This window comes from Musca vetustissima, unplaced genomic scaffold (assembly GCF_032173495.1).
Source record: "Musca vetustissima isolate MV318-11 ecotype Yass unplaced genomic scaffold, APGP_CSIRO_Mvet_v1 utg2142, whole genome shotgun sequence".
Classification (NCBI taxonomy): domain Eukaryota; kingdom Metazoa; phylum Arthropoda; class Insecta; order Diptera; family Muscidae; genus Musca; species Musca vetustissima.
Window position 1 is genome coordinate 1 of NW_026883898.1, and position 54,366 is coordinate 54,366.

At 31.7% G+C, this 54,366-nt stretch overlaps 2 protein-coding genes across 2 annotated transcripts; both read left to right on the forward strand.

Moving 5' to 3' along the window:
- The first annotated feature begins 2,731 nt into the window (after positions 1-2,731).
- LOC133330891 (tyrosine-protein kinase Btk) lies at positions 2,732-26,640 on the forward strand. Its single transcript, XM_061539293.1, has 11 exons — positions 2,732-2,795; positions 18,876-19,012; positions 19,095-19,211; positions 21,311-21,391; positions 21,460-21,590; positions 21,662-21,790; positions 22,798-22,991; positions 23,061-23,401; positions 24,371-24,608; positions 24,671-24,804; positions 26,502-26,640. Exons 1-11 carry the CDS (start codon positions 2,768-2,770, stop codon positions 26,598-26,600), a joined length of 1,629 nt encoding a protein of 542 aa, XP_061395277.1. The 5' UTR covers positions 2,732-2,767; the 3' UTR covers positions 26,601-26,640.
- Positions 26,641-42,295: 15,655 nt separating this feature from the next.
- On the forward strand, positions 42,296-43,161 carry LOC133330890 (trypsin-1-like). The gene is made up of 2 exons (XM_061539292.1): positions 42,296-42,528; positions 42,602-43,161. Exons 1-2 carry the CDS (start codon positions 42,296-42,298, stop codon positions 43,155-43,157), a joined length of 789 nt encoding a protein of 262 aa, XP_061395276.1. The 3' UTR covers positions 43,158-43,161.
- Positions 43,162-54,366: the final 11,205 nt, after the last annotated feature.

Here is a 54,366-nt window from a genome sequence, read left to right on the forward strand (position 1 = left end):
GAAACCGACCTCTAGTGTGATAATAGGTTAATAAATAACCAGCTATAAATATTTAAGTGTATATATATTTAAGTGTATCTCCCACATCCGATTACATACGACAGTATAATTGGTATCAATTTAATGGTCAACAACACCTCTTGGATGTACTATCAACTTCACGGGCCTATGTCCTTCAAGAGTAAATATATATGCTATAGAATACAAATTTTGTCATTTTTCACACGATCTTTGTCAAAACAGGCATGCTTCTTCTTTGATCCGATCTCCTTCCCCCATGTAAAATTTCTGTGGCCTGTGTCGTGTTCACAAATTTGAATGGACATACGGACGGACACACATGTCTAGATCGACTCAGCTGGCCGAGATATGACGATCGGTATATTTAAAGGTAGGACCAATTTTTGCGGCGTTACAAACTCTTGTGGCTGCACAAAGCTATAATACCCAAATAACATAGTTGTGTAGGATATAAAAATAAATGACTGTCTGAAGAACTTAATTTTTTTAAATCCACGCCTTTGTGGAGAACTCAAAAAATATTTATTTTTAAAAATACCCTCTAATCGGAGAATTTCATTATATTAAAAAACACCAAGCCCCTTTTGGGGACTTTAAAAATATTATTAAAAAAATAACATATTTATTAAAAAAGCCTTTATAATAAATATCTTAAAAATCCACGTATTCCAAATAATATTTATATAGACCTCAAAAAATATTTGTAAGTAATTATCGCATATCTGTAGGTTTCCAAAAAATATTAAAAATTCTGCTATCTGCAGGATTAAAATCCGACCATGAATTTTAATTTCTATGCCAATGTTATTTTCAGCAATTTTGTTCTCACTGCTTTCGTTTCCTTTCTTCGTGAAATATTAGATATATTTATTTCAACACAAAACACAAACCCATAAAAACGAAAATATATAAGGCAGTCAATTTAAGATAATTACTCTCAACGTAGTTTATTTGGCAGTTGTTTGGCGTTTTCAACAAAAAAAGTGCAACTAAAAAAATATAAATGCTTGTTCTAGGTAAAGAAACTCACACACACTCTCAAGAAAATTAATAAATAAAAAACAACAACAATAATTAAAACATGGTTTTAAATTTATAAAAAAAGAAACAATAATAATAAAAATGTTAATTCAATTTCTAAACAGGTTGCAGTAAAAAACAACAACACCCAGACTTAGCTTAACTTTCTGTTAATCGCAAGAGGGGCCCAACGCTGTCGATTTTGCGATTGGTTTCATTTTTATTGTCTCTGCAGGCCAAACAAGTCAAGTATCTTGGCTGGTTGTGAGCCAAGTTAGTGAAACAAAAACGCATTCGAACAGAGACAGATAGACCAAATCCCCAATTAATTTGTGTTTGAATTACAATTTCTATACTTGTGTTATTTAACTGTATTTTCGTTTGCAAAAAATCTAAACTTGATTTACAAAAATAACAAAAAAATAAATTAAAATAAAATTGAAATAGAAATCTAATCACGGTATTATTTTTGAGAATTATATTTGTGTGTGTCTCTGTGTGAAGAGAGAACTTTTGAGAATCGTTAAAATCACCAGCAAATGATAAAGGTCAAATAACGTTTTTTTTTCATTCGAATTAATGAATTTCGTTTCTGGTTCGTTGGTGGCGCTGGATTAATCATCGCAACACCAACAAAAACATTATCATCGTCATCATTCTGATGGAGAAACTTAACTGAAAATTTTTTTATATTGAAAGTGAACTAAATTGTTAAGAAATCTAAAAACTACGCAAAAAAAATATTCAACAGCCGTCGATACGCATTTGATATACTTGGCAACAAAATCGGAACAAAACAACGTTTTGTTTTCTATATCTCAAAACAACAACAATAACAAAAAATTAAATGACTACAAAAATGTAATAATAAAATGCAACAAAATACAAGGAAGCTGTAAATCTGTTTTCGAAACACAAAACTTGTCAAATAAATAAATGGCAAAAAAAATACTACAAAAAATCAATAATAAAAAAACTTAACAAACAAAACACTAATGGAAAAAACCATAAACATGTCAACAAATTAATTAATGAAACACGAGTTAAACATTAAAATTGCATTTTTATATATCTACATATTAACTTTTGTAATAATAAAGAAATATTAAATAAAGAATTGAAAAATAATCACGCCTCCAATGACGTTATGGCAATTTATCATTTGAATATAAATAAAAAATGAATTTTTAATATATTAAAAATAAATTAAAAAATAATAATAAAAATAATAAAAAATAATAATAATAAATCTACTCCTCTAATACAATTTCCTGACAACAAAATTGAATAAAAAAATCGAAAGAAAATCGTCTAAAAAATTACAATTTTTTAACAAAAGACAAATTTTTCAAATAAAAAATAATCCACTGCAAATTACAAATTGTTAACAAAAGGAAGAAAAAACAATTTCAATTAAAAAACATTTTTTTTTGCTCCTTGAAAAATCAAGTGAAAGTTAATTGATTCCAAGACAATATACAATCGATAACTACATCATCCCTCCCCTTAAACTTTGAGCAGAAAAAAATTATCAATCCTCCTCGAAAACTAGAGGTGCAACAAGTTTTTCTTTTGCTTTGCTTTACTGAAAATAAGAAAAAAACTGAACAACAAAAGAAGTCTCATTGCCAACGTGTTGCAGTTCATCACTTGATTTTCCTCTGTCCAGCTCACTTTGGTGACATTTTATTATTTTTTTTCGACGTCAATAACCACAACTGGAAATATGATGCTATTATCGGCTTTGAAATTGGGTAGGTTGCTTGCTATTAAACAGAAAATAAAAACAAAATTGAAAAAAAAATCATAGATAAAAATAACCATAAAACCAGTATTGTGAACGTCAAACTATTTTGACTTGCAATATAAAAATCTCTAACTAACTCAAATATTAATCGTTATTGATGACAGACTATTAATTAAAATGGTGAATAAGGTGATGGTATATGGGAGGACTACTTGGTCTTTGATATTCAAAAAGACCGACTTGGTACTTCATATTATTTAAAGACTAAATTTTAACCAATTTCTCAGCGATAGGGCTCTCGACTGGAGTACACCAAGTGATTTTTTATGAGCAGCTCAATATCTGTTTTATAGAAAAGCTATTGGTCCATCTTGGAAATAATAAATTGATTTCTATGATTTTCTATGAAAAATGTCATTTGTTTTTCTATTGAGAATATCATTTGATTTTCTATGAGAAGAATTTTAACTATTGTATAAACCCCAATTGCTTTTCCATGAAGAAGAACAGTTGTTTTTCATGGAGAAGGTCAATTGCTATTCCATGGAAATAGCCAATTAATTTTCTATGGAAAAGATTGTGAGAAAACGAATCGCTCTTTTATGGAGATGGGAAAAAGTCAATTGTTCCTTATTGGAGAAGATTCGTTGCTTTCCTCTTCAAAAAAAAAACATTTGCACTTCTATAGAGAAGGTATATTGCTTTGCTATGGAGACGACCAATTGTTCTTCTATGGAGAATACCTTCTGCTATTCTGTGAGAAGACATCTATTGCTATGAAAAAACATCTATTGGCTCTCCTATGGATAAGGACAACTGCTCTTCTATAAAAAATACCATAGATTCTTCAATGAAGACGAATTGCTTTTCTATGGGGAGGAACATTTTTCTTTTATGAAGAAGACCAATTTAACTTCTATACAGAATACTAAGAGTTTTTCTAACAGAAAACGAAAACGCTCTTTTATGGAGAAGAAAAAATACTCTTTTATGAAAAATAACAAATTGCTAGTTTATATGAATACCCTTGTATTTCTATACGAAGTTCTTCTATGCTTCTATATATCCAGAAGAAGTATCACATATTATGTTTACTAATATAGGAAGAACTTTAAATATTCGATAATATTCGATGTCTTGATATTCTAAGGTATAAGAAGGCCTATATGTCTTCTATAAAAATACTTCAAGAATTCTACAGTTTAAAACCGGGGGGCCGACCATATGATACCATACACAACTACAACTGAACGCTCAGTTTCTGTGCATCTATATTTCGAGCTTGAGTAATATTTCGCGATATTTGCACCCTCTTGACCGATTATATGTCAACAGTTCCTCTGCGGCATCATTTGGCCCGCTAAATATTGATCTTTCTTATCGTGACCGCCATTCGACTTAGTTTATCTGATCGCCTTTCCCATGGAAATTTATGTGTGGCGGCTAGAGCGACTAGAAAATAGAAAAAAAATTAATGTTTTCGGTCTATTTCATCCCTGAAATATCACCTGATCATCATCGAAAATTATAGGTGTCGTCCTTGAACATAATCGGAACCTCATGCTAAATTTTCTAGCCAACAGCGCTACATTTCCGACCTCTAAATAATAACATACATAATGGTAATTGTCCTCTCTGGCCAGAACGGATCATACAGCGGGAGTGACACACATGTATAAATCGACTCAGGTAGTCGACATATGACGATCGGTATACTAAGAGGTGGGTCTAGGACCAATATTTTACTGCATTACGTACTATATTTTTATATAAAAAACCTCTCCAGTATATAGGAAGACCTCTAGGGCTTATATATTTCAAAAACTCAGTTCTTTGTCGTTTTTTATATAAGAGAAAGCAATTAGGGTCTATTCGATATACGGTAACTCTATGTGTTCTTATAAAGGATTTTAATCTGTCAGTTTTTTTTTATTGTCTGGCCAAACCTAAAGGTCTATACATTTTGGTACAATCAAAATTCCAAGTGTCTTTGGATGAAATACGTTTCAATCCACTCCTTCTGATACTTTCCTCCCTAATAGTAAAATTTTGTTTGAAAAAATTATGCTGCAAACGAAGAATTCCATATTGTGGTGAAAGATGTATTATATAGGTCCAATCGCATTGGTACTTCCCTTCCAGTGGATCAACATTTTCAACTATGTAAATTTGTTATGAAGTTAAAAACTGAATTTATCGAAAACTTTGGAATTCCATTTTATATCAAAAATTTCCAATAAAATTTTACCAAACTTAAATAAAGTCCCATGTCGAGATCTATCGGTCTTCACCTGCTAGAACTACATCCAAAGGTTGAAATAATTAAAAAATTTACATTTTTGCACAAAGTAATATTTTTTTAACTTTGATTATGTCTGAAACTGCTCCAACGGTCCAACACTTCTGGTACCACCCTAACAAAGTACTAAAATGAAGCGAATAGAGTAACTAATTGGATCTAAACTTTGCAAATAGTAATTAAAAAATCCCATACGTTAAATTCTGTTTATCGGCCAATACTGGTACTTCCCCCATACAGATGGAAAATATCGACTGTGTAGGTCCATCGCCTCTGGTAACTCAACCACAAATTGTCACAATTTTGAAAAATGTGAAATGAGTCCCCTTTAATGATGAATCATTTGCTGTGAATATTTCCATCAAACTTAAATGAAATACACATATGGACTGCAACATTGATCTATCCTAACAAAGGGGCCCTTACCCGCAACCTTAAAAAAAAACTGTTCAAAATAGCTTACAAATGTCAGGTTACTTTCTAACCAGTTATATTCTGAGAAAAACAAAATTCCAAATTACAGACATTCAAGTTGAATAATTCGGTTAAGACCTTCAATATACCAAAATGCACGCTTTGGCAAAATATTGATCAATTTTTACCAAGACGTCTTTTTATCTTCCGAAAACCCAAAATGACTACCAATAGCCATATCTAATGGAAGCTGAGCCTAAATCCATCATAATGACACCCGATGATCATTTTAAAAATTGTTTGCCATTCATGAATCCCTAGTTACAAATTATGGTTTCATTGGCTGTAAAATGCTACTCAGATCTTTATATAGGCCTATGGCAAAACATGGAAATTTAAAAACTCGACATTTAATACTGATATAATTTTGAAATTTCTGTGTAAAAATGGATTGATCAAGAAAATAAATACTTTTGGGGGTCTCTAACGAATATTTCGAAGTATTGCTGAAAAATGCAACAACAATATCCTATAAAAACTTGTCTTGATGTGCCACTAAACAAAATACATTTTTTCTTTATGGGAAAACTTTTATTTTTCATTGAAGCTATAACATGCAATTAAAAAACGTGATCAATTTTCAGCATACAATCTGCAGCAAAAAATAATAAAAAAAAAACATAAGAAATGTGAGATTAAGAAAACGGTGGCAGAATGGCCAAAGGCATGATTTTAATAAACCATATATTTATTAAAACACCATTTGCATTTAATTTATTGTATGGAAAATTATAGAAATTTTAAACTGTTCAAAATAAATGATATGCAATAAGGACAGACTTATTTGTTAAATAATAAAAAAAAATTACAAATTTAAATTGTAGAGACCTATTTTAAATGAATACAATTCCTTTAGTTCTCATACTCGGTCACTTTTTTGTCAACCAGTTGAGAACAGAAATATCGTTATTTCTTTTTAAAAATAAATGTTGTGTATCAAAGAAATTAATATTTTCTAGAAAATATTCAAAATTCATTTAAAACATAAATTGATGCAATGTTGATTTTTTCCAGATCCATCTTAACCTACCTCCTTATAAAATTGTATTTTATTTGTAGTTTTATTTTTTCTTTCAATTTTTCTTTCCATCACCCAGTCTCAATTCCCATATATATATCGTATACAACTTGTGCTATGCATTTGTTGCACACGTTTTGCAGTAAAATGTTACTTTCTAAAAACAACTCTCTTTTTCATTTCTACCATTTATGGTGCAAGGCATGTGGTGGCATGTTTAGCTGTCTATCTATCTATCCTATTGGTCGCCACTCGCCACATGATTGCTGAAATATTTTATTGGAGTAGTTGTTGGTTTTTTTATGGATACAATAAGTGGCAACAATAATTCATGTTAGTAAAGGTGATCAAAAAGTGGATAAAATTGCCACAGCAAATTGTTGCACAAAATTAGTTTTTTGCTTTAATCTATTTGAGGAATTTTCGAAGCCTTAGAGATTGCTAAACGAACTGGATATAGGAGACAATAACTTCCTTTTTTGGTCAATATAATTACATGGATTGTTTTTAGCGGCTATATAATGCCGATTCAATTCAATAACTTCATTATTAGATAAATGATAAATTAAATAATTTAATATTTATTTATTAAATTGATAAATACAAAAATAAATTAAATTGAAAAACACAAAAAATTAATTTAATTGAATTAAATTATTATTAATTTATTAAAATATATACATTTATATATTTTAATTAATATGTTTCTTAGTAGGATCGTTCTGCAGAGGACCTACTAAAGATTTCCTATACAAAAAATATATATATATATATATTTCTAAAAGTCATACAAAACAACTTCTATCCTCCAATAAAAGGTCTTCTTTCTACAGATAAGATTTTGATTTCTACCTCTGTCAAACATTTAGACAACGTAAAAGTTTCGGAATAAAAACACAGACCTACATAAAAGTTAGCAAACCTATTGAGAAAAAAATGTTTGCCAATATATTTCAGTTGAAGTGTGCTTATGCCTACATTTATTTCTCATTGGATTATTTTTAATATTTTTATATAAACATTTATTATAAGAGGGCTACTATATATATTTCTGGCCTCAAAATGAAAATACGAATATTTATCAACAAAAATTTTGTTTTATTTTCAAAGTATTCTCCAGCTTATTTTATAGAATTTGTCGAAGCATTCATGCCTATCCGATATAGGCACCTTCTTAATATAAACTATATTTTAAAGGTGTCCCAACTGATCGATTGGGTCCTCTCTCAATCCTCATATCTTACAGTTTGCTACTATATGTCACTATTTGTCTTTTTTTTCTTAATGTTAATATTTTTTACAATGTGCTAAATATTTATGTGCCATTAAAAATGTGTATGTATATGTTTGCTTGTATGTTATTAAAAATAATTATTAACCAACTTGAAGAAGTCAAGGTTGCAGTAAATAAAAAAAAAACACACGAGACCAGTAACACAGTAATTACATGCATACTACTTATATATTCAAATTTATATTTGTATGATAATGTTTGGGTGGTGTTTTGTTTGTAGTGTATGTACATATGGTGTTGTTTGATATGAAGATTTTTTTTTTTTTTTGCAAATGTATAGTACGAATAGTACTACTACCATATGTACACATTTGTTATAAGGCCAAAAGACACATGTGGGTAGAATATAATATTTTTTATTTGAAATTAATTGCATATAAAATTTTTTTGATATGCAATAATTCCCAATTATTTTTCGAAGTCTTATTATTTTACTCAGTACAATTATATTTTTTAATTTATGAAATTATATGTATATAAAACATTAAATAAATAAGACTTCCTTATCAGGAAGTTAATGATGGCAACTACAAAAAAAAAAAAAACAGTAAGGAAAGTAGTAAAGTCGGACGGTGTCGACTATATGATACCCTTCACTATGGGTATATTAAACAGGACTATTAACATAAAATTGGATGAAATAAAATATGTGATATTTATCTAAATGTGAATCTACCTAGATCTATCCATAAACATGTCATTCGTTTGTTACAATGGGACAAAAGTATGTAAATCGACTTCAAACAAATATAAATAGGTCATCCGTTGGGCTATATCTGTACTTCTAGAAAACGCAACTACGTAATTCTATGCTCAATTTTGTAAGTTGTGTAAAATTTGATGTCAATCTGACTAACATGAGCAGTTTTATGCCCAATTTACTTGAAATCGGGCGAAAATATATATGGAAGCTTTATCCAAATATTAAGCGATTTCAAACAAACTTGTCACAGGTTAGGTTAATTTCTAATATCTAATTTCAGAACGTTTTGTTCCTATTGGTTCCTTGGTGCGTCAATTACTTAAAATCAATATATAATAAAAGGGAGCTATATCTAAATCTAGGCCGATTTTCACGAAACAAGGCAGACATCATTCTAGGCTCAATTCAGTACGTTGTGCCAAATTTAGTGCAAATCGGAGGATATATAGGGACTTTGGTGCACCATTTACATAAAATCGTACGAAACTATATATGGGAGCTATATCTAAATCTGGACTGATTTTCTCGAAACTTGGCAGACATCACTCTAGGCTCAATTCAGTACGTTATGCCAAATTTCGTTCAAATCGAAGGATATATAGGGACTTTGGTGCACCATTTACATGAAATCGGGCGAAACTATATATGGGAGCTATATCTAAATATGGACCGATATTCTCGAAACTTGGCAGACATCACTCTAGGCTCATTTCAGTACGTTATGCCAAATTTCGTGCAAATCAAAAGATATATAGGGACTTTGGGGCACCATTTACATGAAATCGGACGAAACTATATATGGGAGCTATATCTAAATCTTGACCGATTTTCACGAAAATTTGCAGACATCATTCTAGACCTAAATGATTAGGCTGTACCAAATTTCGTGCAAATCGAAAGATATATAGAGACCGTTTACATTAAATCGGTTAAATATATATATGGGAGCTATATCTAAATCTGAACCGATTTTTCCCAATTTCAATAGGGTTCGTCCTTGGGCCAAACAAATGAGCTGTGCCAAATTTCATCCAATTCGGATCATAAATGCGACCTGTACTTTGCTCACAAAAATACATGGACAGACAGACAGACAGACGGACGGACGGACATGCATAAACCGACTTAGAAAGTGATTCTATGCATATTCTCAAAAGGAACCATGTGTCTATCTCGTTTCCTTTTGCCTGTTACAAACATATGCACAAAGACATAATACCCTGTACCACAGTGTGGTTAAGGGTATAAACATAACTATGGTTGTTACATTATGTGTTTTTGTTGTTGCTATCATTGCGTTCTGCTTAAATGCTGTACAGTCAAAAATTTTTTATAGAGACTGTAAAGTTTGTGTCTTAAGTCTTTTGTTTCATATATTATTGCATTTTACATTCAGTTGTGTCAATGATCTTTTTTAGCACTTGAAACATGTACAATAGTTTTTACAAAATCATTTCATTTTATATTAAATTCAATATTTAAAAAATATATAATTCTTCCACTGACAGAAAAGCGAACCCGGTCAATTGATTTTTTATTCATCGCGATTGCCTTTAAGACATATTATAACGGCTCATCTACTTTTCCATTCGATTTCGAATTATTTCAAATTCTTTTCGATTAATTCAAATTCTGTTCAGCGAACATTCTTCTGAGATCAGGGAATATGAGCGATATGAAGCTAAATTCTTGTGGTTTTATCATCCTTGCACTGATTTGTCTCAGAAGGATAGGAATATGTCTGATAAGACTTGGAGGTAAAACGATTCCATGAATCATACAATATTTTACACCCCCATCCTCAAGACTATGCACTGTAATCGATTTCTTTGAACCGAATCTGTTTCAAATTTTTGGTATTTCGTGTTTTCAAAAAAAAAATTAATATATACGATATATTTTTTATTTATTTGTTTTTGATTTGAAACGTAACGGAATGCGTTTGACGCATAAAAATACTTAGTACGGTTTAACACATGGTAGAAGTGTTGTGTTGTTAAAAGTGACTTGAAAAATCAACATGCAAAAAAAAAAAAATGGAATCACCTCGAATATTTTCGCTGGATCATTTTTCACAGCTCCCGACGTGTATTATCATAAAATAGTCAGTCGATAAACTTACATCTATGAATGACGATCAAGAGCCACCCACCCTGGCACTGTGAAAATTTAGTTTGATGAATTTAATCCTGGCGGACGTCCTAAAAACGGTTGTTGTTCCAGCGAACATTGATACCGTACGTGAACTGATAATGCGATATAGCCATGCACTATACCGCAGTATAATTTGCATCTTTGGACATTTATTCCTCCACCATGCCTTCGATATTGCATGGATATCTGATCTTTAAAGAAGATTGTTCTTCTTGGACAATTGCAGTTTTATGAAAAGAGGTTCATATGGTTGTCATAGGCAAAATTCAACGTACATTGAATGAAGTACTTCGAACCAAATGGCGTCCAACGTGGGGTCCGAACATTTTTTTTTATTAATTCCATCTAAGATATCGTCGAACCTGTACCATACCTAACATATTAGTTATTTCATATCTATGTCGGGTTTTTTTCTAAGGTATTGCAAATGCATTCATGTTTCTGCTATCCTAAAATTGCCTCTAACTTTAAATTTCCCTTTCTTACTTGTGTTTGCCTTTTACCTTCATTTTTTGTAGGAATTTTGCTTCTGGTTTCTACACCTCTCGCAGTATGGATCAAAATAATTATAAATCCTATAATACTTCTGGGTGGGTGGGAAATATTTTTACACCAAATGATGAACTCCTTTCCTAATTATTTCAAATATTTTTCATTTTAATTTCAATAAAATGTTGTTGCCTATTTTTTTTATTATATACGAATTTGGTACTTCGATTTCAAGACGCATTAAACCAAACAAAAAAAAATATCAGCAACATATTTTAAGGATATATGACTGCATCTTCGGCAAGTATCGGCTTTAGTGCGGTCATTGGTCAGTTTTGAGTGATACACCACAAGTTGTTTCACATTAAACAAATCTGCGCGTTTTTGAACGACGAATTCGTTGAATTGATCCGATTTGCTCCCTCGTTGCGGAAAATTTTAAGTTGAATTAAACAAATTATTGTCAATAATACATACAATTCTAAGTTGACTTCTTAATTAACATATACTGCACCTTTTTCTCAAATATTAAAATTAACTACTCCATAAAATAATATTTTTTTCAACTTGAAACAAATTTGACTACAATATCCATATAAATTCATAGAAAGATAGGAGGTGTCTCCCCAATATACCTTGTGCGTCTCTGCCCATATTATTTATGGTTTATTATGACTGGGAAGGTTAATATACAATGACTTTTTCAGGCTTCCGTCTAAGGCTCCAAAAAAAAAAAAAAAACTACTAAATGTCTGCAATTTACTTATATTCATATTTTTGGGGGAGGTTCATAAATGTCATCTTGATAGTGTCACTTATACACCTAAGGCGAGTAATATTACCATTTTTTTTTTTTGACAAAATATATAAACAAAATCCGAGATTTAATGTAAAATAACAACAAAACCAAAACAATACTCAGGTGTTTATTTAACATGTTGTCGAACATGCATATATAGTCATGCCAAGAGAAGTAATAAATGTTGTATTGTATTATTGGTCTATACTGTTGTATTGTGATGTATATTTTAGTGTTGCTTTGTATCATCAAGTGTTTGGCTGCGGGTTATATGAGTTTTTATGTCTGTCTTCTGTTAAAATGCCGACAACATGCGATGAACTTTAAGTTGATGGTAGTTATCCAACAAGTCAACTACGAGAATATGTTAATGTAAAAAAAAACACACACACACACAAATTAAACAATGGCTGTTAAAATGGCACAGAAATAAAAATGAGGAGACGACGTATACAAAACAGATGGTAGAGTGGTAGGTGGCCAATGTTAAATATCAAAATCCAAACATTTGCTTTGAAATATTGTTTCAATTTATATTTATTTTATTGAAGGCATGATCCATGTCTTTGTTATTTATTTATTTGCAAATGCCCTTCTGTCAATCAATATGCTCATTCATCAGCCATATCCGCCAATTAACATTGGCACAAAGTGTTTCATGTATTTATTTTATGTAAAAATGCGCTATACAAATTTGCAAAACAAATTAATACAAGAAAAAAATAAAACACGACCACTTTATTAGATTTAATTAATTGTAGAAGTGGGAAAAAACTATATTTCAAATAAATGATTTTTTTCAATTAATTAAATAAATTTAAATTTCTTAAATAATGGATAATCTTTAAAAAAAACCCAGTGAGCGGAGCAGTATAGTCGGACGGGGCCGACCATACGATACCCTACACAACTACCACGAACTCTAACTTTCTGAGGATTTTTATTCCGAGTCTGAGTAATATTTCGTGATATTTGCCCCCTCTTGTCCGATTAGAGGTCAACAACACCTCTTCCTTACTTTTTTCGAATATTCAGTACAGTCCTTCTAATTACTTGTCCAGATTACCTTCACGGTGGATTGTGTTGTGATTTTCGGATTATACTCGACTCGAAAACACACAAAAAATTAGTTTTTGGTCCATTTCATCCCAAAATTTTAATCTGATCATCACGGAAAATTGTAGGCGTTTTTCTTGACCATAACTGGAACTTCATGAAAAATTTCAAAGCCATCAGCGCGATATTTCCTCCTCTAATGTGGTAATGGGTTACTAAATAATATCTGAATACGTAAGCACCTGTAAATATTTGACTGTAACTTCCACATCTGAGTAGATACATCACTATATTTGGTATCAATTTAAAGGCCAACCACTCCTCTTGGATATGCTATCAACTCCTCGGGTCTACATCTTCCATGAGTAAATATATATGCCATAGAATACAAATTTTGTCATTTTTCACACAAAAGTCAGGGTCCATTTGACCCGCTAAATATTGACCGATCTTTATCAAAACATGCATGCTTATTCTCTGGCCCGATCCCCTTCTCCATGCAAAAATTCGCGGTGTTTGGGCCATAATTGCGGCCTCTGGAGCGATCAGAAAAACCGACAAAAATAATGTTTTTGGTCCATTTCATCCCCTAAATATTAACCGATCTTTTCCAAAAACAATAGGGGCCTTCATTGGCCAGAACCCATCCTACATGCAAAATTTCGTGAAGATTGGTCCATAACTGTGGCCTGTATCGTGTTTACAAATTATAATGGACAGACGGACGGACGGACGGACGGACACACATGTCTAGATCGACTCAGCTAGTCGAGATATGACGATCGGTATACTTGAAGGTGGGTCTAGGACCAATATTTCGCGGCGTTACAAACATTTGGGGCTGCACAAAGCTATAATACCCTGACAACATAGTTGTGTAGGGTATAAAAACAGAAATACCCTTCATTTTTGACAAAAGACTTAAGGCACAAACTTTAGCATTTAAGGTATGTGTCTTAAGTCTTGAATTACAAAACTTTTTTGATTTACAAAAACTACAAAATTGTTCTATTTTTGAGTGGCTGAGAAAATTAGTTTTCTTTTAAATACCAATATTTTCACATTTTTGACAAAAGACTTAAGACACAAACTCTAGAATTTATTGTATGTGTCTTAAGTCTTTATACCCTTCACCACACTGTGGTACAGGGTATTATGTCTTTGTGCATATGTTTGTAACAGGCAAAAATAATCGAGATAGACCCATGGTTCCTTTTGAGAATATGCATAGAATCACTTTCTAAATCGATTTATGCATGTCCGTCCGTCCGTCCGTCTGTCCGTCTGTAGATGTAAAATTGTAAACAAAGTACAGGTCGCATTTATGATCCGAATTGGATGAATTTTGGCACAGCTCATTTGTTTGGCCCAAGGACGAACCCTATTGAAATTGGGAAAAATCGGTTCAGATTTAGATATAGCTCCCATATATATTTTCGTCCGATTTAATGTAAACGGTCCCTATATATCTTTCGATTTGCACGAAAATTGGCACAGCGTAATGAATTAGGTCTAGAATGATGTATGCCAAGTTTCGTGAAAATCGGTTCAGATTTAGATATAGCTCCCATATATATCTTCGTCCGATTTAAGGTAAATTGTGTACAAAAGTCCCTATATATCTTTCGATTTGCACGAAAATTGGCACAGCGTAATGAATGAGGTCTAGAATGATGTATGCTAAGTTTCGTGAAAATCGGTTCAGATTCAGATATAGCTTCCATATATAAAATATATAAATTGTGTACAAAAGTCCCTATATATCTTTCGATATGCACAAAATTTGGCATATCGTACTAAATTAAGTTTAGAATGATGTGTGCAAAGTTTCGTGGCAATCAGTACAAATCTAGATTTAGCTCCCATATATAGCTTCGCCCGATTTTAGGTAAATAGTCCACTAAAGTCCCTGGAAATCTTTTGGTATAAAGAATGATGTGTGCAAAGTTTCGTGACAATCGGTCCAGATTTAGATATAGCTGCCATATATATTTTCATCCGATTTAAGGTAATTGGTGTACCAAAGACCCTATATATCTTTCGATTTGCACGAATTTTGGTATAGGGTACGTTGGTCAGCTAAGTACTTCGCGTTGTTACAAGAGACATTTGGGTTTGAAAGGTTTTTTGTATAGAAGCAATAGCTTCTGGGGAGAATATCCCAACAAAAAACTAAGGGAACTGATGAGGATCAGTGGCGTGATCCGAAACTATAGTCTTCCCTGCCTTACCCTCGGCAATCAATGCCATACATTCCTCACTAATAAATAGTTATTTTTTATAAAAACAAAATACACATGGTATCCCAAATAAACCGCCAACACTACTGAAGTACTGAATTAAGTCTAAAATGATGTTGCTAAACTGGATACATATGTAGAATATACCCAAAGTGGTGAAGGGTATCATATAGTCGGCCCAGCCCGACTTTACTACTTTCCTTCCTGGTTTTAATTTAAAAATTATTATTTTTAATTGTTTAGTATGGAGAAAAAATTCATTAAAAATTGCAAGCAATTCGATATTGTTGTCAAAAGATTTAAGCACAAACAGGAGCATTTCATGTATGCGCCTTAAGTCTTTTGTTTAAAACAGTAAATATTCATTATCCAGTATTGAAAATGAAAAAAAAATATGTATTAAACTAGTTTTAAACAAACACATACTTAATTTAAAAGTCTCTAAATAAAATAGGCAATAGCTCGGCCGGGCATTTTATTAAAACCCATTAAAAAGTTTATTTCACATCTGATTTATTTATTTAGGTAATACCGAATTCGAATATTGTAACATATGTATATTTGTTAAATTGATAAAGTTTGGCTTATGTCTTAAGTCATTTTTGTATAACAAAAGAATAATTCATTATCACTTTATTTGTGGGCCAAGGAAAGAGATTTTGAAACAAAGGGGATCAGATAATTGAAATTACCTGTTATACAAAAAGATAAAAAAATGCAAATTATTTAATTTTGGACATTTTAGTAACACGTGCGAGAAAAAAATCACTGTAGCTTAAAAAAAGTTTTTTAGAAGAAAATTTTGAATGAATTTTATAAAAAATCCTTCCAGTGGGAAAAATCCTCCTATTTATCCTCATCATCATCTCCATAAAAGGAAATCCAAATATCAGTCATCGAAAGAAACACCTCTCATGTGAATGAACTCCGCGTCTCGAAGCGGATGCGCTATTGAACAATAATACACCTTAGCCATCAATCAATAATGAAGAAGAATTTCCTACAATTGTACATACACATAAATGGATGTGTAAATATGTGTCATATCTAACAAACAACAATAAAAATTGAAATTACAATGGCAACGAAACACATCAAAACAAATCAATTTTTTTTTCAAAAAACCATAACCCAAAGCCAACTGAAAAAATCCAAGGCGTGAAGAAAAAACGCCCCTTAAAAAATAAAATCACATAAAAAGACGGCCGAGGTTAAATGGAAACTTTGTTTGATGTTGCTTTACAGTTTTTATTTAGTTATACGATGAGCAGATACCAGAAAAGTCTACCACAATAAAGTAAACCAATGAAACCAAATGAAAAAAGAAACAAGACTGAAAAACGAAGACGAAAAATCTGTTCAAACTTTACAGAAACAACAACAGAAAACATGTAGGCTATGTCGTAATTTACGCATTCTGCATATTAATTCCAAAGTGCATTCAACTTTTTTTGGCGATGTATGTATGTGCATACACATGGATACATATAACCATGGTTACCTCAAAAATATTGTAAACTATTTGGGGTTTGGATTTTTTTCCTACTTGGCTTGGAAAAAATGTAGGAATATTTTTTACCATAAAAAATCTTGTTTAGTATGGAAAATAATTAAAAAATACTGATTTAGAAATACCCGTACCTAAAATAATTTAAGGTAATTTTTTCCCATAAAAATATTTCAAATCCACGCCTCATTTGGGCCTTGAAAAATATTCTTTAATAAATCCACGCCTCATTTGGGCCTTGAAAAATATTGTTTTAAAAATCCACGCCTCATTTGGCCCTTGAAAAATATTGTTTTAAAAATCCACGCCTCATTTGGCCCTTGGAAAATATTCTTTTAAAAATCCACGCCTCATTTGGCCCTTGGAAAATATTCTTTTAAAAATCCACGCCTCATTTGGGTCTTGAAAAATATTTATTTAAAAATCCACGTCTGGAGATCATTTGGGCCTTGAAAAATAGTTATTTAAAAAATCCACGCCTCATTTGGGCCTTGAAAAATATTATTTAATAAGTCCACTCCTTGCTTTGGGCCTTGAAAAATATTCTTTAAAAATCCACGCCTCATTTGGGCCTTAGAAAAATATTCCTTTAAAAATCCACGCCTCATTTGGGCCTTAGAAAAATATTCCTTTAAAAATCCACGCCTCATTTGGGCCTTAGAAAAATATTCCTTTAAAAATCCACGCCTCATTGGGCCTTAGAAAAATATTCCTTTAAAAATCCACGCCTCATTTGGGCCTTGAAAAATATTATTTAATAAATCCACGCCTCAGTTGGGCCTTGAAAAATATTCTTTAATAAATCCACGCCTCATTTGGGCCTTGAAAAATATTCTTTAATAAATCCACGCCTCAGTTGGGCCTTGAAAAATATTCCTTTAAAAATCCACGCCTCATTTGGGCCTTAGAAAAATATTCATTTAAAAATCCACGCCTCATTTGGCGTGTCTCGTTTAAATCTTTTGTTTGCTTGTCATCTATAATTTACACAAAACAACAAAAATAGCAACAACAACAAATATACAAATAATAGGGATTTATGTAATATTTCATTGTAAACTATTTCTCACTCACTTACCTCTTGAATATTTTGCCTTCCCTTTCCTCCTGGCAAAAAATTTACATTAGGTAAAATTTTTGGCGGCATTATTTGTTGTCTTTTCTCCAAAGAGATAATAAATCTGTGGTGAGTGACATTTTTGTCACGATTTCATGTAAAAAGTTTTCAAATTGAAAATACAAAAAAAAACCATAGATACATAAATAGACAATTAAATAATTTGCAAAATCACAACACATAGGAAATGTTTTTCGAAAAACAACTCCAAATCAATTATGACATGACTAAAAAGATTTCATTGAAATGAAATTATACATTATTTAATTTAAAAAAATATTCTCATCATATCAATAACCAATCATTAGAGTTTTTTCTTCTTCTTCGGAAATTAGACAAAAAACAAATCGGAACTATGAAGAGAAAAAAATTGGCATGCATGGTGTGATAATTATAAGTCATTATAAATCATCTTTCTTGTTTCTTTTTTTAATTTTGCTCAACCTTGAAATTATGGCTAAGAAGAAACACATGTTGTTTCGATCTGCTTATCTATGATTCATTGCAAACATTTTGAACTTTTTTGATTTATTATTGATTTTAATAAATCATTACCATATAATTATTCATGTTTTATAAAAATAAACATATTCTTTTAAATATGTACACCTTTTTAAGATCATAGAAAATATATAATTTTAAAAAAGTACACCTTATTAGGATCCTAAAAAAATTTTCTTTTAAAAAAATTTTAAAACATTTTAAGATAAGAAATATTTTCAAAATGTACACCATCTTTCTAAATTCCTTCGAAAAAATATTCTTTAAAAATCATCTATTCTTTAAAAAAGCCTTCAATTTTTTAATTTTTTTTTTTTTTTTTATTAAAAAAAATAATTTTTTCTAACAAATTAAACTTTACAAATATTCAATATTTCTATAACAAAACACATTTTAAATTCCTTTTTATTAATTTTTATTTCTTACTCTCTTTCAGGTACTGGTAGCTCACCAGCCCAAATATCACAGCGCAGCATTAGTCCAAATAATTCAACGTCAACGAGTCAATTTAGCTTGCATCACAATAGTTCTGGCAGTATAGGTAGTTCAACGCCCACATCGCTGCATCCACAGGTAAGGAGGTTCACCTGTTAAAAAATAAGATAAATTAATTATAAAAACCACAAAAACTAATTGCTATTTTTTTAATTTTTAGTCATCGGTATCCACATTTAAACAGTCACCAAATTTATTAAACGGTAACGGTTCTCTATTGGATAACACAATGCCAGGTGGTATACCAACTCCAGGAACACCAAACTCTAAAGCTAAGGTAAGTATATTTTCAAAAAATATTTAAAAAAAAATCATAGCTCTACAAACCCCTCCAAAAACATTCTTTCAAAATATAAACGCCTGTTTAAGTCCGCAAACAAATTATATTCGACAATCCTAAAATTTTGTTAACTCCAGAATTTACAAAGAAATATTCTTTTTAAATACCAATGCACTCAAAAATATTTTTCTAGACTTTCAAAAATTATTTTTTGTTAAATCTTCGCCTTTTTAAGATCCTCAAAAACATTTTTTTAAATATTCGCCTTTTTAAGATCAGTAGTGTTAGAGGATTATTTGAGATACAATTTGTATTTTGTTTTGGCAAAATAGTCAGGTTGAATCCCAGTTTGTTGTTTTTGTAAAAAACAAATGTTTATTAGTGGGAAATGTATGGCATTGTCCACCGAGGGGTAAGGCAGGGAAGACTATAGTTTCGGATCTCGCCACTGATCTTCATAAGTTCCCTTAGTTTTCTGTTGGGATATTCTCCCCAGAAGCTATTTATTGCTTCTTTACAAAAACCTCTCATACAAAGCAAAGTTCTTACGTTACAAGCGAAGTTGTTTACGTTACCAGCGATACGAACTCAATGAAAAGTACGTTGGTCAGAAGTCAGGACTTCTATTCTATACCCAAAAATATTTTTCAATATTCACCTTTTCAAAACCCTCTAAAAATATATTTTAAATCACATTTTTGGCAAGACCATCAAAAATAAAGATTCTCCAAAATTAATTTTTTTTAAACTCCACCTTTTGAAGAACCCCAAACATATTTTTCTAATCCTGACCTACCTCCTATATAAGGCCTTCAAACCTCATGTATTATACCTTCAAAAGATATATTTTTATTTCCTTATATTTGCAAGACCCTTCAAATATTTTTTTTTTTTTTTAATTTGTAAGACCTTCAAATATTTAGTACCCACAAATTGCAAACCCTTAAGTCATTTTTTAAATCTCCACCTTTTCAATACTCTTTAAAAGTATATTTTTTAATACCCACTGGTTCAAAACAATCTAAAAATACATTTTTCAGAACCATCAACTATCCACCTTTTCAAGACCATCTAAAATATTTTATTTATATCCCCAATTTTGCAAGATGTTCTATGAATATATTTTTTTTTAAATCCCCACCAAGATCCTCAAAACTATTTGTTTTTAATACGCATCGCTTCAATACCCTCCCAATTTTTTTTTAACCTCCACATTTGGAAGACACTCAAAAATATTTTTTTCCACACCTCATGTATCAGGCCTTCAAAAAATCCTACATATTGGCAAGACCCTAAAATATGTTTCGTGTTAAATCCGCAAATTTTTAAACCCCCCAAAAATATATTTTTTTAAATACTAAACATTTGCAAGACCTTAAATTATATTTCGTTTTAAATCCAGAGCCTTTCGAGACCGCCAAAAATATTTCGTTTTAAATGCGCAGCTTTTCGACACCTTCAAAAAATCTTTTAAATCCCCACCTTTCTTTTCAAAGTCCACGTCCTTATTAGTCTCAAAAAATAAATAGGGCTCTCCAATCCACTTATATATATTATTTTAAAAAGCACGCCAGAATATATATTTTTTAATCCACGCCTTGTTTAGGACCTTCAAAACTATTCTTTTAGAAATCCACGCCTTGTTAAAGACTTCCAAAATAATATTCTTTTAGAAATCCACGCCCCTTATAGGTTTCTAAAAATAGACCCCTAAAAATATTCTCTTTAAAACCTAGTTTCTTTATAGGCCCCTAAAATATTCTCTCAAAAACCTACTACCCTTATAGGCCCCAAGTATTCTTTTAAAAATCCACGACTCTATTAGACCCTCAAAAATATTCTTTTAAAAATCCACGACTTTATTAGGCCCCCAAAAATATTCTTTTAAAAATCCACGCCCCCAAAAATATTATTTCTAAAATCCACGCCTCTATTAGGCCCCCAAAAATATTCTTTTAATAATTTAAGCCTCCATTTTTAAATATCCATGCCTCCATATGCCCTTAGAAAAGTATTCTTTAAATTATTTTTATGAATAGTTTTTCTTAAATTTCATTTAACTAATATTTTGTTTCTTTTTCTTCTATTCCCCGCAGGACAATTCACATTTTGTTAAAATTGTCGTAGCTTTATATCCCTTCAAGGCCATCGAGGGTGGTGATCTTTCATTGGAAAAGGTAAGTACCTCGATTATTATTTTCTTGTGAAATCTAAAAATCTAATAAAAATTCTCCTTTCCCTTTAGAATGCCGAATATGAAGTTATCGATGATTCGCAAGAACATTGGTGGAAAGTCAAAGATGCCATGGGCAATGTCGGCTATATACCCAGCAATTATGTCAAACCAAAGGCATTGTTGGGTTTGGAACGTTATGAGTAAGTAGCTGTTGAAGTTCATAAAGTGACCACTTTTTATATAACACATGTTTTTTTTTTTAATTTTCTAGATGGTACGTGGGTGATATGTCACGTCAGCGTGCCGAATCCCTATTGAAACAAGGCGACAAAGAAGGCTGTTTTGTGGTGCGTAAATCATCGACAAAAGGTTTATATACACTATCGCTGCATACCAAAGTGTAAGTATTTCGAGAACTTTTTTATTTATTTTTTTTTTTTATTTTCTGTGAGAGACCACATGATCTTCTGTTGAATGTAGGAGATCAAATGGTCTTCTTTTGGATATATAAGTTCGCATGGTGCTATATACAATATAGGAGACTGTAAGACTGTAGGATATAAAAGGCCACTGCGTCGTCTATAGAAAATAGGAGGTCAAAAGGTATTTTATAGAATGTATGAGGCCACATGGTCTTCTATAGAATATAGGAGACCACATATATTTCTATAGAATATAGGAGGCGACTGCCCCTTCTATGGAATAGGTGGGGTCAGGGCAGTAAATAGAATATTGTATATAACTTGTAATGAATATGGGTTACCACAGGGTATTCTATAGAATATATCGACGCCTCCGAACCATAGTATGCGAAGTCGACTTAGCATGTTTTAAAGTTCTTTACGTTTTTAGATACTACGGTCCTTAATTTAAATTCACTGAAATTTCGGTAATCATCGGACAATCCAAACCAAAGTTATAAGCAAAAATTTACTTAGCATGACACGTACGAACTAAGAAACTTCCATACTTTGAAAGCTTCTACTGAAAAACTCACTTTTCAGACTTAGCATACTATGGTTCGGAGGCGTCGATATGAGATCACAGTGTCTTCTATTCAATGTAGGATACCAAAATGTGTTCTAAAGAATATAGGAGATAGCAGGGTCTTCTGTAGAATATAGTAAACTACAGAGGCCTCTACGTAATATAGGAGAGCACATGGTCATCTATAGAATACTGTAGACCACATCACATAGTCATTATATAGGAAAAGTCAGGGTCTTTGCATGAAAAGTCTCTATTAGGCCTCCAAAAATATTCTTTTAGAAATCCACGTCTCTATTATGCCTCCAAAAATATTCTTTTTGAAATACACACCTCTATATATAGATGACCTTGTTGTCTCCAAGATTTTTTTTTAAATTCATTATTTTTTCAAAAAAACCCCGTTTTTTCTCTTTGCAGTCCCCAATCACATGTTAAACACTATCACATCAAACAAAATGCTCGCGGAGAATACTATTTAAGTGAAAAACATTGCTGCGAAACTATACCAGATCTAATCAATTATCATCGGCATAATTCCGGTGGTTTGGCATGCCGTTTAAAATCATCGCCATGTGATCGTCCAGTACCGCCAACGGCAGGTTTATCACATGGTAAGTACAACTCTCCCACTCTCTTTAAAAATTAGAAAATATTTTATAAAAATATCTCTATTTTTACAGATAAATGGGAAATCCATCCCATGGAATTAATGCTAATGGAAGAACTCGGTTCGGGCCAGTTTGGTGTTGTACGTCGCGGCAAATGGCGTGGTTCCATTGATACTGCTGTGAAAATGATGAAAGAAGGCACCATGTCCGAGGATGATTTCATTGAGGAGGCCAAAGTTATGACCAAATTACAACATCCAAATTTGGTACAGCTATATGGTGTCTGCTCGAAACATCGTCCAATTTATATAGTCACGGAATATATGAAACATGGTTCATTGTTGAACTATTTGCGGCGTCATGAGACAACATTGATTGGTAATATGGGTCTGCTGTTGGATATGTGTATACAGGTGAGTTAATAAAAATTTAAATGTTTTAAAAAATATTCAATTAAAAATTTACGTCCCTATTATAAATTCAAATATATGTTTTTAAAACTCCAAAATATTCCTTAAACAATCCGCGTCTTTATAAGGCCTTCAAGAAATATTCTTTTAAAACGGAGTCTGTATAAGGCATTCCAAAAATATGTCTTTGAAAAATCCGCGCATTCCAAAAATATTTCTTTGAAAAATCCGTGCATTCCAAAAATATTTCTTAGAAAAATCCGTGCATTGCAAAAATATTCTTTTAAGATTCCAAAATTCTTATAGATATTCAAAAATCTTCTTTTTTTTTAAATCCACTCCTCTATAGGGGTATCAGCAAATATATTGTTTTAAATCCACGCCTCTATACAGTTATCAAAAAATATTCGTTTAAAAATCCACGCCTCTATAGGGGTATCAAAAAATATTCTTTTAAAAATTTCAAGCTTCTAAAGGCCTTCAAAAATATTCATTTCTTAAATTCACGCCTCTATTAGACGTCCAAAAATATTCTTTTAAAATTTTTAAGCTTCTAAAGGCCTTCAAAAATATACTTTTTTATATCCACGCATCCATTAGGCCTTCAAATATATTAATTTTTTTAAATCCACGCCTCTATTAGACCTCAAAAAATATTCTTTTATAAATTTCAAGTTTCTAAAGTCCTTCAGAAATGTTCTTTTTTAAATCCACGCCTCTATTAGAACTCCAAAAACATTCTTTTAAAATTCCACGTCTCTATTAGGCCTTCAAAATTATTCTTTTTTTTAAATCCAGGGCTCTATTAGGCCTTCAAAAATATTCTTTTTTTAAATCCAGGCCTCTGTTAGGCTTTCAAAAATATTCTTTTAAAAACCCACGCCTCTAGAAGGTTTAAAAAAATATATTCAAATATTTATATTAAATTAAAACAAAATAATAAAAATATCTCCCTCTCTCTCTCTCCTTCAGGTCTCCAAGGGCATGGCCTATTTGGAACGTCACAATTACATTCATCGCGATTTGGCTGCCCGCAACTGTTTGGTGGGCTCCGAAAATGTCGTTAAAGTTGCCGATTTCGGTTTGGCCCGTTACGTTTTGGACGATCAGTATACAAGTTCGGGTGGTACCAAATTTCCTATTAAATGGGCACCACCAGAGGTCTTGAATTATACACGCTTCTCGTCGAAAAGTGATGTTTGGGCGTATGGTAAGTTTTGTGAAATTAATTTTTGGAGGGCATATAATTAATAGTTGTTGTTTCTATTGCAGGTGTCCTCATGTGGGAAGTGTTCACTTGCGGCAAAATGCCTTATGGCCGTCTAAAGAATACTGAAGTTGTTGAACGTGTCCAACGTGGTATTATTTTAGAGAAACCAAAGTCATGCGCTAAGGAAATTTATGATGTAAGTATGGACGGATTAAGAAATAAATGTTTTTCAATAGAATACAGGAGGCCTCAGGGTCTTCAATAGAATATAGAATATCACATGGTCTTCTAACGAATGTAGGGGTTACATGGTGTTCTGTAGAATATAAGAAATCAAAGGAACCCCCTATAAAATATAGAAGAACACATGATATCATACAGCATATATGAGACTGTGTGGCCCACTGTAGAAATAAATGTTTTTCAATAGAATACAGGAGGCCTCAGGGTCTTCAATAGAATATAGAATATCACATGGTCTTCTAACGAATGTAGGGGTTACATGGTGTTCTGTAGAATATAAGAAGTGTTCTCATTTTAATTAGAGAAGATCATTAGACCGCCTTCTATAGAATATCGCAGACCACATAGTCTTCTATGGAATATGTGAGACCAAAGGGTCTTCTATCGAACATAATATAATACAGTTTACTCTATTGAATATGGGAGACTCCATGACCTACAATGAAATATAAGAGACCCTATATTATTCTATGAAATGTAGAAGTCCACATGGTCTTCTGTAGAGGAGAACGTGGGCTTCTGTAAAATATAGGAGATAACATAATCTTCTATTAAATATTCAGGGCCATAAGGTCTTTATACACATTTTGTAGTATATAGGATACCATTGGATCTTCTGTAGCACATAGGAAACCATAGGGGTTTCTGTAGAATATTATTGTCTACAAGTTATTTAATAAAGAAAACGACTATATTCTATAGATCTCTTATATAGAATATGGGAGACTACAATGAATTCTCTAGTATGTATGAGACCCCATGATATTCTAAAGAACATTAGCGACCACATGGTCTTCCTTCTCTTGTATGGGTTCTCAAAAAAATTATTTTAAAAATCCACGCCTTGTGTAGACCCTCAAATAAGTTATTTGAAAAATCCACGCCTTGTGTAGACCCTCAAAGAAATTATTTTAAATATCCACGCCTTGTGTAGACCCTCAAATAAATTATTTTAAATATCCACGCCTTCTGTGGACCCTCAAATATGTTATTTTAAATATCCACTCCTTGTATAGACCCTCAAATATGTTATTTTAAATATCCACTCCTTGTATAGACCCTCAAATAAGTTATTTTAAATATTCACGCCTTGTGTAGACTCTCAAATAAGTTATTTTAAATATCCACTCCTTGTGTAGACCCTCAAATAAGTTATTTTTAATATCCACGCCTTGTGTATAGCCTCAAATAAGTTATTTTAAATATCCACGCCTTGTGTAAATATCCACGCCTTCTGTAGACCCTCAAATACGTTATTTTAAATATCCACTCCTTGTGTAGACCCTCAAATAAGTTATTTTAAAGATCCACGCCTTGTGTAGACCCTCAAATACGTTATTTTAAATATCCACGCCATGTATGAGTCCCGAAAAAAATATGTTTTAAATATCCACGCCTTGTATGGGTCCGCAAAAAAAATATTCTAAAAATATCACTTGGTCGTCTATTGGCTATAGAAGATCACTTAGTCTTCTACTAGCTCTAAAAGAGAAATATGTCTTCCATTGGATATCGAAGAAGACCTATTGGCTATAGAAGACCTAGTGGTAACCGCATGGTCTCCATTTTCACACCTTTCCCCATAGAATAAATATCATCTATGTTGATATAATTTTTTCTAATATTCCCCTTCTTTTTTTCTTTTTTTAGGTCATGAAAAAATGTTGGTCCCACGGTCCCGAAGAGCGACCATCATTCCGCGTTCTCAAGGAACAGCTGGCCCTAGTGGCACAAACACTCACCGATTAAGCCCAATTCCATTGAATTTTCTTTTTGAAAAAAAAAAACAACAACTAACATATTAAACCCTCATCATCAAATACAAGGGATATCTCCCTTGTAGATTCCAGCAGAGGTGGAGACACTTAAAGAAATTCATCATTAAGCTTCATATATATAAAAAAAATAAAATTATTATTATTATTAAAATTTAAAATCTATATATATATTTATATAAAAAATGCCAATATCTAAGAAAACAATTCAAAAAAAGCACTGATGAGAATATAAAAAATTAGTTATAAAAAATAATATTTTAAATTAAAAAAAGAAAAAAACGACAAAATGAACTATTAACCAGATAAGTTAGATGGATGAAGAAGAAGAATGAAGAGTAAAGAAAATTTAGATAATCCTGAAATTTTTTTTTATAAATATAAAATTTAAAACTCTTGGCCAAATTTGTAAACTAAAAAAACAAACATTATTAAAAAAATGTTTGAAAGAAAGAAAATTAACTACAATTTGGAATAATAAATTAAAAAGACCCAATATATAATTAAAACATCAGTATGTATATAGAGTATAAGAAAAAAACTGATAATATTAATACAGCAACAAATAAGAATTATTTTTCTTAGTTATTAGAAATTTTTTGATAAAGAAGAAGATAAAGAAAATGATTAGCCGAACAACAAAGCATTCGTAATTAGATTTTTTATACAAAAAACAAACAAAAAACCTAACAAAAAATTTATTATTAATGTATAAAAAAATTTATTGAAAACAATTTTATTTTAATTTGCAGATTTTGATAAGCGAAAAAAACAAATATTTTTTTACGAAAGAAAAAAATCAATAAGCTTTTTTATAATAGTAATAAAATAACTAGCTAATTAAGTCAAGTAATGAAAAAGAAACAATTTTTCCTTTACCTTATATACAAGGTAGAATTAAAAACTCCTCTCAATTTAATATTTAAAACACACTCTATTATTCCTTTTTGTTGGTTTTTTAGTTTTAAAACAAAACAAGAAAAAATAATTTTTAAAAAATAATGCGTAACACTCGCAAATGTTTTTTTTATTATAATAATATTATTAATTAAAAATATATATTTTTAATAATAAGTAAAACTATCACTACACTTTCGTTTATAATTATAATTTTTGTGATTTATGTTTAATTATTTTTCTACACAACCACCACCACCAACTCCCCCACTTTAGATTTAAGCATAAAACTCAATGGAAACCCTTAAAAAAAGAAAGAAAAAATAAAAACAAAATATCAAAGTCTTGTTTCTTTCTTAATGAAAAAAAAAACATCTACAATAAAAAAAAAATATTTAAAAAAAAAAATTAAAAAAAGAGGGAGGCAAGTCTTAAAAGAAAGAATTTTGTTTTATGCAAATTAAATTCAATAACTGTTTTATAATTATTATTTTTTTAATATTTTTATAACTTAAAATCATATCAAATGTGAATTAATTGTTTTTTGTTTTATTATTATTTTATTTTTCCCCCCTCAAAACATATTTTTTATTATTGAAATCCTTACACCAATTTTTTTAATTATTATTATTATTTATCCCTCATATTAAAGCAATTTGAAGAATTATTGATTTAATTATTATTATTTTTATTTTTTAATCATTGATGTTAAGTAGCAGAAAATGTCAAAACACACCGATCGTTGTGTGTGTTTTTTTAAGAATTTCTCTTAAGTTCTTTTTATCAATTGATTGATTTATTTTTTAATTTTATTATTTTTTTTTTAATTGTGTAAATTTTAAGTATATTTTTTTATTAAAGAAATTTACTATAATATATATATTTTTTAAATATCCACAACCAACACGAACATAATTGATTAAATATTATATTATTTTTGTATATGATAAAACTTGAATAATAATAAAAAAACAAACAGAAAATTGTATATGTCAATATTATTTGTTTTATTTATTTCATTTTTTTGTTTGATTTAAAAAAGAGGATATTTTTATATATATTTTTCCTGTGCATTTTTGTGTGAAAGACAATTAAATTTTTGACAGTTAAATATTGAAATTAAATGGCTGGCAACTCATTTATGAAGGTCCCGATTTGCCTGATCGATCTTAACCTTTTTACTTGTTTATTTTTTCGTGTCAGGTCATGTACATTTTCCAATAATCTGTTATTTATGTAGAGTATATAGAGCAGGCTGACCCCAAGTCGATTATATTACTTCTTTTAACATTTAACTATAAAAAAATAGTCGATATTTTACATATCTTGGAGCTTTCACATAATTATTATGCACATAACACTTGTAGATATGAATATTTAGAGCACGCCCTAAAACTTCAGAATTCCCCCTAACCATTTGTGTGAAATTTATGAAAATCGGTTAAGTATTCGCCGAGTTATTTGCATTTCAATTCAACCGTCATTCGAAATGGGCTTGCTGTTCGGTGCTGGGCACCTGTTACCTAAAAATGAAAAATCACACAAAAATCGAAGTTTTAAAAACACCAAAAAATTGCCATTTTTAAAAACTCGATTTTTGTGTGATTTTTAATTTTCGGGTAACAGGTACCCAGTACCGAACAGCAAGCACATTTCGAATGACGATTGAATTCAAATGCAAATAACTCGGCGAATACTTAACCGATTTTCATAAATTTTGCAGAAATGGTTAGTGGAAATTCTAAAGTTTTATGACATACTATAAAAAATACATATATACAAATGCTATGTAAGAGAAAAATTAGTATTACATAAAAGTTCAAAGATATTTAAAATATCGACTTTGTTAAATGTAAACAATAAAATAACTTTTGTGAAGGACTTCTGTCTCCAAAAAGCAAGTCTTCTGTGTGAGAAAAATAATTGTTTGGGGTTCTAATAAACATTCCTCTTCTACAGATAGAAGACCTTCAAAACGTGCTTTCAACAGGCAGAAACTCCTGCACATGTCTACCATAGACGGAGGTCATTTAATACAAATATTTGTCCATATTTTAAATATCTTTGAACTTTTATGTAATACTAATTTTCTATCACATAACATTCGTTTGTATATGAATTGTCAATATGGAATAAAACTTTAGATTTTTCTCTAAACAGTTTCTCTAAACTGTTCTGCAAATACATATATACACATGTTATGTAAGAGAAAAATTAGTATTACATAAAAGTTCAAAGATATTTAAAATATCGACTTTGTTAAATGTAAACAATAAAATAACTTTTGTGAAGGACTTCTGCCTCCAAAAAACAAGTCTTCTGTGTGAGAAAAATAATTGTTTGGGGTTCTAATAAACATTCCTCTTCTACAGATAGATGATCTTCAAAACTTGCTTTCAACAGGCAGAAACTCCTGCACATGTCTACCATAGACGGAGAGCATTTAATACAAATATTTGTCCATATTTTAAATATCTTTGAACTTTTATTTAATACTAATTTTCTATCACATAACATTCGTTTGTATATGAATTTTCAATATGGAATAAAACTTTAGATTTTTCTCTAAACAGTTCTGCAAAATTTATGAAAATCGGTAAAGTAGTTGCTGAGTTGTTTGCATTTCAATTTAACGATGATACGAAATGTACTTGCTGTTAGGTGCTGGGCACCTGTTACCTGAAAATTAAAAATCACACAATAATCGAGTTTTTAAAAATGGCAATTTTTTGGTGTTTTTAAAACTTCGATTTTTGTGTGATTTTTCATTTTCAGGCAACAGGTGCCCAGCACCCAACAGCAAGCCCATTTCGAATGACGATTGAATTCAAATGCAAATAACTCTGCGAATACTTAACCAATTTTCATAAATTTTATACAAATGGTTAGGGGGACGTCTGAAGTTTTATTACATACTGGCTCTACATATAGAAACTTATCTTATATAAGAGAAACTTAGCATTGTGTGGAATTTGTTAAATGTTTTAAATATCGACTAATTTTTTGGTTAAATGTAATAAAAGTTAAGGTCCTCTGTCAATGGTAAACATCTGCAGGGTATTCTGTCCGTTAAAGAGAAGCTTTTAATAGTCTTCTATCTGTAAAAGATGGTTATATAGAGAGAGAAGACCTTCAAAATTAATTCTTCTTACACAGAAGAATTAAGAGTTCCAACGTGGGTTTTTTGGGACACAAGTCCCTCACAAAAGGTATTTTATAGACAGAAGATAGAATTCGTAAGGTTATAGAGGACAAAGGACATCAACGTTTCAATTTAGATATACACAAATTTTTTGATAGTTCCCATATAATGGAGCCCCTTTCATACATCGGTTTTGTTTATTTATTGCACGTACATTTTCAAAATAATTGACTGTTATTTGGTACTTTAAGCTCTTATTGTGTAGCAAAAATCTCCCTACTAAAACTTTTCGATATCGGTTAACTTTTTAAGATGTCCCCCATATAAAGTTACTCCCATTATTCTGTATTTTGTGCATTTTGTGGCACGATTTTAACCAATTTGACTGTTATTTGGTACTTTGAGTTCACATTGGGTAACAAATCTCCCTACCAAAAATTATCGATATCGGTGCATTTTTTATTATAACACTCCCATAAGGTACCATCATTTAAATTCTGAATGCAATTTCAGAATTTCCTCTAAACATTTCTGCAAAAATCATGAAAATCGTTTAATTATTCGCTGAGTTATTTTCATTTGAATTCAACCGTGATCCGAAATGTGATTGCTGTTCGGTGCTGGGCACGCACCTGTTACCTGAAAATGAAAAACCACACAAAATTGTAATTTCTAAAAACTCCAAAAATTGCTGCCATTTTTAAGAAATCGATTTTTGTGTGGTTTTTCATTTTCGGGTAACAGGTGTCCAGCACCAAACAGCAAGCACATTTCGGATCATCGTTAATTTCAAACGCAAATAACTCGGCAAATACTTAACCGATTTTCATAAATTTTGCACAGATGTTTAGAAGGAACTCTAATCGTGGTTCCAAAGATAAAGGTCAATAAAACACATATAAAATATTTTTCATAGAACATTTATTTTATTATAAAGTTTAAACGCTGAGATTATATGTGAAACACAACATCATTTAAATGGCGTGAACTGTTGCAAACAATGATTCTTTTGTGGTAATTTTCGGCCACTTGTTTGTTGACACATATTGGACGGTATCTCAGTCATAACTTGCCGAATGTAGGTTTTTTAAGTGCTCAAGAGTTAAAGATTTATTTGCACAAATCGCATGATCTTTGAGACCAGTTTATATCGCCACGCCAAAAATTATGCGTCAAGGAAATATCTCTTGCAATGAAGCCATATTCGATCGGGTTGTGCGAAATGTGGTATCGTCTTGTTAAAACCCCATATTCTCGAAGTAGTATTCTAGAAAGTAAAAAAAATCGATTATCATACCGTTGGCAGTTATTCCATTGATGTTTTCGAAGGAGTAAGGTCCAGTCATACCTTTGGAGCAAATATCGCCTCAAACTGCGAGGATTTATCAGAACCCCAATTGCGACAGTTTTTTTATTAACATATCAACCGTGTGAGAAATGTGTTTCATGTTTGAAGAAAATTTTGTTTAAAAATTTGCTGTCCACCACCTGTTGTTCAAGCTGCCATTACAGGTATCTACGACGTTGTGAATGGTCAGCTGGTTCAGTTTTTGCGAAAGTTGGACTTTGTATGGATGTGTAATCTCCTCTTAAAGTACGATATGTGGTAGAATCAACATTTTTTGTCGCAGGGTTTGATCATTTTTATGTGTTGTAAGATAGTTCAGCGATCCGATCCAGTCAGATTTTCAACTGAAAAGAAAAAAATGGTTTAACAGCTTATTATTCAGAGCGGGTTTTTTATAAAAGCCACTTTTAAATTCGATTCCTTAAAAGGTCAATATTTGCGTAAAAGGTCATATGCGTAAGAACCCCAAAAACAAATATGGAAAGACAAATCAGTGTGCACCTTGACAATGGGAACTTTAGCCACATTGGCTCAAATCAGCTGATTTTTGGCCCACCAAAAGTAGGAGTTGATATGTCAACTGCCGTACAGCCTAGATTGGCAGCCAATAACCATATTTAAGAAATGCCTCAATCGGAGGAGAAAAAGTGGTAGATATGTGTGTGGGCCCAGAAGTTTGGACATAGCACAAATATTGAAGATCGGTAAATATTTCGCTGGTCAAATGGACCAAGACTTCTGAGAGAAAAGTTGCAAAATTTGCATTTTATAGCGTATATATTTACTGCTGATGGACATAGACCTGAGAAATTGATAGTATATCCAATACAAGTGGTTGACCTTTAAATTTATACCAATTGTATTGTTGTATGTACTCCGATGTGGAAGTTTTACTTAAATACTTACAGGTATGTACGTATTATGATATTGTTATACCCTCCAGCATAGTATGCCAGTCTGTCTGTTGTAACCACTCTACCCTTTAAACGAACCGAAATAGGTCGCCAAAATGTTGCATAGAATTGTCTTTGGTCTGCAGGCAGGTCAAGTTCGAAGATGGGCTATATCGGTCCACGTTTAGACATAGCTCCCATATAAGGGTACCCCCAAATGATTCAATATTTTGAGGTTCTTGAGCGTGTTTTTCCACTGAATTCGTTGAAATTTGGTACATTGGGTTCTAATCAGGTTCCAAATTTCCCACTAAAAATTATAAATATAGATCCACTTTTTCTGGTGGTCCCCTTATAACGGTACCCCAAATTTTCAGTATTTTGGGGGTTTGAGCGTATTTTTCGACTGAGTTGTCTGTAATTTAGTACTATGAGTTCTTATTGGGTAGTAAATTTCCCAACAAAAAATTATAAATATAGGTCAATTTTTTCGGGTAGCCCCTTGTAGAAGATATACAGACAGCCGCAGCTCGCCTGTATAAGAAATAATAAGACACGACACGGTGCTCCCGACCGTTCTTTCTGGGTGGTTGTAAGGCACTAATTTTATTTTAAAATATTTATCCTTAGGTTCTACTTAAACAACTTTTTCTTAGCCTAATCTCAAACACAAAATTCTTATCAGTAAACTATTTGTTCTAATAATAGAATTTGATCTGTGGAGAGTTTTACCATCGTGTGCGTCATAAAATCTCACCATCAACAACAACAACAACAGTCTTATCAACGTTGCATTTGGGATTCTAGACCCTTATCTTAAAACACTCCAACGATCAAATCTTCCGTGATACAAAATTCTGTTCAAAGTATTTTGAACACCCCTATTTAAGGGTACCCTCCAATTTTCGGTATTTTGGGGTTCTTTAGCGTAGTTTTCAACCGAATTCGCTGTAATTTGGTATTTTGCAGTGGTATAAAAATTATTAATATTCGCCGCCTTTTAGGGATAGTCCCCATATAACCCCCTTTTTTATATAAAAATAGCTAACTGATTTGTTCCGGCTTTTGGGATTGCCTCTATATACCCGTATTCCACCATAATATGGGGATATGCTGTACTCGAAATTGTCTGTTTATACGATACATATGAAATTGTAAGACGATTTAGTCGATTTATCCATATGTTGTAATCATTCTTCCTTTGAATCGAGATAAGAAACTGGGTCAGATTCGGGAATGTCTATATCGGCCCGCATTTAGGCATAGCCCCTATATAAAACCAATCGGCTTAAATTTGGGTCTTTAGTGCACTATTTACCTAAAATCGTACGAAACTGTAAATGGGAGCTGTAACTATATTTAAACCGATTTTCCCATTTTCAATTGGGGTTGTCCTATGGCCAAAAAAATGAGCTGTGCCAAATTTTATCCAATTTGGATCATAAATGCGACCTGCACTTTGTTTACAGTTTTAAATGGGCAAACAGACGGACGGACATGCAAAAATCGACTCAGAATGTGATTCTATGTATATTCTCAAAAGGAACCATGGGTCTATCTCGTTTCCTTTTGCCTGTAACTGTACTTCTGTGTGGTGAAGGGTATTAATATTAGCTTCGAAATCGACCTATATCGGTCCTTAATTAGGCATAACCCTTCACATTATGGATTACAACAATCGCTTGGTACAATAGTCGGTATAGGTCCAATTTTTATTATGTTCCCTATATTTTCATTCAATGTAACTGGCAGTATACATATGGTGGAGGGTATCCAAAGTTCGACCAGGCCTAACTTAACGTTTTTTTTCACTAGTTCAATTCAAATTTATTACATTCCCAAATCTGATTTATCTTTATTTAAATATTTAAAATTAAAATTTATTTAAAATTAAAATTTAATTTACATACCCTATGAAAAAATAAAACATATAACTAAAATCGTCAATCAATCAATAATTAAAGCAACAACAATCTTTGAAATGAAATATGTTGTGAATATCCTCTTGACTAAGTAGTTCATCTCACTATCAATCTCTCCTATATCCAAAACTATTGAAAACCTTCAAAAACTTGTATCGAAAATACCATCCAATTTTTTATAAATAATAAAAAAGCAAAAAAAAAACAAAACTTGAAGGTTTCAAAAAAACAGCATAACAATAAATGATGTGAGACCAATTTTGTAAGTGATGAAAAATAATAATAATTTAAATAAAAAAAGAAGATGGAAAAACAATAATAGAGATGAACTTGAAAATAAACAAGACAATTCTTTAGAAAGAGAAACAATTGTAAATACACACCCACATCCATAGACAGATATACCGAAAAAAATACAACAAAATACAAAAAAAGGCAAAATTACACAATTAAAATTAAAAAAAAAATAAAATTGAAAACAAGGGAAGTAGTTAACTGACATGCGATAAACATAAATATTATTAAATAACAGAAAAAAATAATAACAGAAAATTACAATCAAATAGAATATGTGAAAATATAAATTGTGGGAAAAAATAAGAAAAATGGTTGCAAAATTCAATTGTGGAAAGGCCTAGGAAATATAAACGAATTCAATCTCCACAGATTATTTTTTGCATCCCAAATAACATCCTACAGGTGAATTCAATTTCCACATCTTATTATTTTTGTACCACATATACCATCCTCCACAATAATAATGAAAACATTCTAGTCCACAAACAAATTAAAATTCGATATAAAATTTACAGATCTGAAATATCCATAACATCCATTTATCAACTCAAATATAAACCACAAAATGAAAATAGAAATAAATCAAAAACACCCTCATTCAAAAAGTAATCAATATTTCAATACTGAAATATATCAATATACATATATGTAAAATTACGAACTCTTCTTATGTGTTAAATAAATAAAAAAATATAATATAGATTTAAGAACTTACAAAATAATAAAAACTGAAATTCAAGGCTTAATTTGATGTAGTGCAGCGGCAAACAATTAAAAGAAATTAAATATAAAAAATAACTGAAATTAAAAAAAAACTGAAATTTAATGGTGATATTCAAAACAAAAAATAATGACATGATAAAATAATATTAAATGTAACAAATACAACAACCACACAATATTTATACATAACAAAGAAAATGATAAAGAAAATAAAATAAAAAGGAAAACATTAGTTATAACAATTACAAAATAAGATATTATCTATATCGATGATTTATTATAATAACAAAATTGCAATACGTTTATAAATAATTTATATAAAAAAAGAGAAAAAAAACAAAAAACAGGGAGGATTGTTTTATTTTGAAAAAGGCCGCTAAAGGTAATAGTACCGGTAAAAATTAATATTAATGATTTTGAGGTTCAAAATGATATCTGAATTTTTCAGGGACCGTAACGGTTATAACTTATATCAAATCAGGTAAAAAATAACTGTTATTATGTGATCTAAATAAAAAAATCCACTTTAATTAATTATTTTTTAACGGAAAAAATAAACGTTGATTTTTAACTGTTAAAAATGATTTTTATTTTTTCCGTCAAAAATAAAAGTCTTTTTGGGATTTTTATTTTTTCCGTCAAAAATAAAAGTCTTTTTGGGACTTTTATTTTTTCCGTCAAAAATAACAGTCTTTTTGGGACTTTTATTTTTTCCGTCAAAAATAACAGTCTTTTTACGTAAATAAACATATAGAGTTTGGTACCAGTTATATAACCTTTGACCTAATAGTCAGGGGAATGATTCTTTAATTTATATTCATGATTTGGTACACTAGACTATTTTTTAAAAATTTATAACAAATATTTTTTACCTTTGATCTTGATTACTTATGTGTACACTTATTGTAATAAGGACAGAGATTTATAAATTGTAATTTTATAACTGATTACAAGTTGTATAAACTTCTTTACATAAAAAGAGTTTTATTTCCTGACGCAAAAAATAAAAATCCCAAAAGGACTTTTATTTTCTGACGGAAAAAATAAAAATCCCAAAAAGACTTTTATTTTTGACGGAAAAAATAAAAGTCCCAAAAAGACTGTTATTTTTGACGGAAAAAATAAAAGTCCCAAAAAGACTTTTATTTTTGACGGAAAAAATAAAAATCGCAAAAAGACTTTTATTTTTGACGGAAAAAATAAAAATCATTTTTAACAGTTAAAAATCAACGTTTATTTTTTCCGTTAAAAAATAATCCTTAACATGGGAACTGAGAGTGTTTTCTCAAGATCACTCAATATCCTCAATGGGCTCCTCAGTACGAATCTATTGGTATATGACACTATTAGTGTCCCATGTCTCTAACATGAAGATTTTTTTGTTCGCATTTTAAAAAATAACTGTTATTTTCGGTCCCTGGAATTTTTATACTACCGTTGAAAATGGCCACCGTCCAAATAATGGATGTACAGATATGCATATATTCCATAAATAAGAAAGTGTTTTAAATAAAAAATATACCAAACTGTGATATTATGAATGAATATTTTATATTGATCCTAAGAATTGTGTCCTTCTTCAGAGGGGCTGTGAAATGTTTTGACTTTAAAATAGGCATATCACAGCCAGCTTTGAGGAGCGATACGGTTTGATTGCATCATCACAAATATGACAATGGTGATTATGTATAAAAACCATTTTTAACCATGGTACGAAAAGAAGGAAGACCAAAAAGTTGTGATTGTGGATGTGTCCGTAAAGTTTGTAAAGATTACGCTCATGGGGAATAATCTAATAACAAAAGGTTGATTTTATAGCTATTTTAGTTTGGCAAATTATTTATTTAAATTGATATTTTATGTATTTTCTTAAATAAGTTTGTATGTATATATTTCTTTACAAAAAATATTTAATAACCAGTGAGCGGAGCAGTATAGTCGGACGGGGCCGACCATATGATACCCTACACAACTTCCATACCAGAATCCTCATGGAAAATTTCAAAGCGACCTTTTAAATGTACTACGGTTTTTTACAACCATGTGTGAGCGTCTTTTTATGAGTATAGTAAACTAACGAAAACTCTTGTTTTTTGTGTTGTGTACCCCACCAATTTGTAATTGTATGCAATTGTGCTGTGCTGCTGAAATAAATTAAGAAATATATACTCAAAAATGCCTAAACATCAAAAATGCCAAAAGAAACCAGTAAGGAAAGTAGTAAAGTCGGACTGGGCCGACTATATGATACCCTTCACCACTTTGGGTATATTCTACATATGTATCCTAACAGACGTCGGGTTTTTGTTATATATCTATATCTGAACCGATTTCAGGGAAACTTGCCAGAGACTTATGTATATTACTTCAGTATGTTGTGTCAATTGGCCTAGCTATGGCCTTTTCACGAAGCTTAGCAACATCATTCTAGACTTAATTAAGTACGCTATGCTAAAATTCGTGCAAATGAAAAGATTTCCAGGGACTTTGGTGCACCATTTACCTAAAATCGCGCGAAACTATATATGGGAGCTATATCTAAATCTGAACCGATTTTCACGAAACTTTGCACACATCATTTTAGACTTAATTCAGTACGCTATGCCAAAATTCGTGCAAATCAAAAGATTTATAGGGACTTTGGTACACCATTTACCTTAAATCGGACGAAGATATATATGGGAGCTATATCTAAATCTGAACCGATTTTCACGAAACTTTGCACAAAAAAATTATAGAAAATCTGGTCGAAAATGCAATTGATAAAAGTTAAATTGAAGAATTTAAAGAATGTCAAGGTATGTATAATTTTCTAGATTATATGAAGAAAGTCTAAAATGTTTATATATTCTTAAAGGTATTTGTGACCATGGACGAAGTTATAGAGAATGTTATTTTGTCAGCAATTTCCAATAGAATACCAATTAGCAATTGTGCTGTTTAAACTCGGGTCATCTGGAGAAGAAGCATGCATTAAAAAATGGCAGCGTTTTTTGGAGTTGGTGAAGGCGGAACCATTGACAAGATAACCCGACGAGAATTTAATGCGTTTTTAAACTTACAATCGAAGTATATATATTGACCAGAAGAGGAAGAAATAGCATCTATTGTTGCAGAGACATATAGTAAGTTTCCCTTCTGTATAGGCTATGTTGACGGCACTGAGATACCGCTATCAGAAACCTCTGTAATTGGTGTAACATCTTTTTTTTCGCGAACACACGTATACTCTATAAAAGCGCAATTTATTTGCGATAATAAGCTACGTATTCGTCATGTTCTTGTTGGGAACCCAACGAAAACGATTTAATTGAAGACATAGATCGTATAGGGTAAGAATAGAGCATGTCTTTGGAATTTTGAAAAAAAATCAACAGCTTAAAAATATTAAAAATGCGAATTAATTCTTCCCAAAGCCATCTATATTGTTGTCAATGGAACGTTGTTTGTTGTATTTTACACATTTTGTTATATCAAAGAGGAGCAGAAGAATCTGAACAACTAATTGAAGACGAAGATCTTAACGAAGACCTTGAAACATCCGATGAAATAGGTTCTTCAACAAATGAATTTAAAAGACAGGCTATATATAGTTTGATGTTTGATAAATTGATTTTATTTAATTTAAATATAAGCATATATAAAACAAAGAAATAATAAAAACATTTTATACAAAAACAAACTACTAATTATTGTCGCGCCGAACGTCTTACACGAAGTTCCGGATATGGTCAAGAACGACCCATATAATTTTCGGGCATGATCAGATGCTATTCAGGGGATGAATTGGACGAAAAACATTTTTTTCTTTCACTCTAGAGCAGCTGTGCCCAAAATAGGTCCCATGGGCTGTCGGTGTGTGTCAAATTGCTCACACATACAATTATAAAAGAGAAAATTTTGAAAATAAAAATTATTTTCAAAATTGTCATTCATTCTTTTTTGTTTTTATACACTAACCGAACAATTGGGATATTTCAGGCAAACATTAGTTCGGAAAAGGTCGAAATATGTGAGCAATATCATGCCGAAAGGGCAAACCAGAAACAAATATATCTTTATATGGGAAAATGTATCATCAAGAACCATATTTGCATTTAATATTAAATTTTTTCCTTTTTAAAATTTGAAAATAATATTTTAACAAAATTTCTCCCAGTATATGACATAGAAACAGAAATTTTGAAAATTTTGTATTTGAAACATATACAATCACAAAACTTGAATGTATTAGTGTGGACAGCCCTGCTCTAGAGACCACTTTTATAGAGGCCGAATATAACAAATGTTACAAGCGAAAGGGGATCTGATCAACTATTTGTTTTCATGATGATAATTCAATAATAAGCAAATTGTTGCAAACCATATTTGGATAACGACAAATTTATTAATTTATTTGTAGGTATGGAATTGTATCAATTGTTTCTGAATGAGAAATGGCAAAGGCGGTGAAATGTTTTTTTATTGTTTGAAATCATCAATTCAATTTCTTAAAATGGTATCTAAAAAATATTGGCGGAAAATAGGAAAATTGTATTCCAGTATATGAAATAACTTTGGGTTAGCATTGCTAAATTTTATGTATATATATATATTTTTTTTAAATACAAAATCCACCTTACTCTTGCGAAAAAAAATATAAGGTTTTATTTCTGTTTGCGTTCGTGATCGTATTCAATAATGAAAAATCTATTTTGTTTAAATTGAAAGAGTTCAAAAAAAATTTAAATCAAAAACAATAAACGTTCCCAAACTTGACCATGACCTTGTGTCCTATACAAATTGACAGTTTGTTTTGATTTATAAATTTCCAATTGGATGCAAAAAATAAAAATAAATAAAACAACAAATCAAAATTGTCCAAATTGAATAGGGACTGAAAAACGATGATGTCACGCCCAAATGTGTGATGGACCATCAGTTGTTATTGGATGCCCCTAATAATGCATGCAACAATCCTTCTGCATCTTTTCGACTTCAGACAGATATTTTGTTTGCAGTATTTCAAGATACAACACAGATGACATCATATCTGTATAGTTAGCTGTGTGGTTTATTGGACGTCATTGTTTTTTTTTTTTTACTTTTTTGTATGTTCGTGTCTCATTGCTTCAGACATTCATTAAAGTTCAATAAATTATTAAGTGTTCGCATTTAAGGTCGCCGTCGCTGTCGAAGTGTACCTATGTTGGCGTTATTATTTTGACATATCTGACATTCTAGTTTTTGTGTTGAGTTTTCGTAAACAATTTCAATTTTTAAATAAGGTATGATTTGTCTGGTGGCATGGAAAGTTCTTTTGGTTCTGTCAATTGAGTCATTGCGATGGGTTTTAAATTTTAAACAATTTCGCCTTATAAGGTAAGAACAATTTAATCGGTAGTGCTGTCATTGCCACCTAGGAAATGATCTTCCGTTTCATACAATTTTTTTATTTAATTATAAGAATAAATTACTCCCACTAAAAATAAACTAAAACCGAAGACTTATTGTTAACATAAAATATTCCTGTGGATGGTTTTAAAAAAATATATTCCTTAAAAAATCCACGCCTTGTGGATGGACTTTGAAAAAATATTCTTTAACAACTCCACGCCTAGGATGGTTTTTGAAAAAATATTCTTTAAAAAATCCACGCCTTGTGGATGGTCTTTGAAAAAATATTCTTTAAAAAATCCACGCCTTGTGGATGGTCTTTGAAAAAATATTCTTTAAAAAATCCACGCCTTGTGGATGGTCTCTGAAAAAATATTCTTTAAAAAATCCACGCCTTGTGGATGGTCTTTGAAAAAATATTCTTTAAAAAATACACGCCTTGTGGATGGTCTTTGAAAAAATATTCTTTAAAAAATCCACGCCTAGTGGATGGTATTTAAAAAAAAAAATTCTTTAAAAAATCCACGCCTTGTGGATGGTATTTAAAAAAATATTCTTTAAAAAATCCACGCCTTGTGGGTGGTCTTTGAAAAAATATTCTTTAAAAAATCCACGCCTTGTGGATGGTCTTTGAAAAAATATTCTTTAAAAAATCCACGCCTTGTGGATGGTCTGTGAAAAAATATTCTCTAAAAATTTAATTTTACAGCTGCTTTGAATGAAAAAAAAATTCTCTTAAAAACCCCCTATTTTGGAATATGCAGGTAGTTTCCCATGGTCTTCTATAGGCCGTTTGGGGTTGTGTCACGTTTAATGAAGGGCGGTAACTGCAATGCCATGCCTGGCTGATTTTATGCGGGTGATAATCGGATGTGTGTGAAAGGTGTGAAGAAAACTTCGTTAAATTTTATGTTGAACACCACACGTCGAAGATAAAGCCTCTAAAATTTCGTAAGACCCACATTTATTTGATGATGTTTTTTTGTATAAAATCCTCTCCAAATTGGAATAAAGGTATCAGTTTCAAGTAACAATTCAGGGAGAGAAGAAGTGAAGAATTTTTTTCCAAATATGAAGTTTGTTATAATTACGGTAGCAGCCTTGTGCTTGATGAGCGTCCATGGCAGATTTTTGGAGGAGCAGGATGCCGAAGGAGCACCACGTTTGGATGGACGCATTGTGGGAGGACATAAAATCAATATTACCGATGCTCCACATCAAATATCCCTGCAGACTTCCGATCACATCTGTGGTGGTTCCATTATCTCCAAGCAATGGATCCTAACTGCGGCCCACTGTACTTAGTAAGTTTTGGATTAAAATATTTAAATCATTACAAAATTGAAAAAAAAAATAATTCTGAAATTTATTTTCCAGTGGCAAAACCGCCAATCGTCTAAAGGTACGTTTGGGCTCCTCAGAATCAGCCAAGGGTGGCGAATACATTGATGTTGCTGAAATTGTCCAACATAAAAAATTCAACTACTCCAATGTAGATTATGATTATTCCCTGCTGAAGTTGTCACGTGAAATTGAATTCGATGATACAAAACAACCCATTAAGTTACCCGAAACCAAAGAAGATGCCAAGGATGGTGAGAACTGTTTGGTTACCGGTTGGGGTAATACACAAAATGCGATGGAATCAAATGATTGGTTGCGTCAAACAGAAGTTCCAATTTTCAATCAGGAGGAGTGTTCTGCCAAATATAAGAAATTTGGTGGTGTTACCGAACGTATGATCTGTGCTGGTTACACCGAAGGTGGTAAGGACGCCTGCCAGGGTGATTCAGGTGGTCCATTGATTACCAAGGATGGCGTTTTGGTTGGTGTCGTTTCATGGGGTTATGGTTGTGCTCGTCCCGATTATCCTGGTATTTATTCGAGAGTTTCTTATGTTCGCGATTGGATTCGTACTAATAGTGGGGTTTAAATGTGAAATTATTGCCAATTTTTTTGAAAAATAAAAAAAATACATGGATACATGGAAGAATATTATTTAAAGCTGGGAATAGGAATGGATTTTTATAAACCAACAAAATAGGCGTGGATTTTCAAGAAAAGACCAATACTGGCGTGACGTGGATTAAACAAATTCAAAGACCAATACTGGCGTGACGTGGATTAAAAAATTCAAAGACCAATACAGGCGTGGAGTTTTTAAAAACTATTTTTCAATAACCAATACAGACGAAACCACAAAAATTGGTCCAGGCCGCAGTCTGCACTACAAATTACAATGGAAAGGCGGATGAACTTGGTCGACTTATTTAGTCGAGTTATGACGATCTATACAGTAAAAAATTTCTTGGCGTTATAAGCTCTTGCGGACACAGAAACTTCAAAATTCACGCTAGATGCTATGCAAATTATTTGTTGAGAACTACAACTATGGAAAAGATCAAGAAGGCCATTAATTTCCTGAAAAGAATTGGAAAGCCATATTGGCTTTCGCAAAAGCTCATATCAATTGGAATCCGACTCAGTTGAGAAATATTATGTTCTCGGATGAAATAAAGTTTCATATTAAAGACTCACACAGGAAAAAATACAATTCAAGCCACAGTAATGGAAGGGTGCTGCGAAGCATGGAGGAGGGTCAATAATGGCATTGGACTGTTTTTCTTTTTTACGGAGTTCGATCTATTTACGAGATTTACGAATTAAAAAATTCGGTATTTTTGGTTTCTTCCCAGAATTTCACTATGTTTCACGCCCGTTCTACCCTAATAGCACATCGCTATTATTGTTAAAACCTTCAAAATACCGAAAATAAGGCGGTACTTTTATATGAGGGCTATATTCAAACTTTGACCTAGATTGATAATAGAAAATGTGCCTCATCGAAATATTGGTTTTAGACCCCATGTTTCTTTTGACCAAATCCGTTTCAGAAAATTTGGAGTCGATTTACACATGTCCGTGTGTCTGTCTGGCTGGTGCGCACGATAACCCTCGAAGGGAAAAATCGATTTCATCCTAACTTTGCACATCCTAATATTTCTTCCATACTTAGTTTAAGTTCGAAGATGGGGAATATCGGTCTACTCCTTCTGGTACCTCCCCCACAAAATTGTGCTAAGAATTAATTTTATAATAACATGCAAACAGACTATCCGATTTTAACGAAACCATGTACAACCTATTATCTTCACCAAGCCTAGATCAAGTTTGAAGATGGGATCCATTGTTCCACTCTTTCTGGTACCTCTCCCATAGAGGGTCAAAATTTTCAATATTTATTATACCAAAAACAATCTAATGGTATGTCCGTTTTGAACGAAACGTTGCACAACCTAATTCTATTACCAAACCCAGATCAAGTTTGAAGATGGAACCCATTGGTCCATTCCTTCTGGTACCTCCCCAAAATGGGTTAAACTTTTTAATATTGGCGAATGGAATGTCCGATTTGAACCAAATTTTACACAAATTTGAAGATGGGACTCATCGGTCCACTGGTACCTCCCCCACAAAGGGTCAACATTTTTAATATTATTGAATCCATTATCAGGCGAATGGAATGTCCGATTTGAACCAAGTTTTGCACAACCTATTATATTTATCAAGCCCAGATTAAGTTTGAAGATGGGACCCATTGGTCCACTCCTTCTAGTAAATCTCCCACAAATGATCGAAATTTTCAATATTTATTTATCCAATATGAGGCGAATGGAATGTCCGATTTGAACCAAAATTTGCACGACCTATTATCTTTACCAAGTCTAGATCAAGTCGGAAAATGGGATCCATTGGTCCACTCCTTCTGGTGCCTCCCACACAAATTGTCTAAATTTTTCATATTTATGAATCCAATATGAGGCGAATGAAATGGCCGATTTGAACCATATTTTGCACAACCTATTATCTTTATCAAACCTAGATTAAGTCCGAAGTTGGGATTCGTCTGCCCTCTCCAAAAAGGGTCTATATGATGTAAACATGTAAATTTAATTTCAAATGAATTTGATCAACATTAAATCCGAAACATCTTAGATAAGAACATATACCTTATATAAAACGAGAAATAAAACCTGTGTGTTATTCTGCAAAACCATAGCCTGAAGGTATATATCTGTCAGCATCACCGATTGACACTTTTTTACTTGTTTAAGAAGTCTTCAATGGATCATTCTACTAGTCATTTCGCGGATCGTTACCATATATAGTAATTGTTGCACTGATTACGACGGTGTAATTTGTTCTTGTGGAAACCCGTATTTCCGGATATATTGGCCTCCAAAGTTCCAATGGGACCCTTGTATTTTCCGGTCACCCACAAATACTTTTAATTCAAAGGATATTATGTCGTGAAGCTGGGGTTGTCATCTTTACGTAGGAGAAATTCTTAGGATTTATTGACTCTTTTGATAAGATAATTATATTATTTTTCCAACATGCATTTCAGGCGCATTTAATTGAAATCTATATTATATTTAAGCACTTATAAACGGTCCCCGCCGATTTTTAAATACCAATAAGAATTTATACACTTCTCCGAAAAGTTAAAATTAAATTTTTATAAACAAAACTTCAAACGATTTAAATTGATACCCATATTGCCTTAGTTCATTTTAAATATCATGAGAATATACAAGGTACCCAGCGGAACTTTGGAAGACCATAAATCAGGAAATACGGATTTCCACAAGAATACATTTTCATCGTTATAATCAGGACCTCCATGACTTATGGTAAACATTTCAAATGATTCCCAACCGTGCACTAAACTAGAATTGTTTCAATGAAGCCTTCTGCTTAAAAAACGGTTGTGTCTACCACTTCAAAACATTTTTATACCCTCCACCATAGTATGGAGGGTATATTAATTTTGTTTTTCCGTTTGTAACTCATCGAAATAATCATTTCCGACCCTATAAAGTATATATATTCTTGATCAGCGTAAAATTCTAAGACTAAGCATGTCCGTCTGTCCGTTTAGGCATAGCTCCCATATAAGGGTACCCCCCAATTTTCGGTATTTTGGGGTTCTTGAGCGCGTTTTTCAACCCAATTCGCTGAAATTTGGTATATTTAGTACCTATTGGGTGCCCAATTTCTCCACAAAAAAATATACATATAGGTCCATTTTTTCTGGTATATGGGGGCTACCAAACGGTACCCTTTAATTTTCAGTATTTTGGGGGTTTTGATTGTAGTTTTCAACCGAATTGGCTATAATTTAGTACTTTGAGTTCTTATAGGGTATCAAATCTCTCCACTAAAAATTATAAATATAGGTCCATTTTTTCTAGTAGCCCCCATATAAGGGTACCCCCCAAATGTCGGTATTTTGGGGCTCTTGAGCGCGTTTTTCAACCGAATTCGCTGAAATTTGGTATTTTGTAGTCGTATATGGTAACAAATTTCCCTACAAAAAATTATCAGTATTCACCCCCCTTTTGGGGTAGTCCCCATATAACCCCCTTTTTATACCCTCCACCATAGTATGGAGGGAATATTAATTTTGTTTTTCCGTTTGTAACTCATCGAAATAATCATTTCCGACCCTATAAAGTATATATATTCTTGATCAGGGTGAAATTCCAAGACGATCTAGCCCTGTCCGTCCGTCAGTCTGTTGTAATCACGCTATCTTATGAAGAAATTGAGATAGGGTGCTGAAATTTTGCATAGGGTTGTCTTTTGTCTGCAGGCAGGTCAAGTTCAAAGATGGGATATATCGGTCCACGTTTGGACATAGCTCCCATATAAGGGTACCCGCCAAATTTCGGTACTTTTAGGTTCTTGAGCGCGTTTTTAGCCGAATTCGCTGAAATTTGGTACATTGGGTTCTTATTGGGTACTAAATGTCTAAATGTTTAGGTATAGGTCCACTTTTTATGGTAGCCCCCATATAACAGTACCTCCTAATTTTCAGTATTTTGAGGGTTTTGGTCGTATTTTTCCACCGAATTGGCTGTAATTTAGTATTTTGAGTTCTTAATAGATACCAAATCTCTCCACAAAAAATTAGGAATATAGGTCCATTTTTTCGGATAGCCCCCATATAAGGGTACCCCCAATTTTCGGTATTTTGGGGTTCTTGATCGCGTTTTTCAACCGAATTTGCTGCAATTTGGTATTTTGTAGTCGTATATGGTAACAAATCTATCTACCAAAAATTATTAATATTCGCCCCCCTTTTTATATTAAAATAGTTATCTGATTTGTTCCGCGTTTTGAGTTTGGTTCTAAGACTCTGGTGTAATCATTTCACCTGCGGAGGATAGCGGGATAAAAAATTAGAACGTAAAGTTCGATAATGAACTATAGCCGCATTTAGACCTAGTCCCTGTGTGGAGGTTTCAGAAGGAGTGGACCGATATTCCCCATCTTCGAATTTGAATTATCAATTAAAAATTTCTGAAATTTGTATTATGGTTTACATAATCCGTTTTTAGACATGTCGATATAGGTCCACTTTTTGTATTTTCCCCATATTTTCATTTCAAGTACCTGTCAGTATATCTATGGTGGAGGGTATCCAAAGTTAGGCCCGGCCGAACCTAACGCTTTTTCACTTGTTAGCATTATTTTTGGCTAAAAATATATATAATTTTTAAACATTTTTTTAATTATTTTCACTTCATTGTATTTTTAAACAAATTTCCTAAACTATTTTCTAAAATAATTTGTTTTTAATTTTTTGATTCAATTTTTTTTACTTTTTCAACCACTGTCTTTAAAGCCTAAGTATTTTTGTCCCTGTAAGAACGCCTTAACATGGCTCCCACTCTCTGTTATTTAACACAAGCTCCACTAGCGGTATATGTTAACACCTCCACAAAAATGTTAAAGCTTTACATACGAAAGCTTAAGCTTCACAACAACTGTTAGTTAGGCGCTGTGGGGGAAACCAAACAAAAATCGTAAACAGTTGCAGAAAATACGAAACAGTTTATATTTAACAGCGCTAACGAACGGTTCTATTTCTGGCAAAGAAACGGAAAAAACGCAACAACAACAACGCATAAATAAAACGAAAATAAATAATAAAATAATCATAATAATTATAACTTCGGTTCAATACGAAATTATTTCAATATCAAAATAAAAAAATTAAATAAATAAATAAATAACGAAAATAAAATAAATACGTCGACAAAAATTGAAAACAAATTCTGATTCCTAAAATAATAGAAACGAATGCGCGTTGAAAGTTGATCGGAAAAAAGCGATTTAAACCGACCATCCATTTGAAAATTCTTTGTTTGCTTAGAACTGATTTTTTGTAACGACTTGAAATTTCAAAAAAAAAAAATTATAACGACAATAATTCTATCATATCCTTGCTACTCATTTTTTGCCATAACTTAAAAAAATAAATATAAAGTAACAACAACAAAAATCCGACCTCAAACGGAAAATCCCCCTCGCAAGTGGAAAAAGTAATTCAAATGCAATTCTAAAAATCCTTTGTTTCGAAACAAAGGACAACTAAGAGGACTGTAAGAAGAAGAAAAAAATGCCCCTGCAATACAAGGCCCCACTCTAGCCCGAGCAATATCAACAACAATTGCAGTGACAAATAGTGAATAGCAAAACGTGACTAAAGGTGTCCTTTAACTCCTTGGCATTGTGAGTGTATGACTGTGTGCGATTCTTAAGATCTCTCGTCTCCAGACAAGGACTTACGGGAAAACAATAAACGAAAGGAAATAAGAAAAAAGTGCATTCTTTCGTTCGGTTTTAAAAGAACCCTATTTCATATTCAATTTTGTGGATACGAAAAGGCAAAAAAGAAGGAAACAAGTAAACCAAGTCAGAAGCCGAGCAAGGATATTTAAAACAAAACACACATTTGCCGGACACTTACTTCGACGCCATTAAAAAAACGTAAGTATGTAATTACAAGACCACAACTGGCCACTGGGGGTTACTACATTCTGTGCTACTACTTTGAGAGGGTGGTTTACAACAACAAGAACAACATCAAAAATGCATGTCCCTGAATTACAAAAAAAAAAAACAAGTAGTTTTGTTAGTTATCTCCCCCCTCCCTGCCATAAAACATAACTTGGGCTATGAATTGGTTATGGAGACAAGTGTCTGGAAGGATGTGTGGGATTTCATTGCTTATATACAAAAAAAGAATTTGAATAATTTTTGTTGTTGCTTTTCTTAAAACTGGTTTTAAATTTGAAATCTGTTCTATACACCAAATAAAATATGATATCATTTGTATGAAGGCCCACCATCATCAGCTTCGTCATCATCATCTACCTACATATTTTTGACTGTTTTTTTCTATTAGCTGACTATGAATTTGAATATTTTTTAACAAGGTGTTTTAGAAATGTAGGGCTCTTTAGATTAATTTTAAATGAATTTGGAAAAATGTGAATTTATTATTCCTAGATTCTGAATTTAATTTCCCAAAGTAACCCAGATCATGAAGTAGAGAGAAATCTGAGCTAATCTTTTTATATAAATTAATATTCAAATAGTATTTCCGCCCTTTAGTGTGATAAAGGGTTACTAAATAATATCTGAATACATAAGCACCTTTAAATATTTAAGAGTAACTCCCACATCTGAGTACATACGACCATATAATTGGTATCAATTTAGATGTCAACCACTGCCCTTGGATATACCAACAACTTTTCGGGTCTATGTCCTTCAGGTGTAAATCTATACGCTATAGAATACACATTTTGTAATTTTTCACACAAAAATCAGGGTCCATTTGACCCGCTAAATATTGACGATCCTTATCAAAACATACATGCTAATTCTTTGGCCCGATCCCCTTCTCCATGCAAAATTTCACGATGTTCGGGTCATTATTGCGGTCTCTGGAGCGACCAGAAAAACCGACAAAAATTTAGTATTTGATCCATTAACCGATCTTTCCCAAAAACAATAGGGGTCTTCATTGGCCAGAACCCACCCTACATGCAAAATTTCGTGAAGATTGGTCCATAACTGTGGCCTGTATCGTGTTTACAAATTATAATGGACAAACGGACGGACGGACACACATTTCTAGATCGACTCAGCTAGTCGAGATATGACGATTGGTATACTTAAAGGTGGGTCTCGGACCAATATTTCGCGACGTTACAAACTTTTGGGGCTGCACAAAGCTATAATAACCTGACAACATAGTTGTGTAGGGTATAATTAAAGGCAATTCGGTAAATAACGACCACAATCTTCCATATAACGCAATTTTGGGGGTACCATCCTGCAGACAAATAAGAACTCTATATTTATCTATACTAATAAAAGAGTAAAGTGATTGACTGACTTAATGATTCTGCAACGGCCAGACGAAACGGCTGAAACTAGAATTTTGAAATTTTGGGTGAGGGTTACTCTTGGTAAAAAGGTGAGAGATAAGGCTGAGTTTTTGGAAATTCGTACTAGAACGGTACGAACCGGTAGAGCTAGAAATCTTAATTTGGAAATGAGGTCACTGATGAAGTGTAGAATAGATATAGCAAAGGGTTTTTTTTGACATTCAAACTAAAGTAATCGAAAAGTACTAAAATGTACTAAATTTTGTACAATTACGTAGCAAGTGAATGGATAGAGCCCGTTTGCAAATTATGTTTGGAATGCAAATTAAGGTTATAAAAAGTAAGGTCGATAAAAGGAGATAGTTTTGAAAACGTGCACTCATGTATACGAAAAGTACTATATGGTACTATATTTGGTACAATTTTAAATTGGAGGTACAAATGGAGACGAAGGGATTGGAATATGAACGTAGTTTCGGAAATTTTGTACATATGTGTACGAAAAGTACTAAATCGTTCTAAAATGGCTGCAATTTGGATATGAGTGAACCGATAGAGCTGGAATTTTGACATTTGGAGTTAGGATCACTGTTTGGGGTATAATTGAGCTAATTAGGAAGTTTTGGAAATTCCTACTAATGTGATTAGTTCACATTTGGTACAATTTAAATTTTGAGTGAACTCATGTTTAAAGTTATGGAAATTTGTACCAAATGCGGTTTTGGTTGAACCGATAGAGCTGGAATACAGAAATTTGAAATACAGTTACTGTTTGAGTGCAAGCTTGAGGTATGGATGTAGTTTTGAAAATGCATACTTATGGCTGCTAAATTGTACTAAATTTTGTACAATTTGAATTTTGGGTGAACTGATGGAGCTGTGATCCTGAAAATTGATGCTAGAATCACTGTTGGAGTGTAAGATTGGGCTATGAAGAAATTCGTACTAACTTGTACTAAATGGTAACAAATTTGCATTTGGGTAAACGGATAGAGTTGGAATCTTGAAATTTGATGATAGTTTGGATGTAGGATTGGGATTTGTGGAAAGTTTTGGAAATTCGTACTAATGTGTACTAAATTTGGTACAATTTAAATTATACTAAATACTAAATGGTACTAAATTTGAAACAAATTGGATTTTGGTAAACGAATAGAATCCAGAATTTTGAATATAAGATTAAGTTATGTGGGAAGTTTGGGAAATTCGTACATATGATTGCAGAAGTAGGTAACTATCGAAATTTATATTAATGTGTGCACACTAATTACAAAATCCACACACTTATTTCAAAATCCACTCCTTATGATGGTCCTAAAAAAATAATTTTAAAAAATCTAGGTCTTATGATGATCCTAAAAAATTCACACCTATGGAAGGACTTGAAAAAATATTCTTTAACAAATCCACACCTAAAAAATCCCTTAACAAATATTCATTACATAAAAATTAAAAATAAAAATATTTTTTTATTAATTTCTCTTTCGTGATGAGCCACATGATCGGAGTTGCAATGAAAAGGAAAGCCAGAGAGATACTACATTCCCACCACTATGCGACGCGTTTCGCCGTTGGTTAAGAGGCTCATCAGGCATATTGGGCAATGTTGCTTACAAATGTCTTTACTTGATAAGTTGTATTTATGTCGACTATTGTTGCGAAATTGCCTCTACGAATTAAATTCAACCGTGTCAAGGTTCGGACATTTGGCATCACACCAGAACATTCCTTTTCAGAGCAGATTTGTCTCGATCTCGAAAGATAAATTAATAAAAAACATTTACATGAATGATCCTACGCCCTAAAAAGGCATAAAAATAAAACTTAAAAAAATATTGTTTAAAAAATACACGCCTTATGCTGGTCCTTTGAAAAATATTATTTTTATAAATCCATGCCAATGAAAGGCTTTAAAAATAGTATTTATGGCCTTAAAAATAATCCGTTAAAATCCACGGCCCTTCTTTAAAAAATTAACTTCTTGTTTGGGTCCTTAAACCACATTCTTTAAAAATCAACACCTTTAAGATATTCTTTAAAAAATACACGCCTTACAAAATATTTCATAAAACATTCACGCCTATGGATAGGCTTAAAAAAGGATCCTCTAAAAAATCCACGCCCTAAAATATATTTTTTTAAAACATCCACGCCTATGGAAAGCCTTAAAAAAATTATCCTCTAAACAATCCACGCTTATTATGGACCATAAAAAATATTTTTTACAAAAACCACGTCTATGGAAGGTCTGGTAAAAATATTCTTTAAAAACTTCGCCCCTTTGGACAACCTTAAAAATTATTCTTTAAAAATCCACATCTATGGAAAGATTAAAAATATATATTTTTTAAAAAAATCCACAGAGTTTGGCAAGGTCTTAGACCTTTTTCGAAGCATATCATAGTACAAAAACTACATCGAAAAGGTAGAGGTCCAATAATAGAATCTTGCCAAAAAAAGAGTATTAAAAAAAGATAGGCCAAGGAGTTATTAAATTAGGCAAAATGGCGCCCAACAGAAATGCTATAAAATTATTTTTTTATTTCTTAATCTTAATATTTTAAGACTTCTAGCACATCGATAGCATAGACCTTTTCAAGATTCTTAAGACTAATGTAAATTTTCTAAAGATCTAAAAAATAATGTTTTTTAATGTTTCTATAGGTCGGAATAGACTTGAAATCGTTTTAAAAATTCTGGGCAAGGACCTCAATAAATATTCAAAAATGGGCCTTAATAAATATAAATAAAAATCCAAATCAAATGGAGCCCATCTTTTCGACATTTTTAGGGTTTTCTTAAACGATTTTTAACCATCTTGGCTGTTATTATTAGGCATAGTCCCAATGGCACGGAAGAAATCTACGTATTTTCAATGTCCGCCTCATTGATGACGTATATACTTCTTTCACTCTAATATTCCTTACAAATGTTATTTAAAAATTCATGTTAAGGAATTTCTAGAAAAATTAAAAACTGAAATGATTAAAAATCCAGAACCGGAGAAAAATTGAAGAACAAAAATAATTATAAAATTCCACGCCATACTTAATATCCGTCTAATAATAATTTTTGTTTCCAATGAACGCAGAATTATTTGAACCGGTTGAACCCGGTAGTACAAAATGAAAAAAATCGCTGTTGCAAACATAAATTTACTGTGAAAAAATTTCATTACGGGGGGGGCCCGGGCCCCCCCGGGCCGACCCCTGCGTACGTCCCTGATTTATTCACATTTATACGTTCATGAAATTTTTGATATACGGTTAATAATAGAAATATATTATTTTAGAAATCCACACTCGAACCAAATTGGAAAAAATCCACGCCATACTTATTTTATTTCCACATTTATTGTTCTAAATTCTCTTCTAATATAATATTTGTTAATAATGAACTCAGAATTATTTGAATTTAATCTCTGAATCACTGTGCGTATAAGCTACGTCATCAATCATACGACATGAAGTACCCCAACTAAATAACGCATGACTATTTTTGCCTACAAACCAGACAAATCGTATTATATTTTTTTAACACGACCTTTTAATCTGATGAAATTGATTAATTTAAAAATAAATATTTTCTATTATTTCAAAATCAAGTTTCGTCGAAAACTTATTTGCGTAGGATTAAGAACGATTATCCCAATCATGATAACCCCATAAATATATCTCAAGTTCACAATGGAAGTCAAAGTCAAAAGATAACCCCATTATTTATCCTTGAGGCAAATAACAAATTGACCCCAACAACAATAAAAACAAAAATCGAGGCAATAAACATATAAGAAAACAATTACATAAAAACCAATTAAACTAAATTATTCATAAACAAATAGAAAAGAAACCAGTATTTTACCCTCACCATGCCGTTGTCTCTATGTCAATGAAC

What these genes read in the sequence shown, in the direction of transcription:
- LOC133330891 (XM_061539293.1), top strand. Translation starts at nt 2,768, where the DNA reads ATGATGCTATTATCGGCTTTGAAATTGG. An exon ending in CCACATCGCTGCATCCACAG is followed by an intron (nt 19,013 to 19,094) that starts GTAAGGAGGTTC and finishes TTTAATTTTTAG; the next exon opens with TCATCGGTATCCACATTTAA. An exon ending in AAGTGATGTTTGGGCGTATG is followed by an intron (nt 24,609 to 24,670) that starts GTAAGTTTTGTG and finishes TTTCTATTGCAG; the next exon opens with GTGTCCTCATGTGGGAAGTG.
- LOC133330890 (XM_061539292.1), top strand. Translation starts at nt 42,296, where the DNA reads ATGAAGTTTGTTATAATTACGGTAGCAGCCTTGTGCTTGATGAGCGTC. An exon ending in ACTGCGGCCCACTGTACTTA is followed by an intron (nt 42,529 to 42,601) that starts GTAAGTTTTGGA and finishes TTTATTTTCCAG; the next exon opens with TGGCAAAACCGCCAATCGTC.